Genomic DNA, 72,089 nt, shown 5'->3' with positions numbered 1-72,089 from the left:
GATTAGCGAACAAGATAGCTCAATAAACAGAAAATTTACTTAACTTATATTTTTCGAGGCATACGAAGACTCATTACAAATATTGTAGCAAGAAATAGACAGAAGCTATCAGAATGTCAACTAGGATGAGACTCTCTGAACTAAAGCACGAAGTGTATCGTCGTAGCGATGAGGTTCCAAGTGGAGGTAGGGTGAATGGCTGCCGCCTGCTGTCCTTTATTGTGGCGGCAGATGACGCTCCAGTACCGGGCTGCTGCAGGTGTGGCTCAGCAGACACACACCACTGAGTCCGCCAGATCCTATGGGTCAGACAGAAACTTGCTATTCCATTACCAAACTCTATACGCCATGAGGTGGAATCGATACGTGATACCTCAATACGGAAGTAACATAATACGTTTCAAAAAATGGAGCAGATTCTGTGCATAGGAACACTAGACACATTTTCTTCGGTACCGGAATCCAGTATCATTCAATGTCACACCCTTCTCTCCTTCACATCCCTGTGGTGTTTTAGAAATTCTGTGGCCCTCTGTATAGTCTCTAATGGTACTGAATGGCACCTGGATTCCCGTGCTGAAGGAGATTTGTACCAGCCTTCCACCATGGGGTGACAGCAACAACTGACGACTGCAATCGACCGTCCACCACTGCAGCGGGCCGCGCGCCATCTTGTATCGGTCGAGGGCAGAGCATTTTCGTATCACAGCGAGTACAGATTATTCCACCACAGACCACCCGAAGGCAAACGCCTACGCCAGTAGCAGCTAAAGTTCAGCCAAGCTGGTTCGCGCCCCATCTGCCCTGTTTCCGGCGGCTCCACGGCGGGGAGGGGACGGGGCAGGCTAAGATGCCACCCCCCTCCCTTCGCCTACACACCCCCTCCGATATCCTCCATAAGAGATCGCTGGCCCCGCTTTTAACACTCGTAATAAAAGCGCCGGGAGCAAAGTGGTAATTACGAGAGCAGAGAGAGCTTGCCGAGCCAACCCCCACCCCGGGCTCACCCTTTCACAGCGCGGCGGCGCACAGCCGCTACGGGCCTCCGCCCTTATTTTAACTGTGTTCGAAAACTGTTAAATTAAATGGAGCGAAAAGGTGCGATAGCGGCGCGGCTCGGCGCAGCACGGGTGCTGTTGTGTGCCGTGCCGCGCTCTCTATACTCCGATTGTCCCGTCCGCTGTGTATCGCGGCGGGCGCGGTATAATTTATAAGAGCCACTCCGCACTCGTTGCCTGATTAATGCGCGCTTCTCGCCTGTCCATCTGTGACGCTCGCATGTATCATCTGTCCAGTCTGTAGCCTAATTAATATCCTCCTCTCCGCCCGTCTCCTATCCTCTCTGCGACGCGAACGAAACACCATATGTTGCAGAGTAACACTAATGTACTGTTCACGACGTGAGCCACACTTTGCCCTGTTAGGTGCACCAGTCGAACTGCTGCAGTCTCAGTTTGTTTTATTGGCGTACGGATATGCACAAAGTTACGCTGATGTGTACATAGTGAGCGGTTTCACTCCGTTTCCGGTCCGACACATGTCGTTTTTATTCTGTACAATCCATTAATCGCAATTACAGTCATTATAAAATGTAAACTTTCATTGCCGGAAATGTTAAAAATAATAAAATGTTCCGGGCTGTCATGACGTGGTCGAACGGATTTCACAGCCGGCCGGGGTGGCCGAGCGGTTCTAGGCACTACAGTCTGGATCCGCGCGTCCGCTACGGTTGCAGGTTCGAATCTTGCATCGGTCATGGATGTGTGTGATGTCCTTAGGTTAGTTAGGTTTAAGTAGTTCTAAGTTCTAGGGGAATGATGACCTCAGATGTTAAGTCCCATAGTGCTCAGAGTCATTTGAACCATTTTCGTTTTCACATTTAAACCAAACGTTTCGTCCCCATCTGCGGAAGACATTTTCAGTTTTTTGAGTCTCCGGGTCACACACATTCGCTCGATACTGACTGTAGCAAAATTCCGTTTACGCGCGCTTCCACACATCGGCGTGATGTCAGAAGTTTTGAATCCCTGAGTGCAACTGGTCGTTGTCGATTGCCGTCGTCAGTTGTTGCTGTCATCCCACTGTGGAAGAGTGGTACACATTTCCTTCATCACTGGAATCCAGATGTCATTCAGCAGCATTAAAGACTATACAGAGGGCCACAGAATTTCTAAAACACCTCAGGAATGTGAAGAGGAAGGAGAGGAGGGTGTGACATTGAACGATATTGGAGTCCGGTGCTGAAGAAAATGTATCTAGTGTTCCACAATGGGATTGTAGCAACAGCGGATGACGGCAGTCGACAACGGGTATTCAAAACCTGTGACGTCACGCCACTGCGGGGAAGCATGCGTAAACGAAATTTTCTTTTTAATATTTCATTTACTGCTATCAGCTTCGTGCGATGGCTCTTTCTCAAACGATGTCTAGATGGTAAAGTACCAACGGCATATGCAAGTATCTGTCTAACTAACCAGAACAAAAGGCAAACTTAAATTTTATATGCGATATAAATCGATTTATTAATTTAGTAACAAACCATATTGCTGAAACATAAGTTGGTATTATAGTAGTCATCCATGAATATAAAAAAAACAAGAGTACATCGTAACTTAAAAATAATTTTGGATCTGGTAACGTTAGTAAAGATTATAGACGCAACCAAAAATTGTGTGTACATATATAAACAGGATGAACCAGAAATCCAAGGACAAACTTTCATTGGTGATAGTACGTACCAAATCAAGAAAAAAGTCTAGTAAATATGGGCTCTAAAATTCAGGCCTTAAGAGCTTTGAAAATATGTTCATCTTAAGTATTATGAAACAAATCTCTTCTGATGAAAGATCTTTGCTTTCCATATTTCTGGTGGCAGTTCAGACCAAAACAAGAACAAATGTCTGGCAAACATGGGCTTTAAAATGCATACCTTAAGAGATACTGTCACTGGCGTCTCATAGTAGCGAAGATGAACAACTGCTCGTAGCTTTTAAAGCATATATTTTAGGGCCCATGTTTACTAGACATTGTTTTCTTGGTTTCGTCTGTACTACCATTTGTGGAAGTATATTAGTATGTTCACACTGTATAAATAAATCTGAACAACTGTGTTATAAGTTAAAAATCCATTAATGACAGGATCATCTCTATCAAAGTGAATGGTTCTCCGTATAAACTCGACATTATTCAGATCTATTCTCATACTATTGTAGTGTCGGATGAGGAGACAGAGGATTTCTGTGAACACCTGGCACAGCTTCTTAGTAAGATCCATGACAAAGAGAAGAAGACTTAAATAGTAGAAATGGAGATACTACCTGGAACACAGACGTATAATCTGCAGTCTGACTTCATGGCCTAGGTGAGAAAATGAACGAGGCAGGTACTTACTGGCTTTTTGTGTGAGTAACGACACGAACGTCTGTGACACTATGTTCCAACATCACCCTAGATAACTATACTGTTGGTTATCACCTGGTGATAGATTTAAGAACCAGACTGACTTCATCCTAGTGCTAAGACGTTGACAGAATTCGGTCTTAGACTGTAATACCTTTCCCGGAGGTTCAAATGTGTGTGAAATCTTATGGGACTTAACTGCTAAGGTCATCAGTCCCTAAGCTTACACACTACTTAACCTAAATTATCCTGAGGACGAACACACACACCCATGCTCCAGGGAGGACTCGAACCTCTGTTGGGACTAGCCGCACAGTCCACGACTGCAGCGCCTGAGACCTCTCGGATAATCCCGCGCGCCTTCCCGGAGGTGATGGTGGAAGAGATCATAATGTGCTGTCCATGAAATTGCTGATTTGGGTCAAATGTACCAAAAAGAGCGAAAAAAGATAGCTAAGACTCACAAACAAGGAAGCTCTTCGGGAATTTGGTGACCTTGTAAGACCAAAACTCCACAACATCAGTCTTGATATGGAAGCATTAACATCACAAACATAGAATGAATGAAGAAAGTTGTCTCCTCGTCACTTCTGACATCAGAATGACCGCAAATTACAAAAAGTCCTTGGATATCCACACAACACACAACAATTATTCAAAGGGAGAAGCAGTCAGAAGAAAGCTGGTATCGGCACTACCTAGGATCGGGACAGGTAGGGGAAAGCTGGATAAAGTGGCCACCTAAAGTAAAAGGTTGTTTTTCTATGACCTCGTGTCACAGGTAAGCATATCAAATATGTCTGTATAAAATGAATACATTCTGTAACTATAAGGCTACTGTATTGTTCTTCAAATCCTTCTTCGTAGTGGAAAAGTGAGCTTAGATAAGTCTGCAAAATGGCCACCTAGCCAAGTAGGGCAAAGTGGCCAGAGACAGAGAAAAAGAAAAAATGAGCTCCTCGGGGAAACACAAAGATGAGCGCCATTGCCGTGTATTTTGAGTTACGGGACAAGTGGCGGTAACTATGAGCATCAGAAAAGGAAAAAAATAGCTAATTTCGCTCAACGGAAGTCAGGGCGGTGCTTCATGGTAAACACCTGCCTGCTGCGAGAACGTAATGGCAAGCTAGCGTTAAGAGGGACACGTGTACGTTTTCCAAGATTGTAGCCTAATTTGATGAGTTACAAGGAAAGGAAGAAGTTCTTAGTGATTCTGAAATGTCCGACCGGTGAGCTTATTATCAAATTTCTGCTGTTGAAGGCTTGATGGTGTGTATCTGCATATTTCTTCATTTAAATTGATACAAGAAATAAGCCGGCCGGTGTGGCCGAGCGGTTCTAGGCGCTTCAGTCTTGAGCCGCGCGACCACTACGGTCGCAGGTTTGAATCCTGCCTCGGGTATGGATGTGTGTGATGTCCTTAGGTTAGTTAGGTTTAAGTAGTTCTAAGTTCTAGGGGACTGATGACCTCAGATGTTAACTCCCATAGTGCTCAGAGCCATTTGAACCATTTTTTTGATACTAGAAATAATAATAATATCAACAATAGTGACATAAATAATAGTAATAATATTTTCCTGCTATTCAGGTAATCTGCAAAAGATTTCGAATTGGTCTTAATATCGAGCAGTCTGTTACTGTCATGGAGGGACAGAAGAACAGACAACCTGGCAGGATAGCAGAGCGCGCTAACGCGCTGCTTCCTGGACTCTGGTAGGCGCGCCGGCCTCGGATCGAATCCATCAGGCCGGTGTGCCGGCCAGCCTGGATGCTGTTTTTAGGCGGTTTTCCACATCCCGCTCGGTGAATGCCGGGCTGGTCCCCACGTTCCGCCTCAGTTACACGCGTCACAGACATTTGAAACACGTCCGCACTATTTCACGATTTACACTCGACGCAGACAGTTGCGGTACACTGATTCCATCCTGGGGGGACTGCCAAATCCGTTGTAATCACGCCGACCCTGCGATCGCTGCGGGACTGTGGCGTAAGCGAAAGAAAGAAAGAAAGGGGCAGAAGAACAGACGAACAGATCATCTTTGAAAAGGTTGAGATGCACCTCACAACAAAAGTTGAAGTACAAGAGGTGTACCATACACATATGTGAAGCAAACTCAGAACAGACACACCGCCAAGAACTGAATGCCGGTGCCTGTCGCAGGAAACAAAGGCTAACCTGGCGACGACAGTACATGACTGGGGCTAGCCAGTACTCTCACATTTCGAAATAAGTTACCAAACAATGCGATGGTGTAGAAAAATAATTCAAGAGCACTTCCCCTTCCAGGTGCATACAGAATAAGATCCAACATTGTCCCGATACCGTTCACACGACCGAATTCATAACGCGATCGCTGCAACGACAATAATTAAAATCGAATGCAGGATTTCAGTCGGATCGCGCAACTAAGATCTCGATGTAGCTGTGATAGTACAAAGCATCATGAATAAGCTTTCGAGGACCAAATCTCCAAACGTTTGGCACGAATGGCAAACGTAAATATCCCATTAGGAATGGCATGTCAAACTGGAAACCTCTCTAAACGATCAAAATGATTTTACAAGACGTGGTACCAAATTTGCTACCAACACGCACTGTCACTGGTGCTAGACATGAAACAGAAACGAAATTAAAAACTATTACTACATGCGACTCGCACACCGAGCAAACAACACGTATTCCTAATCACTAACAACGCGTCGTTTGCTAAACCTCTCCTAGCGGAGCTAACGCATTGCAGAACACGCGATTCATGATAGATTAGGAACATAAACACGCACTACACTCACCGCAAAACACGGAGACCTACAGTTGGCAGAAAGGATGCTTCAAACATTCGACGAATGAGAAACCGAACTCAAACGACAGGACAAAATACACTGATCGGCCAGAACATTATGACCATCGGCCTGCTATCTATGTAAACCCTCCAGGCGACCACAGCGTCACCTGCCGAGGAATGGCTGCTAGTAAGACACACGCACGGTGCCTGTAGTATCAGTGAGCATGCTGTCCGTGTGTAGAGTGGGGAAAGCACGCGATCTACACTCCTGGAAATTGAAATAAGAACACCGTGAATTCATTGTCCCAGGAAGGGGAAACTTTATTGACACATTCCTGGGGTCAGATACATCACATGATCACACTGACAGAACCACAGGCACATAGACACAGGCAACAGAGCATGCACAATGTCGGCACTAGTACAGTGTATATCCACCTTTCGCAGCAATGCAGGCTACTATTCTCCCATGGAGACGATCGTAGAGATGCTGGATGTAGTCCTGTGGAACGGCTTGCCATGCCATTTCCACCTGGTGCCTCAGTTGGACCAGCGTTCGTGCTGGACGTGCAGACCGCGTGAGACGACGCTTCATCCAGTCCCAAACATGCTCAATGGGGGACAGATCCGGAGATCTTGCTGGCCAGGGTAGTTGACTTACACCTTCTAGAGCACGTTGGGTGGCACGGGATACATGCGGACGTGCATTGTCCTGTTGGAATAGCAAGTTCCCTTGCCGGTCTAGGAATGGTAGAACGATGGGTTCGATGACGGTTTAGATGTACCGTGCACTATTCAGTGTCCCCTCGACGATCACCAGTGGTGTACGGCCAGTGTAGGAGATCGCTCCCCACACCATGATGCCGGGTGTTGGCCCTGTGTGCCTCGGTCGTATGCAGTCCTGATTGTGGCGCTCACCTGCACGGCGCCAAACACGCATACGACCATCATTGGCACCAAGGCAGAAGCGACTCTCATCGCTGAAGACGACACGTCTCCATTCGTCCCTCCATTCACGCCTGTCGCGACACCACTGGAGGCGGGCTGCACGATGTTGGGGCGTGAGCGGAAGACGGCCTAACGGTGTGCGGGACCGTAGCCCAGCTTCATGGAGACGGTTGCGAATGGTCCTCGCCGATACCCCAGGAGCAACAGTGTCCCTAATTTGCTGGGAAGTGGCGGTGCGGTCCCCTACGGCACTGCGTAGGATCCTACGGTCTTGGCGTGCATCCGTGCGTCGCTGCGGTCCGGTCCCAGGTCGACGGGCACGTGCACCTTCCGCCGACCACTGGCGACAACATCGATGTACTGTGGAGACCTCGCGCCCCACGTGTTGAGCAATTCGGCGGTACGTCCACCCGGCCTCCCGCATGCCCACTATACGCCCTCGCTCAAAGTCCATCAACTGCACATACGGTTCACGTCCACGCTGTCGCGGCATGCTACCAGTGTTAAAGACTGCGATGGAGCTCCGTATGCCACGGCAAACTGGCTGACACTGACGGCGGCGGTGCACAAATGCTGCGCAGCTAGCGCCATTCAACGGCCAACACCGCGGTTCCTGGTGTGTCCGCTGTGCCGTGCGTGTGATCATTGCTTGTACAGGCCTCTCGCAGTGTCCGGAGCAAGTATGGCGGGTCTGACACACCGGTGTCAATGTGTTCTTTTTTCCATTTCCAGGAGTGTATATGAGTTTGACCGAGGGCAGATTGTGATGGCGCGGAACCTCACCACGAAAGCAGGGGAGACGCCCTTGAGCATTAGGCGCCAAATATTATCGGACAAATTCTACATTCAAGGCATGTCCATTATGGACAGTTCCGTCTATCAAAGTTGACACTGCATTTATCGACCGTGGATTGCATCCCACAGAAGGAATAAAGTGCCAGCCGTTTGTGCCAGCTTTGACACTTGGTCACCTGTCATACATTCTACACGACGTTCAGCGCATCTACCTGCTTTTGAATATGATCTTCAAACGCTCTGCTCCCAGATCCCAGTCCATTATTTACGTACGACCTGGCTGGACAGTACTAATGTCAACGTTGGCTTCAATCGTCTCGTTCAAGCACAATGGCCGGGTTTTCTCTGTGTATATACCGATGGCTCCAAAATTCCGCAAGAAGAGTGTACAGGATGCGCTTTTTTCTGCCCTCAGATACAGATCGGCAAAACCTTCAAACTGCCTACGAGCACTTCTATTTTTACGGCGGAGACAGTGGCAGTTTTGGAAGAACTTAAGTTTGTCTCTAGCACTTACTTCGCCAGGACATTGATAGTATCTGACTCGCAAAGCGTTCTTAAAAACATTCAGTACAGTCGATGGAACAAAACAACCAACAGTTATATCTTGGATGTGATATCTGAATATATTCGCAGCACACGCACGGGCCGGACGATCCAACCTTCCCACTCTGGTATCCTCTATAAAGATGAAGTTGATGCATTAGCCAAACAAGCGGCAACCTTACGCACCTTTCTTATACAGACTACTTACGTGAAGTCAACGATCACGCAAGACAACAATGGCAGGAAATGTGGAACGTTTCTCAACAGACAAAAGGCGGTTATTACGCAGTGCTACAACCTCGGATTCCTTCACTGCCGTGGTTCATGAGGACACATCTGGACCGATCCACGATTTCTGCCATCATAAGATTCCGCTTCAATCATGCCTCCTTCTCACAACATCTACATCGGATCAACGTTTACAGTTCACCAGCATGTGAGTGTGATCCTGAGTCGGAAGCTGATGTCAACCACACCTTATTTATGTGCCCCAAATTTGACCATGAACGGTTGGTCTTTCTGAAGACATTGCTGCGTATGGGCTACCATCTTCCTCAATCAGCTTCTTCTCTTTTGTGTACTAAAGACGTTCGTCTACATAAAGTGATAGTTAACTTCATCAAGAGTACTGGTCACAATCTGTAGGTTTTAATGGTGTACATAAATTATAAATATGTCTTGCTGATGAAGATATTTCAGAATTGGTGTGAATTGTAAGCCAAGACACTTTTAATTATTTTCCAATTCAAATCAATTCAATTTTTACAACATTATGTACAAACCTGTAACAGTTAAGCCTTTTATTCTTGTAAATATGCATTTCTGTATTTGTTTATTCAATTATGTGTACATTGTCACTATGTGTTGCCGATGGCTAAATTGAGTACACACTCAAAGGCCAAATAAACAAAACAAAAAAAAAACCTCGCCACGAGCATTTCGAAAACTGCACGACTTGTGGGTGTTCGAGGAGTGCTGTTTTGAGTGTCTTCAACACATAGCGAATCCAAGGTGGGTCCAGTGTAGTTATACGTCTTTTGCCTTTATAGTGCCGGCTTTGGTGGCCGAGCGGTTCTAGGCACTACAGTCCGAAACTGCGCGACCGCTACGGTCGCAAGTTCGAATCCTGCCTCGGGCATGGATGTTTGTGATGTCCTTAGGTTAGTTAGGTTTAAGTAGTTCTAAGTTCTAGGGGACTGATGACCTCAGCAGTTAAGTCCCAAAGTGCTCAGAGCCATTTGAACCATTTGAACCTTTTATAGTACGGCAATTTCAGTGACTTATGGTTTTAATGCCATTAATAGTCCGAACTACTGTAATAAACTATTTTCCGTAATAATCTCAGTTAACATTTACTGGTTTTAAGTCAGTATTAATCCGCACGCGCGTGCGTGCGACCACCAGCTGAGCTCGCTGCGTCGCTGACCCCGGCGCCCAGTTACGGCTCAGCGCCCGCGGCGCACCTGTCTGGCCCGTTGGTGTGGCCTATCAGCAAAACACCAGTAGAAGTGACGCAGTCTTATGACTATGTACTGTAGCACCAACATTTTTAGTTTGACAAGGCCAATATCTGGCATGTTTTAATTTTAATTTTATATTGTGACATTTCTGAAGAAGGCTACAATATTACAGTCGAAATTTAGCTAAACTTTATTTACTTATGCAGCTGAAATTTAATGTAATTAAAATCTAATAATTTTTTAGAACATTTCTCGTCTAGGAAAACAGTGGATGATAAACAATTTTGACTGCAAGACATTATTTTTTTGCAGTGGTTAACGGTTCCGGTCAGAATATGACCATCTTCATACCAAAATGGTTCAAATGGCTCTGAGCACTATGGGACTTAACATCTGAGGTCATCAGTCCCCTAGAACTTAGAACTACTTAAACCTAACTAACCTAAGGGCATCACGCACATCCATGCCCGAAGCAGGATTCGAACCTGCGACCGTAGCGGTCGCGCGGTTCCAAACTGAAGCGCCTAGAACCGCTAGGCCGCAGCGGCCGGCTTTTCATACCATTTATACTATAACTGTAGGCGGTGGAGGTGAACGGAGCAGGTGTTGTGACTCCACGAATTCAACTGCTGACGTTCGTGGAGTGGCAGCACTTGCTCCGTTTACCTCCACCGCCTACAGACATGGTATAAACGGTCTCAAGATGGTCATATTCTGACTGAAACCGGAAACCACTACAAATAAATATTTTGCTGCTGTCAAGACTGTTTGCACGTACATCATACAAGTTCTAGCAAATGACCAAATAGCGTATGCACTTTATTCCATGCACTGCTTGCATCTGCTATCAGCGCTTGGATGAGTGACCGTTCGGGTCTGCTGAGTGCTGTTGGAAAGTTGGTTGAACTCAGCTCTTTTGAGGCCAATTGAGGAGCTACTTGATCGAGAAGTAGTGGCTCCGATTGAGAAAAATGACTGCGGCATGGAGAGGGGTGTGCTGACTACATGCCCCTCGATATTCACCTCGAGTGACGCCTGTCGGCTGAAGACGACAGGGCGGTCGGTCGGTACCGTTGCGTCTTCCGAATCCTGTTCGGGCGGAGCTACTAGTTTACCGCAAGTAGTTCTGTAATACTCGACGTTATGTACATATAAGACAGCTCTCTCAGGACTGAGCTTTTAATATCAATAATTTAGAAATTAAGTCTGAAACACAAATGCGAGTAAATACTCAAAACACTTTCGTCACCTGATAAAACAAAGTACCACTCAGAATAAAAAACATAGAAAAGACTGACACATTTACAAAAAACATTAAAAAGTGACATAGTCTCAGACATCTATAAAGTATAACAGAAATTATAAAAGCTATTTCTTTTAGCGCACTTCTTTACCAAACAATACTACGTACATCGTTTTCCTTATATTAAATTAAATTGTAGCAATGCTGACACGTTTTCGGAAGATCCTATCCTGTTCTTTTGAAACAGCATGTACTCAATAGGTGAACCAAATATAAATCGGATTTTATTTTTTAAGAAAAATGATCTACTTGAAATCAAAAGGTGGCTGCAATTCATATTTCCTGTTTTACAAATATATTTTTCCCTGCGAGGAGGAAGTTTTATTTTATTTTATTGTTTATTTTTATTATTATTTTTTATATTTTTTGGCGCAGCATCGTAGAGTGATGATGGTTGAGTCAGAGGCCAAATGCATAGGAAGTCCTCCACCCTCTCATTATCTTCAAATCGCTTCTTTAAGAGGTCCAAGCAAATGCAAATCGCAGAACGATAGTGCCGGCCTTTGAGGTGAATGGCCGAGTTAAGTGCAGTGCGTTTCCTGCCATACCGTTAGTTGCAGTATGGCGCCTGGCATTGTCGAGGAGGAGGCTGCCTTGTTTAATCGGTTGGTCTAGCATTTGGCGGCGATATGCATGCCTCACCCTCTTCAGCAGCTCACAGTAGTAAGCAGTATTGATTATGTGTTGGTCACGCAAAAAATGAATGAGCAAAGTCCCTCGCCGGTCGAGAAAAGCTGTTGACAGAACTTCGCCAGCTGACAATCGATTGTTGGGCTTTCACTGGGGCTCACGCCTATTTCCTCCGCTGCTCCTTACTGGCTTGTTTGGATTCGGGAGTGAAGTCGTGAACCCACGTCTCGTTGCAAGTGACAATCCGTCTTAAAAATGCATCGCCTTGTTTAGGAAACCTCGCCGCAAGCCGCTGACAGACCTCAGCTTCTTACTTTGTGTAAAAAGACGAGGGAGCCATCTGCAACACACTTTGCGGAACTGCAGGTAATTTGCGGTGATAGCTTGACAACTCCCATTACTTATTCCAACCTGCTTCGCAATTTATAATACTCTCGCCCGTCGATCGCCTTCAAGGATGTCTCGAACCGCACGTTTTCGTTTGTAACGCTGCTCTGAGGACCACGATCGTGTTGCTGATTTTCCACGCGTTGTCGTCCTTCCTCGAACTCCTTATGCCCGGCAAACACACGCATCCTTGACACTGTACGATCACCGAAGTGTGCAATCAGTCTCTGGAAAATTACCGTCGTTTGAACTCCTACACGAGCAAGAAATTTTATAATTATGCATTGCGCAATGGAGGCACGCACCCGCTGCTCCGACATCGTGAGCATTGCTGTCGAAACTGGCCGAGCAGTTCCAGGCGCTACAGTCTGGAACCGCGCGACCGCTACGGTCGCAGGTTCGAATCCTGCCTCAGGGATGGCTGTGTGTGATGTCCTTAGGTTAGTTATGTTTAAGTAGTTCTAAGTTCTAGGGGACTGATGACCTCAGCAGTTAAGTCCCATAGTGCTCAGAGCCATTTTTTGCTGTCGAAGCGGTTGGAAGTATGTAACGGCAGGCTCTCCCTACTCCTAACGTCCCCACCCACCAAAACTAGAAGCACGGATCCGGTCCATCCAACGATGTTCAAGAACAAAAATCCCGTTTATATTTTATGTAAAAAGCACTCCATCTTCAGGCCACAAGTGGTCCATCCGGACCATCTGACCGCCGTGTCATCCTCAGCTGAAGATGCGGATAGGAGGGGCGTGTGGTCAGCATACCACTCCCCCAGTCGTTATGATGGTTTTCTTTGACTGAAGCCGCTACTGTTCGGTCGAATAGCTTCTCAATTGGCAACACGAGACGGAGTGCACCCCGAAAAATGGCAACAGTGCGTGGTGGCCAGGAAGATCTGACGGGAACCGGTGTATCCTTTGCGGCAAGGCCGTTGCCACATTTGGTGTACCCTCTAAGTTAAATAAGCTGACGCTTCAATTCGTCTGCTAGAGTGGTTATCCACCCTAATTACAGACCAATTCCTGAACATAGTTTTCAGAGTTTCTAAAAACAATCTTACGTTGTTGAGACACCTTAACGAACAACGTGGAAAAGTGCGTTAAATGGATTCAACGTCGGACTGGCTTAAGCTTGTTTGTTTACTTGTAAATCAACATGTCATTCCACACTGGGGGTTGGTGAAGACGCAACAGGAAAAACCGTTATTACAATTACATGAATACGTGACGTCTGTTATTTCTGACATGTCCGAAAGGACAGACACCAGGCGAAATCGGCAGCTGTGGTGTGTATTATGTAATTAAACGAGGAGGAGGGAGAAAAAAAAGGAAAGGGGAGGATTTAATGATATCAGCTGCTTTGGAACTTTACGCTGTCAGCGGCGACGAGTGAAAATGAATGCCGGACCGGGACTCCAACCTGGGATGTCCTGTTTACGAGGCAATCGTACCACTGCGCCACCCGGACAAAGTGTTTATCGATCTATCTCGGCAAGCCCGACTCACCCTTCCACCTAGCGCCACCTATTCGCAGTCTTCGGGCATATCCGAAATAATAGACACTACACATTCATATAACTGATTTGCCTAGATGGGCAATTAATCCCAAAGTTTCATTGTGGATGGAAATTTACGTTCGACCTCCTGCAGGAATCAAAAATTATCAAATGGCTCTAAGCATTATGGGACTTAACATCTGAGGTCATCAGTTCCTTAGACTTAGAACTACTTAAACCTAACTAACCTAAGGACTTCGCACACATCCATGCCCGAGGCAGGATTCGAACCTGCGACCGTAGCAGCAGCGCAGTTCCGGAAAAAATTGTCAGGCGTGGAGGACATGGACTGGGAGTGCGGGTAGGTGGCGCTGCGTGGCTGGGCAGTGTACCAAGATAGTCGGTGCATTTGAGATGAGTACTGTGTCCGAGCGGCACAGGGGTTAACACAGCTGCCTACTAAGCAGGCAGGCCGGCCGCGGTGGTCTAGCGGTTCTGGCGCTGCAGTCCGGAACCGCGGGACTGCTACGGTCGCAGTTTCGAATCCTGCCTCGGGCATGGGTGTGTGTGATGTCCTTAGGTTAGTTAGGTTTAAGTAGTTCTAAGTTCTAGGGGACTTATGACTTAAGATGTTGAGTCCCATAGTGCTCAGAGCCATTTGATTAAGCAGGCAGTCAAGTGTTCGAGTCCCATTTTGGAGGACCGAGCAAGTCGTGTTAATGGGCACTGTGATCGACAAAGTAGCTACAATCAATGGTGGCCATATTACGGCACCACTAGCACACCTTCGGCATTTCCTCGATTAATCTTACACGGTGTCCCACTCATACTTCCTGATTTAAGACACACGAAAAAAACACGCTGTAGATACGACGATGAAAAATGCACCACACTGTAGAGCATCTAGAAAGAATTTATTTATTTATCATCAATACACCTTTCTACATGTGAACCATTTGTAGCACGACGAATGTCGAGTCTGTATGCAATTTCTTACCAAGTTCTTTGTAAAATTACCTCTTTTATTGTTGCAATCGCATTCGTGATACGATTTTGCAAAGTCGAAATATCGTCCACTTTGGTCGCATACAAGCGGTCCTTCACGAATCCCCGCATGAAGAAATCAAGAGGCGTAATGTCAGATGAACGTGGTGACCAGGCAATGGGTCCTCCGCGTCCGATCCAACGGTTGGGAAATTTCCTATCCGAGAACTTGCGAACAGCCGTTGACCAAAGCGCCGGAGCTCCATCTTGTTGAAAAATGAAGGTACACAAACTGCTGCAACATGTCCAGATGCACTGACCCATTCACTGTTTGTTCCGCAAAGAAGAACGGTCCAACAATCCTGTCGTGCATTAGCCCGCATCAGCCATTTAGTTTAGGGCTGTCACGAACATGTTTAGTAACAATGTGCGGATTTTGAGAACCCCAAATCCGAACATTATGCCTATTAACCCTTCCTGAGTTTGCCTCTTCTGACAATAAACATCTTTCCAGGAAGCTGGCATTCATATCAGTACGCTGCAGCATATCCGCAGCAAATTGTTGTCGGCCTAGTTTGTCGTTCGGCGTCAGATGGTGCAGAATTTGCACATTGTAAGCACATATACGACGGCGCTGGTGAACTGCATGTTGCAATGTTGATCGAGGTACATCAAGTTGCCTAGATGCTTGACGAATTGACTTACGTGGGCTTCTGAGAAACGTTTGTCTGATGTCCTCCACTGTCTTTTCTGAAACTCCGTAACGTGTACCGCCAGAATGGTTCAGAACACTTCCCGTTGCCAGAAACTTCCTATGCCATTCCTTATTCGTTTTCACATCAGATGGATCACATTCGTACACACGAAGATAATTTCTTTGCACCGTAATCGGCGATTTTCCTTCTGGAAACCACACTACTGCTTGTGCGCGCTGCTGTGGAGTCGCCATTTTCACTTCATGCGACCATTCTAAACATTCTGCGTGGTGTCTGTCTGTTCTATATCGTGTCTCCCTACCACTTTCGCGCAACGACGCTCTGAGCGTGTTTTTTAGGGAATTGACTAGTTTGAACCTGGGACCTGTTGCTGGTAAGGAGACGCCAGACCACACATAACATGTAGAATTCAGAAGAGTTCAGTGAGACTAGCGATGATATAATCAAATACTTAATGATTTCAGCGTCAGCTCCACTGCACTCCCTGTAAAAGAATCTTAATACTAACTAAATTTGGTGGAAGGGGTTCAAGGCTTTCCTATTTTTAGTTAGCTGGTAAAATAACGTCGAAAAAGCAGTTAAGTTTACCATTGGAAATTTTATTCTACTCACAAAACATTGTTTATAAATTGCACTATTGATAAAAGGAAATGTTTTAATACAGGATGGTAAAAACCAACTGCGTTCAACAAAAATGTGAACGAATATTCCCTGAATGGGTTTCCAAGTTCTACAATGGATCGAAGGATGACCTAAGCCATATCACATCTATAATCTAGGTTTAAATTAAGTTTCACAAGAGAGAAAACTATCAAAATGGTCTACAGTGACCCTCAATTATCTTTAATTACTTATCTAACTTGTCGTAAATTACAGTGGCTGATGTGGCTTCTCAATAACTATATAACAGAAAAACCATCGAGTTTCAGATTGTTACTTCAAGTGGCAAATGTGAACACCATGAGCTTTAATTGACGATCGACACTAGTATTACGTAAAGGGGATGTAACAGATGAGACTTCTGCAGTTCTGAGTGAAGCCTTATGCACTTAAAAACGCGGCATCGCGTGTGTTCATTACCTTGTCGGTGTTCGTCAGGGGGCGGCGGCCGGCGCAGCTCCGCTCACCTCGCCGTCTCTGAAGCAACTCTCTCCTCACTTCTCCTTACTACAATTTACCGAAGTTGGTTTAAAAAAAACTATCTGGCTGTGATTTCATGTGACCAATCAGGGTCTCAATGTTAACCTTAAGCTCCGCCTACAAAAATTCTGTCTATCCAATGAGGAACGTTATACTCTTCATGGTGGGGCAATGTTTTTAAAGTTTGCAACGTAACAGAGAAGCTAAAAAGTCTCACGCTAAAACTTGCAGCTGGTCTGGTCCGTTTAGCGTTATCGTAAGATCTGTACTGTTCTTCTGGAGGGCTCTATCTTTTAACATGGGCTGGGGGGGTGGTCCTAACGTAGCAGAGACGCGAAAAAGTCTCACGCTAAAACTTGCGGGTGATGTAGCCCTTTTTGTGTTATCGTAAGATCTCTACTGTTCTTCTGGAGGGCTCTAGCTTTTAACATTGGCTGGGGGGTGGTCTTGACGTAACAGAGATGCGAAAAAGTCTCACGCTAAAACTTGTGGGTGGTGTGGTCCTAGCAGTTAGCTGGCGACGTGGGTGTCCGTCCGTCCCTTCTCGTAGGCCCTTCCAGCTTAACACGGTTCTGCTCTCGGCTTCTGTTCTCGTTTCTCCCCTCGGAACTGCGTCTGTCTCACGGTGGGAAGGTATGATATGCATTTAGGCATTTTTGTGTTAGTCTGTGGTATTCCATTTGTTCACTCGTTACTCTTATTACTTTGGTTAATTTAATGTCACGATTTATTCGGAGCTGTGTGACGTACTACTGGATTTGCTTATCATGTCAGGGTTTTCATGGAAGGTGTTGGATTTGCCTGACACCTTACACCATGCTGGACTCTGGCGAGGATACTTGGCACTTCTGATGCGGGAATATAAATTCTTTAAGATGCTCTACAATGTGGTGCATTTTTCGTAGTCAAATCTACTTAGGTTTTTCTCTCCTGAGTCCTCGAAATCAGGGAGGTTTGAGTGGTAGACCCTGTACATTCAGGACGGTTTGGCGGAGACCAGGTTGCCCGCAACGAACGACATTCGTCGATGCTTCCTCTAACAACACCCTCGCAATGTGGTAGAACAAAAGTACCCAGCGATACAGTGGCAGGCCATATGAAAGGCGGTTCATCTCAGACCCCACATCCCCACACCAACGGAGGTACGTGTGTTGTGATAAGTTGGGTTTGAACGGCCATCTTCCGAAACCTGAATGACTGCACTCTATTCACCAGATCGACACTCCGATATGTCCCCACCTTGCGGTCGTCGACTCCAACGACCATCGTTTGGTTTGAGCCACGGCGAGTTTTGGCTGCTCACGAAGAAAATTTTGGCCCTTTTATTGCGTAAAGCGCACACAACAATCAAATCTGACGACTTAGTCTTCCTCGGCCAGACATACTTTCCCTCCAACGCGACAAACACTGTGAACTGGATAAAGGGGCGCATTATCTGCATCGTGCCGATGACAATGATTTCTTGGACTTCCGGTGCATAATGCAAAAGCAACATATGACCTTTCGGCGACATGTAAAATGTGGAACATGTTTTGGCAGTTACTCGGGTTCATTATCCACAGACTCTCCGGCTATAAGGGGTGTTGCCGGTGGGAGAAGTGAAATCAGGAGATAGAACATGGGTCAAGACCTTACAGTCATGCCCGATGTACTCAGAAGACTATATATCACTTTTCAGCTTGCGAGAAACCAACCTGGACAGACGTAAAATTTACCGTTGCAGGGTTCTCTTTGGTTTGGTGAATTCGTTAAATCTAGGCGCCACTGGCAGCCGTTTTTAGTTTAGATGTGTTGAATGACACCTTTTGTTTCTTTACCTTACGTTTTTCACCTGTAAGTCGCTAAAACATAAATAAATAAGAAAATAAGATACAGATAAATAAGTAAATAAAGCTAAGTGCAAACAAAAAAGGCATTTCATCCCTTGGATCACATCGCCAGGGTTGGGAGGAAGGAGACGTAGTGACCAGCTCTCGGGTTGCGACCACCCAGCCTCCGTCATCCCACGGTCTGATCGCTTGAGGTCCTAGTTAAAAAGGGGACTGACGTAAAAAAAGGGAAACGTCGGTACACATTTCTGCATAAAGTCCCGATGCAACTGATATCATCAATTCCTTCTCTTTCCGATCCTTTCTCGCACCTCCACCTTCAACTACAGAAGAATAGTACAACTTTTTGAGTAAGTTTCAATACTAATTCTTGCGAATACCTTAATCTCTCCCTTATCCATAGTCGAGTCCACATGAGTGAAGATCATCACACACATAAAACCAACGCAACTTCGAAGTTAACGTATCCTCCAGTAAAGAAAAAGGGGCCAATTTTAGTGTCCGATACCACCCGCCGGCTTTGACCAATGACGTAATATGTGATGTTATTTTGTTTGTGCCGCATCTACATCTACATCTATACTCCGCGAGCCACCTTACGGTGTGTGGCGGAGGGTACTTATTGTACCACTATCTGATACCCCTTCCCTGTTCCATTCACGAATTGTGCGTGGGAAGAACGACTGCTTGTAAGTCTCCGTATTTGCTCTAATTTCTCGGATCTTTTCGTTGTGATCATTACGCGAGATATATGTGGGCGGTAGTAATATGTTGCCCATCTCTTCCCGGAATGTGCTCTCTCGTAATTTCGATAATAGACCTCTCCGTATTGCGTAACGCCTTTCTTGAAGTGTCCGCCACTGGAGCTTGTTCAGCATCTCCGTAACGCTCTCGCGCTGACTAAATGTCCCCATGACGAATCGCGCTGCTTTTCGCTGGATCATGTCTATCTCTTCTATTAATCCAACCTGGTAAGGGTCCCATACTGATGAGCAATACTCAAGAATCGGACGAACAAGCGTTTTGTAAGCTACTTCTTTCGTCGATGAGTCACATTTTCTTAGAATTCTTCCTATGAATCTCAACCTGGCGCCTGCTTTTCCCACTATTTGTTTTATGTGATCATTCCACTTCAGATCGCTCCGGATAGTAACTCCTAAGTATTTTACGGTCGTTACCGCTTCCAATGATTTACCACCTATGGTATAATCGTACTGGAATGGATTTCTGCCCCTATGTATGCGCATTATATTACATTTATCTACGTTTAGGGAAAGCTGCCAGCTGTCGCACCATGCATTAATCCTCTGTAGGTCCTCCTGGAGTACGTACGAGTCTTCTGATGTTGCTACTTTCTTGTAGACAACCGTGTCATCTGCAAATAGCCTCACGGAGCTACCGATGTTGTCAACTAAGTCATTTATGTATATTGTAAACAATAAAGGTCCTATCACGCTTCCCTGCGGTACTCCCGAAATTACCTCTACATCTGCAGATTTTGAACCGTTAAGAATGACATGTTGTGTTCTTTCTTCTAGGAAATCCTGAATCCAATCACAAACCTGGTCCGATATTCCGTAAGCTCGTATTTTTTTCACTAAACGTAAGTGCGGAACCGTATCAAATGCCTTCCTGAAGTCCAGGAATACGGCATCAATCTGCTCGCCAGTGTCTACGGCACTGTGAATTTCTTGGCAAATAGGGCGAGCCGAGTTTCACATGATCTCTGTTTGCGGAATCCATGTTGGTTATGATGAAGGAGATTTGTATTATCTAAGAACGTCATAATACGAGAACACAAAACATGTTCCATTATTCTACAACAGATTGACGTAAGCGAAATAGGCCTATAATTATTCGCATCTGATTTATGACCCTTCTTGAAAATGGGAACGACCTGCGCTTTCTTCCAGTCGCTAGGTACTTTACGTTCTTCCAGCGATCTACGATAAATTGCTGATAGAAAGGGGGCAAGTTCTTTAGCATAATCACTGTAGAATCTTAAGGGTATCTCGTCTGGTCCGGATGCTTTTCCGCTACTAAGTGATAGCAGTTGTTTTTCAATTCCGATATCGTTTATTTCAATATTTTCCATTTTGGCGTCCGTGCGACGGCTGAAGTCAGGGACCGTGTTACGATTTTCCGCAGTGAAACAGTTTCGGAACACTGAATTCAGTATTTCTGCCTTTCTTCGGTCGTCCTCTGTTTCGGTGCCATCGTGGTCAACGAGTGACTGAATAGGGGATTTAGATCCGCTTACCGATTTTACATATGACCAAAACTTTTTAGGGTTCTTGTTTAGATTGTTTGCCAATGTTTTATGTTCGAATTCGTTGAATGCTTCTCTCATTGCTCTCTTTACACTCTTTTTCGCTTCGTTCAGCTTTTCCTTATCAGCTATGATTCGACTACTCTTAAACCTATGATGAAGCTTTCTTTGTTTCCGTAGTACCTTTCGTACATGATTGTTATACCACGGTGGATCTTTCCCCTCGCTTTGGACCTTAGTCGGTACGAACTTATCTAAGGCGTACTGGACGATGTTTCTGAATTTTTTCCATTTTTGTTCCACATCCTCTTCCTCAGAAATGAACGTTTGATGGTGGTCACTCAGATATTCTGCGATTTGTGCCCTATCACTCTTGTTAAGCAAATATATTTTCCTTCCTTTCTTGGCATTTCTTATTACACTTGTAGTCATTGATGCAACCACTGACTTATGATCACTGATACCCTCTTCTACATTCACGGAGTCGAAAAGTTCCGGTCTATTTGTTGCTATGAGGTCTAAAACGTTAGCTTCACGAGTTGGTTCTCTAACTATCTGCTCGAAGTAATTCTCGGACAAGGCAGTCAGGATAATGTCACAAGAGTCTCTGTCCCTGGCTCCAGTTCTGATTGTGTGACTATCCCATTCTATACCTGGTAGATTGAAGTCTCCCCCTATTACAATAGTATGATCACGAAACTTCTTCACGACGTTCTGCAGGTTCTCTCTGAGGCGCTCAACTACTACGGTTGCTGATGCTGGTGGTCTATAGAAGCATCCGACTATCATATCTGACCCACCTTTGATACTTAACCCAGATTATTTCACATTCGCATTCGCTAATAACTTCACTGGATATTATTGAATTCTTTACTGCTATAAATACTCCTCCACCATTGGCGTTTATCCTATCCTTGCGGTATATATTCCATTCTGTGTCTAGGATTTCGTTACTGTTCACTTCTGGTTTTAACCAACTTTCCGTTCCTAATTCTATATGCGCACTATTTCCTTCAATAAGAGATACTAATTCAGGAACCTTGCCCTGGATACTCCTGCAGTTTACCAATATTACGTTAACTTTTCCTGTTTTTGGTCTCTGAGGACGGACGTTCTTTATCAACGATGATAATGTCCTCTCTGGTAAGCCGTCAGGTATTTTATCGTTTCGCCCAAGGGGGGTCCCTCTAACCTAAAAAACCCCCGTGTGCACGCCACACGTACTCTGCTACCCTAGTAGCTGCTTCCGGTGTGTAGTGCACGCCTGACCTGTCTAGGGGGGCCCTACAGTTCTCCACCCAATAACGGAGGTCGATGAATTTGCAACCATTATAGTCGCAGAGTCGTCTGAGCCTCTGGTTTAGACCCTCCACACGGCTCCAAACCAGAGGACCGCGATCGACTCTGGGCACTATGCTGCAGATATTAAGCTCAGCTTGCACTCCACGTGCGATGCTGGTTGTCTTCACCAAATCAGCCAGCCGCCGGAAGGAACCAAGGATGGCCTCAGAACCCAAGCGGCAGGCGTCATTCGTTCCGACATGTGCTACTATCTGCAGCCGGTCACACCCAGTGCGTTCAATAGCTGCCGGAAGGGCCTCCTCCACATTACGGACGAGACCCCCCCGGCAAGCACACCGAGTGCACACTGGCATTCTTCCCCGACCTACTCGCTATTTTCCTGAGGGGCTCCATAACCCGCCTAACGTTGGAGCTCCCTATAACTAATAGGCCCGCCCTCTGTGACTGTCGGGACCTTGCCGGAGAATCGGCCACTGGCCCAACAGGCGAGGCATCCTGTGGTGGCTCGGAAACGATGTCATCACCACTAGGAAGCACCCCGTACCTGTTGGAAAGGGGTAAGGCAGCTGCCACGCGGTCAGATCCCACCTTCGCCTTTCGGCCAGGCATGCGCGAGCCCACCACTGTCCGCCATTCACCCTGGAGTGATGGCTGACCGGTAAGATGCTCACTGCCGGAAGACGCAGCGACATCAGGGGTTCCATGTGATTCCAAGGCCACCGAAGTAGGCATAGGTCTCACCACAGTTGCCCCAATGCCACTACGAGCCGACGCCTGCGCCTCGAGCTCGATGAGCCTAACAGACAAAGCCTCCACCTGCCCCCGAAGAGTGGCCAATTCTCCTTGCGTCCGCTCACAACAACCACAGTCCCTACACATGACTATGTTTACCCTACTCTATACGGTGACAAATTCCCAAGATAATCTTCTGATGAGCTACTCTGATAATCAAGAAAAACTCACTGAAATACGAGACGCGAAAACTACGCTAGGTTTTCCTAGAAAAACTATTTAAAAGCTAAGCGCAGCAAATAAGTACAAAAACGCTTTATACAAACAGTACTCGCTGCTGCTGGTGCTCTCGCTCTGGCTGTCACAAGACAACTGCTGATTCAAGTGACTAGTGGCTAACGGCCGCGAAACAAACAAAAGACGGTTTTAGGGCGCTTTCTGTTCTAAACGATCAAGAAAACACTAAGAAATCTAACACGAAAACTACGTAAAGTTTTATCAAGAACTGTTAGTTACTATGCAGAGCAGATAAACACAAATAGAATCCCTTCCTTAGTGGATGGTCGTAAACAAAATGCAAAATAAACGCTTTATACAAACAGTACTCGCTGCTGCTGGTGCTCTCGCTCTGGCTGTCACAAGACAACTGCTGATTCAAGTGACTAGTGGCTAACGGCCGCGAAACAAACAAAAGACGGTTTTAGGGCGCTTTCTGTTCTAAACGATCAAGAAAACACTAAGAAATCTAACACGAAAACTACGTAAAGTTTTATCAAGAACTGTTAGTTACTATGCAGAGCAGATAAACACAAATAGAATCCCTTCCTTAGTGGAAGGTCGTAAACAAAATGCAAAATAAACGCTTTATACAAACAGTACTCGCTGCTGCTGGTGCTCTCGCTCTGGCTGTCACAAGACAACTACTGATTCAAGTGACTAGTGGCTAACGGCCGCGAAACAAACAAAAGACGGTTTTAGGGCGCTTTCTGTTCTAAACGATCAAGAAAACACTAAGAAATCTAACACGAAAACTACGTAAAGTTTTATCAAGAACTGTTAGTTACTATGCAGAGCAGATAAACACAAATAGAATCCCTTCCTTAGTGGAAGGTCGTAAACAAAATGCAAAATAAACGCTTTATACAAACAGTACTCGCTGCTGCTGGTGCTCTCGCTCTGGCTGTCACAAGACAACTGCTGATTCAAGTGACTAGTGGCTAACGGCCGCGAAACAAACAAAAGACGGTTTTAGGGCGCTTTCTGTTCTAAACGATCAAGAAAACACTAAGAAATCTAACACGAAAACTACGTAAAGTTTTATCAAGAACTGTTAGTTACTATGCAGAGCAGATGAACACAAATAGAATCCCTTGCTTAGTGGAAGGTCGTAAACAAAATGCAAAATAAACGCTTTATACAAACAGTACTCGCTGCTGCTGGTGCTCTCGCTCTAGCTGTCACAAGACAACTGTCGATGAACGTTAAATGATTTCTCTGGATTTCCTAGTTACGCACGTACATTACAAATTCGATGTTGGTTGTTTTGTTTTCATCTCGCAATTTATTTTAGGCATCTTTTGCTAATGAAAGTAGTCGTGATTTATAAGGTATTGACTTCTCGCGCGGTTCGATATGGATGAGTCAGTTGTTTTTACTGCGAAAATTCTGCTTTAGAATATCAGTGAGCGTAAATCAACTATAAAATTTTTGCTATCATTGGGCGTCAATGATGAATTTTGCAAGTGCAGTGTCCGTGGAAATTATATGGTTTTGATGAAGGTTGCGTTATCACGAACTTCCGGCGAATACATGTGGAGGTGCAGAAAAAATAACATATGGAGATCCATGCGTAGGGGGAAGTGGTTCGAAAGATCGAGGCTGAATTTAGAAGTAATTGTCATGCTAACCTACTGTTTTTGCTATGAATAATCTTGCAAATCTGTCGTGCACGAAGCAAGGGTTTCGTGTGGCACTGTAGTCGGCTGGTTCTCGTTTTGTAGAGAAGTCTGTGGGGAATTTATGAAGTGTAGGGGGTGATTGGGGGAGCCAGGGGTTATGGTTGAAGTAGATGAGTCACATTTTGGAAAGAGAAAGGGGGCACGAGGTTGTTGGTCTTTGGGTTTTTGGAATAGTAGTTTCTGGAGTAGATTGTGCTGATGTTGTATTTAGGGTTGTACCAAATCGGACGAAGAAAGTATTGACATCTTTAATAGAATAATATATGGGAGAAGGTTATGTAATCATGACGGATGGGTTTGCTTCGTAAAAGAGGTTATCATCATTTGGTCGTGAATCACAATATCCAGTTTAAAGATTTTAAGATGGTAACACGTACTAATACTATCGGGGGGCTGTAAAATCTGTTGTCGCGCGGGGAAAGAGAAGGATTTCAGTGTTGCAAGGCCATTTAGATTATGAAAGTTGTCATCAAAATGTACAAGCTTCGTTTTGTTAGGTATTGGTGGGTCTGATATTTTTTTCTTGTTTCGTTGCGTTTTCCTGTGTTACTGTATGGTGCGAGTGCTACTTTTTTGGTTTCACTGGAGGGAGGTTTTTCTGTCGTTTTAACATTTTCTGGTTCAATTGTGGGTCGAGGGGTATTGCTGTGCCTTTGCCGGAGGGTTTATGTGATTGACTCGTGGTTTCATTTTTTTTATTATTTTAAAATTTTGCGTTTGATTGAGGGCGGGTGGTAGGGAAGAACTGATTTGGGTGGTACCTCTTTCGTGCCTGACATTTTGTGTTTCTTATTATTTTTTTCATTAGTTATTCTGGAATTTGCTTCTTCCCTTAAAGTTTGACCTTCTAACATTATTATTTCTTGTTATGTTCTTATTTCGTTCTTGTCAGCCTCGATCTTTGACGCATTTGGAAGTTCATATGCGGTAAGTTTCTTTTTATGTAGCCATTTTTATGTTTTTCTTTTCGATGTTCCTGCTACAGCTCTCATATTTAGGCTATCACTCCTGATGTATCGATTTTACTGAGTGTTACTTGGAGCTACTGTAGCTGGTGTCACTTTCGTGTAGTATAGTTATCCGTACAAGGTTTGATCATTTTTGCGTTTTATTTCTTTACGTGTGCTGTAATGTGTGTAAAGATTTTCGTTTTTTGAAACTCTAGTCCTATTCTGTAGTTCTCTAACAAGATCATTTTTAAGCACGTTTCTGATATGTTATAAGATTTTTGCGCAACAAACAGTAATATTGGAATCTGTAACTAGAAATGGCCTCCTACATAGGTTGCTTCTAATTACCAATTCCAGCTATTCGGCGGTTCATTATTTATATCGTTTTTGCAGTGTTGTTGTTGTAGTCTTCAGTCCTGACACTGGTTTGATGCAGCTCTCCATGCTACTCTATCCTGGGCAAGCTCCTTCATCTCCCAGTACCTACTGCAACCTACATCCTTCTGAATCTGCTTACTGTTTTCATCTCTTGGTCTTCCTCTACGATTTTTACCCTCCACACTGCCCTCCAATGCTAAATTTGTTATCTCTTGTTGCCTCAGAACATGTCCTACCAACCGATCCCTTCTTCTTGTCAAGTTGTGGCACAAACTTCTCTTCTCCCCAATCCTATTCAGTACCTCCCCATTAGTTATGTGATCTACCCATCTAATCTTCAGCATTCCTCTGTAGCACCACATTTCGAAAGCTTCAACTCTCTTCTCGTCTAAACTATTTATCGTCCATGTTTCACTTCCGTACATGGCCACACTCCATAGAAATACTTTCAGAAACGACTTCCTGACGCTTAAATCTATACTCGATGTGAACAAATTTCTCTTCTTCAGAAATGCTTTCCTTGCCATTGCCAGTCTACATTTTATATCCTCTCTACTTCGACCATCATCAGTTATTTTGCTCCCCAAATAGCAAAACTCCTTTACTGCTTTAAGTGTCTCATTTCCTAATCTAATTCCCTCAGCATCACTCGACTTAATTCGACTACATTCCATTATCCTTGTTTTGCTTTTGTTGATGTTCATCTTATATCCTGCATTCAAGACACTATCCATTCCGTTCAACTGCCCTTCCAAGTCCTTTACCGTCTCTGACAGAATTACAATGTCATCGGCGAACCTCAAAGTTTTTATTTCTTCTCCATGGATTTTAATACCTACTCCGAATTTTTCTTTTGTTTCCTTCACTGCTTGCTCAATATAGGGATTTAATAACGTCGGGGAGAGGCTACAACCCTGTATCTCTCCCTTCCCAACCGCTGCTTCCCTTTGATGTCCCTCGACTCTTATAACTGCCATCTGGTTTCTGTACAAATTGTAAATATCTTTTCGCTCCCTGTATTTTACCCCTGCCACCTTCAGAATTTGAAAAAGAGGATTCCAGTCAACATTGTCAAAAGCTTTCTCTAAGTCTACGAATGCTAGGAGCGTAGGTTTGCCTTTCTTTAATCTAGCTTCTAAGATAAGTCGTAGGGTCAGTATTGCCTCACGTGTTCCGATATTTCTACGGAATCCAAACTGATCTTCCCCAAGGTCGGCTCCTACTAGTTTTTCCATTCGTCTGTAAAGAATTCGCGTTAGTATTTTGCAGCCGTGACTTATTAAACTGATAGTTCGGTAATTTTCACATCTGTCAACACCTACTTTCTTTGGGATTGGAATTATTATATTCTTCTTGAAGTCTGAGGGTATTTCGCCTGTCTCACATATCTTGCTCACCAGATGGTAGAGTTTTGTCAGGACTGGCTCTCCAAAGGCTGTCAGTAGTTCTAATGGAATGTTGTCTACTCCCGGGGCCTTGTTTCGACTCAGGTACATGTGGAAAATATAATATAATATATGCACTGGTAATTGCTCTCGTGTTCTTATTTATTTCAGTCATCTTCAACTCATTTAAATGAAATTCGCACCTAAATAATAGTCGCGTTAAATGTAATATTTTATGGTATGCTACATTCGTTTGTTTACGAGTACGACCCGTTCCATTCATAGATCGTCCGTTGCAGCATCTTTGCCTCACGTATGACGTCATTGGTCAAAGCTGACGGGTAGTATCGGATCGGACACTAGAATTTATCCAGAAAAATGTTATTGTGTTTTCGACGTCATGTTCACCTCGCTTGTTGTGATGACCACGAAAGTCAGTAGACGGCTCATTCAGTCTTCGGTGTTGCGTGTGGCGTTAAAACGACGTCATTTTTGCAGGGAGTCTTGTGAGAGGAGCGTTACTCCTGGACTAGGCGCAGCGGTTACTGCATTATTATTGGAGAAGAGGTGTTACCGGGGTAACAGCGCCACGCCCAGGCATTGGTCGGACGGAGGATGGGTGCGCGAGTGGTGGTGGTGGTGGTTTTAGTGTGGGTGGCCGCGCGGACGCAGGGCAGCCGCATCGTGGGCGGCGAGGTGGCTGACATCAGGGACTTCCCTTTCCTCGCGTCGCTGCAGAGGCGCCAGACGGGGCACAGCTGCGTGGCCAACATCGTCACGTACAGCTGGCTGGTCACCGCGGCGCACTGCGTCTTCTCGGCAGTTCCCAGCTACCCGAGCGAATACACCGTCCTCGCCGGCGTCACCAACCTCACTTACGATGACAACATGAAGGTGTGTACCCCTACTCCACATCCTTGTACGAGGGACGTGTAATGAAACATGTTTTTTTTCTGAAAGCAAGTTGCTTCCATTCTGGTAATATCCAAGAATGATTGCCTATTGAAGTCGCGGGGTCCAAACGATGCATATCGAACGTGCGATCGTAAATCCATCATGCGACTCTGGTGGCGGGCATTGTGATCAGTTATTTGTGATGGTCATTTTTATCTGTTTCCCGTCTTTCCCTTAGTTGCTCTAAATTACATACCTCCGCGAATTATTTGTGAATTGCTACGGAATCCCAGACGATTTATGTGGTTAGTGAGTGGGATGTCTGGTGTTCTTGACGTTTCTTCGATGGATTCTCTCACATGGAAACATGTAATTCCATGTTTATCCAGCGTAGAAAATTGTTCGACTTTTTGTCGCAAATATGGAGTTCTACTGGACGAGGAAAGAAGGGACTGTGTAGACTGTGGCGGTGCGAAGTGTGTAAAACTTCGTAAGAACAGTTTCGATGCTGAAATACCGTTTACAATTTCATTGTGGACAGTGCGGGAAACTAACGAGTATCAGGAAGAATAAAGCTTTCGACTCTTCCAAATCATCCATCCATACCACGTAATGGACTTCCACAAGTTTCCAACACCGACGGCGAGTAAGGTAAGTCGTCACCTTTGTTGAAAGTATTTTTGTAACGCTGTTCTTTCGTCGTTGCTGTAGCGACCACCGTAAACATACTCATAACGCCCGCCACCAGAGTCGCATGATCGATTTACGACGACACGTTCGATATGTGTCGTTTGGACACCGCAACTTCGATAGGCAGTCATGCTTGGTAATTACCGCCTATCGAAGTCGTTGGGTCCAAATGATGCATATTGAACGTGCGATTGTAAATCGATCATGCAACTCTGGTGGCGGGCGTGGTGCGTATGTTTACATTGGTCACTACAGCTACGACGGGTCTAGTGAAGCAGGGGATACAAACCGTCGGCTTTGACCGATGACGTCAGAATTGGCCAGGGAGCATTTGTTACAAAGATGAAAGAGCTGAGAAGAATGTTCAGAAGCAAAGAAACGCAAGAGACAAAAACTATAGTTCACATATATAAGGGCCAGTAGTATTTTCACCTTCATGATATCGCATGTTTGTATCTTATTATTTCTCCGCAAAATACAATGGAAAAAATGAATGAAACATATTAGTAGCAAAGAATACATCACGTCACATGTATATCAGTTGTATCTCGAAACTCATTCGTACTGTATTGCTTGACTGCAGTACGGGATACAAGTTTAGCGTACGTCGATTTCTTCGTTTGCACTAGCTTTACTGTCTTGCTGTTCACTTGAACGATGTATCCTCTGCTTCAGTAAACGCTAAATGAAACACGGGATACAGGTTGTAGATGTGTTGTTTATTTCGTCTCCGCTATTACTGGCAGTCTATTATTACGTGCATATAAGTACTACTGATGACAGAAGGAGCTACGTACGTAATATTTGTATACCATACTTCTGTTGACCTCTACATATGTACACTGCTAACGAAAAGGTGGGAATAGACGTACGCTACATTTGCAACCTGTACCTCAGTTGAACTACACGAAGAGGCAATAAGACGACACATGTACTATTTGTATCCCGTACTTCACTATGGGGTAAATTTTTTTTGTCGCCTTGGACGCTAATATCCCATTCTTTACTTGAGATGTATAGCTATACGCGACATTTGTATCTTGCTCAATAATATTTTAACCAATACGGAGCTATCGCTTTTCGAACCACATTCGGTTATTTTAATGTACAATAATAGCGCTTATCTTTTATTATCTACGCCTCGAAGTGAAGACATTACTATCTATGACTAATGTATGACGTCATTGGTCAAAGCCAACGGGTTGTATCCCCTGCTTCACTAGACCCTTTCGAAAGAAGAGCGCTACAAAAATACTTGTAATTACAAAGGAGACGACTTACCTTACTGCCGGCAGCGGTGGTCTAGCGGTTCTAGGCGCTCAGTCCGGAACCGCGCAACTGCTACGGTCGCAGGTTCGAATCCTGCTTCGGGCATGGATGTGTGTGATGTCCTTAGGTTAGTTAGGTTTAAGTAGTTCTAAGTCCTAGGGGACTGATGACCACAGATGTTAAATCCCATAGTGCTCAGAGCCATTTGAACTTACCTTACTCGTCGTCGGTGTCGTCGTCATGTGAAAGTCCATGTGATCTGCACGCTACGGGAACAATTCCCTTTTTGCGGTAGCCTGGGTAAACTCTGCCAGTATCACGCAAGAATATGGGTAGCGTGTCACTTGGATTAACTTTTCCCTGCAAACGCAACTTGTGGAAATAGAGGTACTGAAACAAGTACAGTTCGTCTCCTTGTCCTGGTCGCCCTTCTCTTTTAATGGAAGACTTCACAGATTTCCATAGCAGCTCAATATTCTGAGTGTCTACACTGGGGTCATCGGAAGACATGAACTATACAGAGTGGTTGACGAACGTCACAGGATCCTTTAGTAATCGCGAAAGTGTTACGGAGATGATAGATAAACTCCAGTGGAACACTCAGCAAGAGAGACTCTCAGTAGCTCGACACGGGCTTTTGTTGAAGTTTCGAGAACATACCTTCACCCAGGAGTCAAGCAATATATTGCTCCCTCCTACGTATATCTCGCGAAGAGACCATGAGGATAAAATCAGAGAGATTAGAGCCCACACAGAGGCATACCGACAATCTTTCTTTCCACGAACAATACGAGACTGGAATAGAAGGAAGAACCGATAGAGGTACTCAAAGTACCCTCCACCACACACCGTCAGGTGTCTTGCGGAGTATGACTGTATATGTAGATGTAGAACTCGTGGTCGAATCCTTCTGCTTTGAGTGTCTTGTAGGACTGAAACTCGTAGTGACTTTACTACCAGGCAGTATGAAGTGCTTTATCAGAGCCGGCCGGAGTGGCCTTGCGGTTCTAGGCGCTACAGTCTGGAGCCGACCGACCGCTACGGTCGCAGGTTCGAATCCTGCCTCAGGCATGGATGTGTGTGATGTCCTTATGTTAGTTAGGTTTAATTAGTTCTAAGTTCTAGGCGACTGATAACCTCAGAAGTGAAGTCGCATAGTGCTCAGAGCCATTTGAACCAGTTTTTTGCTTTATCAGATCCACTAAAGTGACCTTATCTCTGGACAATACTGCGACAACGAAACACTTCCGGGACTCTGGTTCTATTCCACCGACTTCCCAAATATGATCGATTTCACTCTTTTAAGGTCGTCCTCTCTGCTTCTTCCTGCTTTCTGTGTGAGACTTGTCCACTTCAACAACTTTACTCGATCCACCAATAGGTACACTGTCGTTCGTCACTACCACACAACACATTTCTCTGCAAAACCTGAAATAGTCGCACACAGTAGTAGCAAAGAAGTTAGTTTCCGATGCTGTTACTTGCAATGTGCAGTCTCTAATCCAGCAGGATAGAAGAATTACGCTGGTCTGCATGGATAATTTGGAAGAGTCGAAATATGTATTCTTCCTGATACTCGCTCATTTTTCGCACTGTCCGCAATGAAATTGTAACTGCATTTCAGCATCGAAACTCTTCTTACAAAGCTTTACACACTTCCCACCACCACAGTCTATGCGGTTCCTTCTTTCCTCGTCCGGTGGTATTCCATATTTACAATAAAAAGTGAAACAATTTTCTACCTTGGGTAAGCGTGGAATTAGATTTTTCCATGTGAGAGAATCCGGCGAAGATACGTCAAGAACACCAGACATCTCACTCACTACCGACATACATCGTCTGGGTTTCCCTAGCGACTCACAAATAATTCGTGGAGGTATGTAACTTAGAGCAACTAAGGGAACGACGAAAAACAGCTAAAAATGACGATCACAAATAATTGATCATAACGTCCGCCACCAGTCGCATGATCGATTTACAATCGCACGTTCGATATGCATCGTTTGGATGGTTCAAATGGCTCTGAGCACTACGTGACTTAACATCTGGGGTCATCAGTCCCCTAGAACGTACAACTACTTAAACCTAACTAACCTAAGGACATCACACACATCCATGCCCGAGGCACGATTCGAACCTAAGGCCGTAGCAGTCTCGCGGTTCCGGACTGAGGCACCTAGAACCGCCCTGCCAACGCGGCCGGCCATCGTTTGGACCCCGCGACTTCGATAGGAAATCATTCTTGGAAATTACCTCCATTCTGGATTCCAATACACCATATTATTCCCCACTCGTTTGGCTGCAAAATCCTATTTTTCAACATAATCTCCGGTCAAAGCGACTGCTTCACGCCATCTACTTGGGAGAGCCTGTATGCCCCCATCGATGTCGGAGCCAACGCCTTATTGCATTAATAACTTCCCCACTGTCAACATACTGCTTCCCTCAGAACGTATCCTTTATTGACCCAAACAGATGGAAGGTGCGAGATCTGGGCTGAAGGATTGTCCAGGAAGAACAGTCCAGCGAACTTTTGTGAACTCCTCTCGGGAGTTGAGGGCTTGCACTGTTATGGAGAAGGAGAAGTTCGTCCCATTTTTGAGGAGACGAACACATTGAAGTCGCTTCTTCAGTGTCCTGAGGGTAGCACGATTCACTTCAGAATTGATCGTTGTATGATGAGGAAAGACACAAATAGAGTAACGGATGTGCTAGAAGACCGTCGCCTTGACTTTACCGGCTCAGGGGAGAGGAGAGGTAGAGTGGCGCAACTCAGTGGACTGCTGTTTTCTTTCCAGTTCGAAGTGATGAACCCATATTTCATCACCTCTGACGAGTTCCGACAATAAATTGTCATGATCAGTCTCGTAATGTGCAAGGAAATCCTCACAAACGGTCCTTTGTTGCACTTTATGGTCTTCTATTAGACGGCGAGGAACCTAGCGTGCGAAAAACTTTGAGTACCCCGACTGGAGGACGAGTGTGTCAGCACCACTTACAGAGACGTCCTGATGTACAGCGACGTGTTTGATTCTGATCCGTCGATCACCTCAAATGAAAGCGTCCGCACGTTCCAACATCAGGAGTCACATCTGTGTACGGAAGGCACACAGACACGTTTGCACGACCTTGTTACGATGTTTTCAGACGCCTCGCCCAACGACTCACCGCGCTTTTGTTCACTGCCAGGACTCCGTAGACAGACTTCAACATCTACGATACTCTTCTTTTCCGCCATAAGAAACGCAATGACAGGTCTCTGCTTGGAACGCACCTCCGCTACAGACGCCATTTTGAAGGCTACGTATTGCACAACCATCTCTCGGACCTTCATGAAACTATAGCGGCTGAAGCAATACATTGCCTTTCTTATTTAACACCAGTCGTACGTGCTCTGCAGCCAACTTGTAGATTACACCCATCTGCCGTGACGTCGTGAATTTACAATGTGAAGGATCTAAGCAGCCTGCTATTAAATGTAATCCGTGGTTGTCTTGATAACTGATGTAAATTATGGTGTCTGTAAACTATGCTCTTTATTCCAAATACGATATTGTCGTTAACGAGAGTGTGGTTAGGATTGAATCAAAAGCGCAGCTTAAGTTATTGTTAGAGAAACTAGTAGAGATTATATTGATATTCTAAGGTGAATGAAAATTATGCACCACGAAGGAATTATCCGGATGTGACAGAAATCGAAAGATCTGATGTGTATGTACTGGCAGACAAGTTATTATGAGCCTGGGCGTGGCTCTGTTGCCGTGGTAACACCTCTACTCCAACAATAATGCAGTAACCGCTGCGCCTAGTCCAGGATTAACGCTCCTCTCACAAGACTCCCTGCAAACGTGACGTCGTTTTAACGCCACACGCAACATAGAAGACTTGAATGAGCCGTCTACTGACTTAATCAAGAGAAAAAGTTTCACAAACTGCACAAGTCAATAACGCTTCGGTTCTCATCTGGCCCTTATGCAAGCAATTATTCGGCTTGCCGTTGATGACAGAGCTGTTAGATGTCCCCTTGATGGATATCGTGCCAAATTCTGTCCAATTGGAGCTTCAGATCGTCAAAATACCGAGCAGCCTGTAGGGCCCTGCCCGTAGTGCTTAAAACCCACTCAGTTGGAGAGAGATCCGGCGACCTTACTGACCAACACAGGGTTTGACAAGAGCGAAGACAAGCAGAACAAACTCTCGCTGTGCGCGGGCCGCCGTTATCTTGCTGAAATGTAAGTCGTGCAAGGGCTGCTACGTAGGACAACCGTACGGGGCAGAGAATATCGTCGATGTTCCCCTGTACTGTAAGGGAGCAACGGATGACAACCAGAGTGGTCCTCATATGAAAAGAAATGGCACCCCAGAGTATCAATTCTGGTTGACGGACCTTATGGCGGCCGACTGTCAGTTTCGTAACCCATCGCTGCCTGGAGCGTCTCCAGACACGTCTTTGCTAGTCATCGGGGCTCACTTCAAAGCGGGACCCATCACTCCAGTCAATGAGATTCCAGGCCGAAGGTGCCCTGCAAACGGGGTTGTCGGTGTACAGAGGTCGCATCAAAAAGGACCACAATCGGAGCATCAGGCATCACAAAAGACAGGAAAAATATGACAACAAATAGGACATGTGTGTACCACGTCTAACTGTGGTTCAGCGGTATCGAGGGATAAATTGTGTTCTGGGAATGTAACATGGTGCAGAGGGCGGGAGTAGAGGATTAAAGCGCGATGTAAGGTAGAACGCTGGACTGTGGTCCTGCAGTCCCCTCTTTGATAATTCTGGAAAGTGAAGAGCGATTATGTGATTCTCCACTCTATCTACCCCACTGCGTCACAGGAAGGGACTGCAGACTGTTTCACAACGTTACACGATCCCTTCGCACCGCCCCTTACGAATCACGAAGGGGTGGGGGCGAGGGTGGGGGCTGGGGGTTTGGAGAGCTCATCGACGAGGTTATAAGAGATTCCCACTGTCACGCAGCTTTCCATCGTCGCGCTGTGCAGTGGTCTGTGATTATTAAGTGGTTCTCAGAAAATGGACTCTCCCTTAATTTTGAAAAAACTCACTATATCCAGTTCTGTACACCGAATAGAGTCATACCGATAATTGATGTAGCATATGAACAGGGCCTACAGGAAAATTAAAGAGACCTTTGGGGAAAAGAGAGCCACTTGTATGAATATCAGGAGCTCAGGTGGAAACCCAGTTCTAAGCAAAGAAGGGAAAGCAGAAAGGTGGAAGGAGTACATAGAGGGTCTATACAAGGGAGATGTACTTGAGGACAATATTATGGAAATGGAAGAGGAGGTAGACGAAGATCAAATGGGAGATATGATACCGCGTGAAGAGTTTGACAGAGCACTGAAAGACCTGAGTCGAAACAAGGCCCCGGGAGTAGACAACATTCCATTGGAACTACTGACGGCCTTGGGAGAGCCAGTCCTGACAAAAATCTACCATCTGGTGAGCAAGATGTATCAGACAGGCGAAATTCCCTCAGACTTCAAGAAGAATATAACAATTCCAATTCCAAAGAAAGCAGGTGTTGACAGATGTGAAAATTACCGAACTATCAGTTTAATAAGTCACAGCTGCAAAATACTAACGCGAATTCTTTACAGACGAATGGAAAAACTGGTAGAAGCCGACCTCGGCGAAGATCAGTTTGGATTCCGTAGAAATGTTGGAACACGTGAGGCAAAACTGACCCAACGACTTATCTTAGAAGCTAGATTAAAGAAAGGCAAACCTACGTTTCTAGCATTTGTAGACTTAGAGAAAGCTATTGACAATGTTGACTGGAATACTCTCTTTCAAATTCTAAAGGTGGCAGGGGTAAAATACAGGGAGCGAAAGCCTATTTACAATTTGTACAGAAACCAGATGGCAGTTATAAGAGTCGAGGGGCATGAAAGGGAAGCAGCGGTTGGGAAGGGAGAGAGACAGGATTGTAGCCTGTCCCCGATGTTATTCAATCCCTATATTGAGCAAGCAGTAAAGGAAACAAAAGAAAAATTCGGAGTAGGCATTAAAGTCCATGGAGAAGAAATAAAAACGTTGAGGTTCACCGATGACATTGTAATTCTGTCAGAGACAGCAAAGGACTTGGAAGAGCAGTTGAACGGAATGGACAGTGTCTTGAAAGGAGGATATAAGATGAACATCAACAAAAGCAAAACAAGGATAATGGAATGTAGTCGAATTAAGTCGGGTGATGCTGAGGGAATTAGATTAGGAAATGAGACTCTTAAAGTAGTAAAGGAGTTTTGCTATTTGGGGAGCAAAATAACTGATGATGGTCGAAGTAGAGAGGATATAAAATGTAGACTGGCAATGGCAAGGAAAGCGTTCCTGATGAAGAGAAATTTGTTAACATCGAGTATAGATTTAAGTGTCAGGAAGTCGTTTCCGAAAGTATTTGTATGGAGTGTAGCCATGTATGTAAGTGAAACATGGTCGATAAATGGTTTAGACAAGATGAGAATAGAAGGTTTCGAAATGTGGTGCTACAGAAGAATGCTGAAGATTAGATGGGTAGATCACATAACTAATGAGGAGGTATTGAATAGAATTGGGGAGAAGAGAAGTTCGTGGCACAACTTGACAAGAAGAAGGAACCGGTTGGTAGGATACGTTCTGAGGCATCAGGGGATCACAAATTTAGCATTGGTGGGCAACGTGGAGGGTAAAAATCGTAGAGGGAGACCAAGATATGAATACACTAAGCAGATTCAGAAGGATGTAGGTTGCAGTAAGTACTGGGAGATGAAGAAGCTTGCACAGGATAGAGTAGCATGGAGAGCTGCATCAAACCAGTCGCAGGATTGAAAACAACAACAACAGCAACATGAACAGGGCTCAGTTAACAGGGGAGATTTCTCCAAATTTTTGGGTGTTCACATTGATCACAACTTGAACTGGAAGAAGCATGTTACTGAGCTTCTCAAACAACTAAGTTCAGCTTCTTTCGCTCTTCGTATAATCGCTAGTCTTGGTAACAAACAGATCAGCCTTCTAACGTACTTTGCATATTTCCACTCAATAATGTCTTATGGAATAGTTTTCTGGGGTAACTCACCACTTACACATAAAATATTGATTGCACAAAAGAGAGCAGTGAGAATAATTGGTGTTCACCCAAGGACGTCATGTAGGCACATTTTCAAGGAGTTAGGTATTTTAACTTCACCATCAGAGCACATATATTCACTAATGGAATTCGTTACAAATAATCCATCTCATTTCGCGAAGAACAGTGATGTTCATACGCACAACACTAGAGGGAAAAATGACCTTTCCTACCCGTTATTGAAGCTGTCAGTTACTCAAAAAGGAGTACATTGTTCAGCAACAAAAATCTTTGATCATTTGCCCAACAACATAAAGTGTCTGGCAGATAGTAGATCAAGTTTTAAATCTAGCTTAAAATTATTTCTTTTGAACAACTCCTTCTACTCAATGGAAGAGCTTTTGTTTCAGGAATGGTAAAAAAAATGTACCTCTTTATGTAGTTGCATGTGTAGAACTAAAAATTTCAGTAATATTAATATTAGCACTATTCATGTGTGTATATATATCCTGTAATCTGACTTGTTCCACATCATATCGATAAAATAATCGGGAAAATGATCTACGGAACATGACATAACTAAAACTGAAACTAAAACTAAAAAAAACTTGTACACAGAGCTTACCATAATAGATGACTGACGGATGCATGAGGGTAAGCCAACGGCCCCGTTTTCTATAACATATACCGTAGCTCTGTCGCGGCTTGCAGTGGTCCCAAAAGAATAACCAGAGCTTAATGTGACAATGAAATAACGGACGAAGGAAATTACTCCAAGAAGTCCATTTCCATTGACGTGCAACGTTCCAGCTTGTTTGTTTTGTTTTTGCTTTAGGGCGTATAATACAACTAGGGTCATACACGCCCAAGTCAAAACTATAGAACACGAAGACAGCAAGGAGTTAAAAAACGACTATACGTCAGTCTCAGTGAACATAATAGAAGACAGCTAAAAACAGGTACTTGGAAAAAGGGCTAAAGAAAGACACCACACAGAAACGGAGGTACAAAACTAAAAATTAAATGGCTTTCGCCATATTGCTTTGCGGGTAAAAAGAAGAACGCGGTCGACAGGCCGCGCGTCATTTGCTAAAACGTCCGATAACTCAGACGGTAAACCCAAGCGAAAACGTAAATGGTTAAAAATGGACAGTCCGTCAGGAAGTGACGGACAGTTAAGACTTGGGCGCAATGTGTACAAAGTGTAGGGGTAGCGCCACTTATCAAATGACGATGGCTAAAAAGGCAGTGACCAATACGCTGCCACACTTAAAATGACCTCCTCCCGGCGGGAGGGCCGAGAGGAGATAACCAAGCCACTGGCAGAGGCTTAATAAGCCGGAGCTTATTTCCATGAAGCGATGACCACTGGCGATGCCAAAGGGACACCACATCCTGACAGACGGCAACGCAGAGATCATAGGGGGGAATGTAGGAACTCGCGGGCTGAGGTACGAGGACTGCAGCCTTGGCAGCAGCGTCAGCAGCCTCGTTTCCTGGCAGACCGACATAACCAGGAACCCACAGAAACTTCACACTGGCTCCACCAAGAGAGAGCAAGTGACCGTTTTCCTGGACCCGCTGCACTAAGGGATGGGCGGTGTACAGCGCACATAGACTTTGAAGGGCGCTGAGAGAGTCGGAGCAGAGGACACAATCGAAAAGGCTGTGTCGCCGGATGTACTCCGTGGTCTGATACAGGACGAAGAGCTCGGCTGTAAATACCGAGTGTGCCGGAAGCCGATATCGAAAGAGACGGGTGGCAATTAAGAAGGCAAACCCGACCCCACGGTCTTTCCGAGAGCCAACACTGTATACGGAGGTACTACCACGAAGTTCCATGTGAAGTTCGTGAAACTGAAGGCGATAGACCGAGGCTGGAGTAGTGTCCGTAGGAAACGAATGAAGGCCAAGGTTAACATGGGCCGCTTCACGAAGCCAAGTTGGTGAAGAATTCGCACCCACCGTGAAAGATGCATATAGTGTGAAGTTAAGCCGCTGTAACAAGTGCCGAAAGCGGACTTCAGGAGGTAACAGAGAAGAGGGACGCGCCCCATACTGACGATCAAAGGAATCATCTAAGAAGGAGGCATAGGATGGGTGGCCACGCATGACGGACAAACAGAATGTATACCTGCTGAGTCGCGGCAGTGGGGCAATGGTGGTTCAGCAGCTTCAGCATACAGAGTCTCAACTAGGCTCGTGTAAAAGGCGCCTGTGGCCAGACGGATGCCATGATGGTGGATAGTGTTGAGACACTTAAGATGGATGGACGTGTAGACGCATAAACAAAGCACCCATAGTCGAGTTTCGAACGGAGTAGGGACCGGTACAAACGGAGGAATGTGGTTCGATCGGCACTCCAGGAAGTACCATTGAGGACACGTAGGACATTGAGGGACCGCGTACTGCGGGCTGCCAGGTAAGACACATGGGAGGACCAATATAGTTTCCTATCGAGCATGAGCTCCAGGAATTTTGTGGTTTCAACAAACGGAAGGGCAACAGGCCCAAGATGTAAAGATGGTGGGAGGAATCAATTGCGCAGCCAGAAATTCATGCAGGGGGTTTTGTCCGTGGAAAAGTGAAAGCCATTGTCGGTGCTCCAGGAGTAAAGACGATCAAGACATCGCTGAAGACGCCGCTCAGTGAGTCACGCCTGTGGAGAACTGCAATAAATGGCAAAATCGTCAACAAAAAGGGAGCTGGAGATGCCGGCGGGAGACAGGGCATTACAGGGTTAATGGCGATAGCAAGGAGGACAACGCTCAGGCAGAACCCTGAGGCACACCGTTTTCCTGAACAAACGTGTCCGACAAGGCAGAATCAACACGCACCTTGAAAACTCGGTCTTTGAAAAATACCCGAAGGGAGTGGCGCAGGCGGCCACGGAAGCACACCACGTGTAAAGAGTGCGAAGGATACCAGTCCTCCAGCAGGTATCGTAAGCCTTCTCCAAATCGAAAAACACGGCCACATTTTGCATTCGGCAGTAAATTACGAGACTCGAGCCGTCATACCAGCCGGGCATGAATCATACGTTTCATCGCCTAGCGTTCCAGTGTCGCGCTGTTTAGTGGTTGTTGAAGAATACGTTGAGATTATAGTGAGACAGAACTGACGGTAATGACATGTCTCCAGCTGGGACGTCTCAAATCCGACAAACTTGTACCTAGTGAAGAGCTACCTTGTCACCGGAGGTGCTCATAGTTGGGCACGATCCCTGGAACACTTGCAGCTTAGCGAGTGCTTCGGACATAACAAGCATTACCTTCTCTCTTTCGTGCTGATGCACCATTATTATTATATCTATAGTCATCACCCGTCTGTTTCAGGCTACACACTGACCACTGTTGACTGGGTTGTAATATACATGTCACTTGTATCTTTTGATTTATTTGTATAACAATAATCTGTTTGACTGAAGCAAGTTCATTAGTCTTTTGACAAAGGATGTTCGACGTTCACATTAATTTTTCTACATGAAGTTGCATAATGCCTACAACAGTTATATAAAATGCCGCCATTTATCCACATAAGACAACTTCTTTTCCAAGTAGGCAGACAAAGCACGAATTTCATCGTTCTTTTTTCCTACGATAACAAGCAGCGAAAGACTTCCCATCGGTTCTTTATAGCCAGGTATGGTACCGAATGTAATAACGTCTGTCAAAAATGTAATAACGTCTGTTAAAAATTGCACGTACATTGAGGCGACAAACGTCATGGATGATCCCTTAATACGATATGATTCAACAGGCTGAAGTATAAGGCGCAATTATGCATTACTTTATGTTCAGCAAGCGCAACGCGGTTGGCCGAACCTGTTCGTGGTGCACCCCCTGGTCCGCGTCGGCGGCACGTATGACTACGACCTGGCGATGATCCGGCTGCAGTCTCCACTGAGGGAGGGCCCCCGCGTCCACACCGTGCCGCTGCCGCACGACGTCATGTCCTTGAAGATCCTGCACGCTGAAAACTGCACCGTGGCTGGCTGGGGCAACACCGAGAAGGTTGAGGCGCGCCGGTCAGTCCACACTCCTGCGTTAAATCGCATCCGATACCTATTTTGTTGCTTGATGTAAATGTATTGGTTATTTGAAATGCATTACTGTCTTGTTTCATGTGGTACCAGTTGTCACCAATATCATAAACGGGCGGGATATGGAACTCCAAAAGCAACAGAAATGATTGCAAAAGACAGTCAATACCTCCTGCATACAGTTCCTTGACTGTAATTTATATACACTTCCTGGCAGACATAATGCATGACTAATTTTTAACCGCTAGTAAAGTGAGATTTTGCTTGTACACTGTGGTGAAAAAAGTCATGTAAAGCACTCCGTCTTCAGGAAACAAGTGGCCCATCGGGACCATCCGACCGTCGTGTCATCCTCAGTTGAGGATGCGTCTAGGAGGGGCGCGTGGTCAGCATACCGCTCTCCCGGTCGTTATGATGGTTTTCTTTGATCGGAGCCGCTACGATTCGGTCGAGTAGCTCCTCAATTGGCATCACGAAGCTGAGTGCAACCCGAAAAATAGCAACAGCGCATGGCCGCCCAGATGGTCACCCTTCCAAGTGCCAGCCACGGCCGACAGCGCTTAACTTCGGTAATCTGGCGGGAACCGGTGTATCCACAGCGGCAAGGCCGTTGCCGAGAAAGTCATGTGATCCTCTTAATATCGTGATGGACCTGCTTTTTCCCGGCGTAAATCAGCAACTCCACATGGCATGGGCTGAACATATCGTTGGAAGTCTCCTGTAGAAATAACGAGCCATATTACCTCTATAGCCGTCCATAACTGCGAAAGTGTTGCCGGTGCAGGAGTTTGTCCGCGAACTGCCGGCCGAAGTGGCCGTGCGGTTAAAGGCGCTGCAGTATGGAACCGCAAGACCGCTACGGTCGCAGGTTCGAATCCTGCCTCGGTCATGGATGTTTGTGATGTCCTTAGGTTTAACTAGTTCTAAGTTACCGATTGATAAAATATTTTAATATTTTCTTAATGGTTGGAAAATGGTAGGTGCTCACATTTTCTTCTGAAAAACGGTTTTTACGCATTAATTTATCTAAATCTACCAGTAAAACAGATTTCAGACGGTTTGTTTGATTTTGTTTAATTTTTTTATTTTTTATATGGTTTCCCAAGTATGCGCTACGCTACAGGCGTCTAGAAAATGTGTTTTTGGTACCTTAAATCTAACATTCAGCTAGATTCCAAAAATCACACGTATTGCTATGATAAAGTTCGGTAAAATTTGTTGACTTTTTGAAAATGGGGTCAGATCACCAGAGATGCGAAAAAAATTCTGAAACGTTTATCTTCTGGTTTAAGATAACTGAATCTGACGCTCTTATACTGTTTTGACGTATATATGTAAGCCAGAATTTTTGGTCGTGGGCTGTCGTAATACAACTGTTGAATAGTGGTGCATCCTGTACGCGCATCTCCTTGAAGCATAAAATGCGTAAAGATGGAAAAAACAGGTAGCGCTGGGCGCTGTTAATCGCTGATTTCAGTTTCGTGTTGGACACTTTATTTGCTACTAATTTTCGTTCGAAGACCTACATCATTTCAGTTAAAGGTTCATCAAGTATACGTTAATTAACACACACATAATTGTCATTTTTATGAAAAACGCACGTGTTCTTATTTCTAATTAGATATCACCATCAATAATCCAGCCATTGCTGCAAACATAAATTCATCATTACTGATCTTTTATAAAAGGTAGCGAACTCGGCAATGTTTCGCAGGTGTGAAATATACACTATGTGATCAAAAGAATCTGGACACCCCAAAAAGCATACGTTTTTCATATTAGGTGCATTGTGCTGCCACCTGCTGCCAGGTACTCCATATCAGCGACCACAGTAGTCATTAGACTTCGAAAAAGAGCAGAATGGGGCGCTCCGCGGAACTCATGGACTTCGAACGAGGTCAGGTAATTGCGTGTAACTTGCGTCGTACGTCTTCAAACGAGATTTCCACACTCCTAAACGTCCGTAGGTCCACTGTTTCGGATGCGATAGTGAACTGGAAACATGAAGGGACACCTACAGCACAAAAGCTCATAAGCCGGCCTTGTCTGTTGACTGACGGAGACCGCCGACAGTTGAAGAGGGTCATAATGTGTGATAGGCAGACATCTATCCAGACCATCACAGAGGATTTCCAAATTGCATCAGGATGCACTGCAAGTACTATGACAGTTCGGCGGATTTCATGGTCGAGCGACTGCTCATAAGCCACATATCACGCCGGTAACTGCCAAACGATGCCTCGCTCGGTGTAAGGAGCATAAACATTGTACGATTGAAAGAGGAAAAACGTTGTGTGGAGAGACGAATCACGGTACACAATGTGGCGATCCGAAGGCGGGGTGTGGGTATGGCGAATGCCTGGTGAACGTCATCTGCCAGCGCGTGTAGTCCCAACAGTAAAATTCGGAGGCGGTGGTGTTATGGTGTGGTCGTGCTTTTCGTGGAGGGAGCTTGTACCCCTTGTTGTTTTGCGCGGCACTATCACCTCACAGGCCCAGATTGATGTTTTAAGCACCTTCTTGCTTCCCACCGTTGAAGAGCAATTCGGGCGAGTGCATCTTTCAACACGACCGAGCACCTGTTCATAATGCACGACCTGTGGCGGAGTGGTTACACGACAATATCATCACTGTAATGGAGTGACCTGAACAGAGTCCTGACCTGAATCCTAAAGATCACCTTTGGGATGTTTTGGAACTCCGACTTCGTGCCAGGACTCGATGCCTCTCCTCGGCACAGTACTCCATGAAGAATGTGCTCCCATTGCCCCAGACACCTCCCAGCACCTGATTCAACGTATGCCTGCGAGAGTAGAAGTTGTTATTAAGGCTAAGGGTGGGGCAACACAATATAGAATTCCAGCATTACCGATGGAGGGTGCCACGAACTTGTAAGTCATTTTCAACAAGGTGTCCGGATACCCCCCCGCTGTGCCCATCTTCTCATCCTCTCTCTCTTTCCATACATTTATTCTCCCCCCCCCCCCCCCGCCATATCTCTGTGCATAACTTTTCCCCCCTCTTTTGTCCATCTCCTCCTCCTCCCACTCTATGTCTAAATGTTCAGTAGCTCCGTTTATCTCCTCCTCCTCCCATGTCTTTGTGCATAACTTTCTCCGTCTTTCTCTCTGTCAATGTCTTCCTTCCCCCTTCTTTATGCTCGTTTCCGTTTAAATGTTTAGAAGAGTAGCGCGTATTTAAGTAAATCGGTCAATAACTTTTCGAAATTTGTGATAAGTACGCATCCACTTCATATATTACATATATATGTATATATTATAAGCAACGTTCTCCTTTATATATTACATATGTATTTATGTATTATAGATATAAATGTCAAACTGGTTTCTTTGCTATGCTCTGAAAACATTTGACAGCAGAACTGTGAAACTTAAAGCAAATTATTTTATTTCCGTTTTCCTACCAAAAATGCCATTACCATCCACAAAAATTAAAGTTCGGTCTAGCCGTTCTCGAGTGATGGTCTTTAACAATTGTTTTTAATTTCACATTTTCACACTTTTCCGATGAATTTTGCAAAAATTTTCTTTCGTACAAATCTTGTCCTGACAACAACTAACACAGGAAAAGTCAACCAAATCGGTCTAGCCATTCTCACGTGATTATCTTTCACATATGCTGCAACTGATTTTTATTTATATAGCTTGTTAATAAATATTGCTTGGATAAAAAAAATTACAGGCTTAATTTTTTCATCTTCACGGACATGCAGGTACAAAATGCTTCTTTGTTCAGAAGTTCACAATGGCAGGGAATCGAATTCACGATATACACATGGCAGGCAACTACTCTCCCACAGTGACCCATTGCCTGTCGAAGATGGCAGCCTTATTAAGGGCGCTTGGAAAATTTCGAAGTCGATTTCCTCGAGAATTTTTCAAAATTGAATCACCCTGCTTTGTGTTATCGATATTTGAGGTGTAAACATACGTGCCATAGCTGTGAAAAGATACAAAAATTCGATTGAAGTTTGGTCTCCGTGTTAGACGAGAAGGTGCCTTGAGAAGAAGTACGAGAAAATCGAGGTGACCCTTAACGCTTCAGACTGGAATGTAAGTAGCCCACAGACGCGAACTCCTTACAAACTAGCGGCCGTGTACCGACTGATATGTTCAGGTGCCCTCGAAAGGCGTCAGCAGTATAACTAACTGTTGCGTAATGGTGACGTTCAGCCTAATATTATATTTTATCTGACGAAACATGGCTCATTGATCGACTTTGGTCGATTCGCAGAGCAGTTGTCGTTGGAGTTCTGAATATTTCTCATCAATTACAGCGAGATCCACTGAATGATGTCAAAACAGAAATATTAATGCAGTTACGGCAACGATATTTACTGAATAGATCATTCTTCACCAAACCGTAACTTGCGACAGGTATGTGAGAAACATACCACAATGTTTTTCATTTTCAGCGAACGAGAACCCCTACTTGCCGTTTGCTTTTCCTCGGCTTGATGACATCTACCAGCAGATCAAAGCACCGTGACGCAGCTCTCAGTGTATGTGCGTGGTTTGAAGAGCACCAGAATGATTTTACCATATGCTCTGGCCACCAAACTCCCCGGATTTAAACCTAATAGAGAATCGGTGGGACTAATTCGATCAGGCTGTTGTCGACTGAGAAACCTACCACACAGCCCCACATTCCTGTCAATACCTTTCAGATTCTCACTGACTTCGTTCCTGCACAGCCTGCCGCAATTCGCACTTTCAAGGATGGTTGTATTGTATTGTATGTTAACCGGGGACCTAGAAACGACGGAGATGATCCGCCCCGCCGCAGCCACAGTGGCCCACAACCCCACGACGACTACCGCAGTCTACTTCACCCCTCCGCCGCCCCTCACCGAACCCAGTGTTATTGTGTGGTTCGGCCCCCGGTGGACCCCCCAGGGAACGTCTCACACCAGACGAGTGTAACCCCTATGTTTGCGTGGTAGAGCAATGGTGGTGTACGCGTACGTAGAGAACTTGTTTGCGCAGCAATCGCCGACATAGTGTAACTGAGGCGGAATAAGGGGAACCAGCCCGCATTCGCCGAGGCAGATAGAAAACCGCCTAAAAAACATCCACAGACTGGCGGGTTCATCGGACCTCGACATAAATCCGCCGGACGGATTCGTGCCGGGGACCAGGCGCTCCTTCCCGCCCGGAAAGCCGTGCGATAGACCGCACGGCCAACCGGGCGGGCCTTCAAAGATGGTTACTCAGGCTTTTGACAGGTGATCACATAAAAGTGACTGGACAGTGTAATATTGAATAAAATTATGGATTTCATTGTAGATAAATTCATTGTTCAGCTCGCTATTTTCAGGCAAAAGTATGAGACAGTCACCCACTCGTCTTACAAGTTATCCATCCTTAATATCGACAGAGGACAAATAAATTGGAATATTGATGGCCACGCGCCATTCTGCATACATGTGCGTACTGAGATCCAACAGACAGTGCAATCCAATAGTGCAATCCAACAGCTGCCAGAACGGTTGCCGCGAACGTTGGTATAATTTACAATTCCATTATTTTCCTTCAGTTATCTCTTATATTCACTTTTATAGAAAGTGTACTTTCTCGCCAACTGCGGTAGTTGGAACTCTTTCCCGAGGGTCTGCCCCGGGCAAGACCGGCATGCTAAACCCCTACTGTGACCACTACCACACACTTTTTACTTTTTCCTCCGTGATTTCAGTAAGTGAGCAACATCACTGACACAACGGTCTCAGCACTTCAGCCTTGGTATTCGATACTTATATACACTCATAATGTGCGCGAGTACACAACTAATACCGCTGAATGAAGCATCATACATCCCTTATAAATGCAAGGGCACACACCATCAGTATGTCTGCGACTGTATTACTAGCAGAGGTCAGAAAGGCAACGAGTAGGAGACGAGTGTTCGGGGTTGCATACATCAAAGATCAAGGCGACGCTTGTACATGAGTGCTATATTGGCATCTTTCCTTCCTGATACTGTCTCACAAATATGACGAGCGTGAGAACGGTGGCGCTACGTGAATACAACCATATAAAAATACGCATACACATATATATATATACATGTATGTACATACACATTCATACTCACACACATACATTCCAATACATACAGACATACATACATATGCAGGGTGTTTCCGAAGTGGTCGTCAATAATTCACTCATGGAATGTACAGGTCAAAAGTAGCCAGAGAGATCCAATAAACATTGCGTTGTCGAGATACAACACATTTTCTGTTGCGATCCATCAGCGTCTGGTAACACATGGCATCTCAAATCATTAAAACAGGTGTTCGAAATATTATCCGTGCGTCTGAATGCAACACTGAACTCATTTCTGATATGAGTTGCGAATCCTCTCAGGCAGTCCTGGAGAATTCTGTAAATGCTGGAAGCCTGTTTCAATCCGCAAGCGTAATTCCTCAAGAGAGTTGACCTCGGTACCGTAGACCAGGCGTTTGACATAACACCACACACAGAAATCCATGGAATTTAAATCCGGAGCCCTTGGAGGTATCGCACACGCCCCCCTCTAACTATCCAGTATTGGCCATACGCCCGAGTTAGAAGCTGGCGTATTCGTTAATGAAAATGTGCTGGAGCACCGTCATGCATGAACCACACGTTCAGGCGTTGGTTCAGCGGGACATCATCATGTACATCTGGAAGTACAGTCTACAGAAACAGCATGTCTGCTGTCCAGTTAGTCTCTGTGGTAGGAAATGTCGTCCAATTATGTGGTCTCCGAGCAGTCCACCCCAGACGTTCAACGAATAACGCTGCTGATATCATGGAACATGTGTTGCATTAGGACTGACATCGTCCCAAATGTTACACTCGTGGTAGTTAAAATGGTTCAAATGGCTCTGAGCACTATGGGACTCAACTGCTGAGGTCATTAGTCCCCTAGAACTTAGAACTAGTTAAACCGAACTAACCTAAGGACATCACAAACATCCATGCAAGAGGCAGGATTCGAACCTGCGACCGTAGCGGTCTTGCGATTCCAGACTGCAGCGCCTTTAACCGCACGGCCACTTCGGCCGGCGGTAGTTAAAAATACCGTCACCAGAAATTCTCTCTAGGAGGGAAGTCTGCATTGTTGAGGGCTTGCCCTCACTGAAGATGATATGAATAGAGTATTTGCCGATGTAAAATCCACCACACACTGCTATGACTCAGGACACGCTATTGGGCAGCAATCCCCCTTGTTGAAGTACTCGGACGTTCGTGTACAACACATAACACTGTTTCCTCAACATTGGGTGGATGGTCGACCTTCTCGTACATGGTGTGTGAAACTCCCGGTTTCTCTAAGGCGCTGATGTAACCAGTTAAATTTACGCGTGTCGGGCTGCCTGCGGAGAGGAAAAGCTTTTTCACACAATCCTGTAGCTTTAAGGTCACTGCCATTCGCTTTGCCACGCATGAAGTGCATGTCAGCGCACTCTTCATTGGTGTAACCTCTGTCCATGGTACCTTCACTTTCGCAACTGATTGGAAGGCCCATATGGCATAGTGCGCGGAGGGGGAAAGGAAAGTAGTTGCTCATGCGTAAACAAACCTTGAGATTAGAACGGAAACACAGCGGTATCCAGAGGCGTTTGAAGTTAGTTTTCAACTCAAATTAATGCGATACCTCGGCAACGGTTGATTTTCGGACCCATGTTTATTGGAGCTTTTTGTCTACTTTTGACCTGTGCTTTCCTTCTGTGAATTACTGAGTGCCACTTCTGAAACACCCTGTATATACACATACACTGCGCTACACAATTAAAGGATCACTTCTCTGAAACCCCCGTAATTTTCTCCCATTGCGACCTGAAAGTTTGACATTTGGCTCAAAAATCACAACTACTCTCCTCTCTAATGGTGAAAAAGCGTGGCGCCCTGTGGCGCTATTGCTAGCATCTGAAAAAAGTACGAGAGGCGTTGAGAAAGTAATGCAACACATTTTTTTCTCGTCCACTTTTGGTTTTAAAAAAAATGTAATTTTGTTTGTGACATCCTTAACCAGTCCTGAATCATGTCATACATTTCCAGTAAATTCTAGTAAATAGCAGCGTTATAACTAGTCTGCAAAGTGGTGTCTGTACGGAGATGTGTTCCTAGCAAGCACCAGTTACAGAATTTCTTTTGACGGAAAACCAGAACACCACAGCTGTTCACGGGCATCTACAGAATCTCCACGGATACCGTCTGTCGTCAACAGGACAGGGAGAAAGAAATTTGTTCTTCCAACAGCAGGTCGACCGCACACGGTTGTGACACGTGAATGCTGTGACGTGCGGATACTCTAATTTTGGGTGTCGACGAATGACAATTAAGGAGCTCAGTACTCAAATTGGCATGTCTGTTGGCAGTGCTGACATGTTTGCCAACCAAAACTTGGCTGAGATGCACCAGTATAGTGGAACCAATACGGTATAAGGGTCTCGCTTTAAGACGGCTTCAGACTTAAAACTGAACGGAGACTAGGGATACATTTAAAAATAGGAGCGCCGGCCGATGTGGACGAGCGGTTCTAGGCGCTTCAATCCGGAACCGCGCTGCTACTACGGTCCCACATTCGATTCCTGCCTCCGGCATGGATGTGTGTGCTGTCCTTAGGTTAGTTAGGTTTAAGTAGTTCTAAGTTCTAGGGGACTGATAACCTTAGATGTTGAGTCCCATAGTGCTCAGAGCCATTTGAACCATATAAAAAAAAAAAATGTTCGAATGTGTGTGAAATCTTATGAGACTTAACTGCTAAGGTCATCAGTCTCTAAGCTTACACACTACTTAACCTAAATTATCCTAAGGACAAACACACACACCCACGCCCGAGGGAGGACTCGAACCTCCGCCGGGACCAGCCGCACTGTCCACGACTGCAGCGCCTTAGATATGATCAAGTTTTCCTTGAGACGAATGAGTCCCAATATTATTTACGACAATGACGGAAACTGAAGAAATGAATTAAAATTTGTGCCCCAGCCTGGACTTGAACCCAGGTTTCTTTTCTTACTAGGCAGGTGTGTTAGCCATTACATCACCATAGCAGTATAAGTAACACATCTGCATTTACTTTTTTTTTTTTTTTTATTTTTTTGCGGGAATGACAGGCATAGCTTCAGGCCAGGTGCAGACAATGCGGGCAGGGTTCAGAATCCGAGACCTGGCCGCAATGCTTCCCCCCCCGCCTGTCACTATGCTGGTCGCTCACATGGACTTGGAACTAGGGTGGCTTTCTTATTTCAAGTATTTTTATTTTTTCACGTTTATTTTTATTTTTTTATTTTCTTAAATTTTTCCTTCAGTTTTGTTATTTGCGTTACGAAAAGAAAAGCTTATAGAAAAAACTCCACAATTTTGGGACACAAAGGGAAACAAATTTTTTCCCTAGGAAGAACACAATGAGAGAAGGCTCCACCGAAAAAAAAGGCTAGATAGTTCCTTGGCGATTAAGGGCAAGGTGCAACGCATTTACATATAAAGCACGATAACATGGAAGCCTCTGCCACTTCCAATGAGCATTCACCATGTATTGGCGAAAAATAAGGGGGTCACACGCAGATACATAGTGGGTGTAGTTTCCGAGCAAGCATGCCTTCGAATTAGTCTTGTGCTGAAGAAAAAAAGTCTGGACACAGAAGAAATCCAACCGGAAAAGCAGCTTCAGCTGATCGGGTAAGGAAAGCCAGTTGTCAGCGAGACAATTGAGGCTACTTCCATCAGGAGAATACAAAGGCTAAACACTGTTTCCCACGATATCAATGGCGCGGCCATTTCAACTGGGGAGAGGGATAATGGTGCTCCCCAACGAGAAAGCAATGATCTAGTGATAAGACGTGTCACTGATAAAATGTCAGCTCCCAGAAAACTCATTATAATATAAAAAAAATGGTTCAAATGGCTCTGAGCACTATGGGACTTAACATCTGTGGTCATCAGTCCCCTAGAACTTAGAACTACCTAAACCTAACTAACCTAAGGACATCACACACATCCATGCCCGAGGCAGGATTCGAACCTGCGACCGTAGCGGTCAGGCGGTTCCAGACTGAAGCGCCTAGAACCGCACGGCCACATCGGCCGGCTATAATATAAAATTCACGTGCCGTAATGTAGAGTTGATCCGGCCAACAAAGGCAAGAGGAATCAGATTGGTTGCTCTAAGACACGTAAATAAGCGATATGTAATAAAACGAGTTGCTCGACTACTTGTTAAAACGGTACGCCATTGATATTAGGAAGTCCCAACCCTGCAAGGGGACGGGGACTTGCAACAACTTCATGCCGAAGTGAAAAATATGACTTTTCCAAAGGAAAGGACCGAACATTTGCGTCAATTTGAGCGCCATCGTCGAGGGTAGCGGGAATATTTGTGCAACATAATGCACTTTGCTGTAAATGTAAGAGTCTTAGATCCGCACTTCGTAAAGACGACGTCCATGTTCACAATGGCACCTAAAATTCGATTCGTCACCTCCCGCCAATTGAGTGGAGCCATTTTCATCGTACACAGATCCACGGTAATTCCCAAGGATTTGTCGCGAGCAACAACGGCCGCTCATGGAATGACAATGTGTTGAAAACCCAGCAATGGTAATAGGGTCCATTCCTGCTCATTAAGAGAGAAAACAAAAGGATTACAACAAGTCTTTGAGCAAGGATATGTTATCGACGTGGCGTAGCAATATCATAACATCATCCGCGTACCCTCGTACCGAGAAGGTTTCTCCTAAAATCTTCCAGCCATTTAAATGAGCAGCAATACGGCGAAACAGAAGTTCTAAGAACAAGACAAAAAGTGACACGGAGATGGGGCTCCCCTGCGGTGAGCACCGTCGGATGGTGATCTGGGGAGTAAGTTGTCCATTCACTACGACAGATGTGTATACAAGTAAAAAGATTGGAAAATGTCTGACACGCAGTATGATTGAGACCGATCGCCTTGAGCACATGCATCAAGAAACCGTGACCGGCTAAGTCAAATGCCTTATTAAAATACACTCCTGGAAATGGAAAAAAGAACACATTGACACCGGTGTGTCAGACCCACCATACTTGCTCTGGACACTGCGAGAGGGCTGTACAAGCAATGATCACACGCACGGCACAGCGGACACACCAGGAACCGCGGTGTTGGCCGTCGAATGGCGCTAGCTGCGCAGCATTTGTGCACCGCCGCCGACAGTGTCAGCCAGTTTGCCGCGGCATACGGAGCTCCATCTCAGTCTTTAACACTGGTAGCATGCCGCGACAGCGTGGACGTGAGCCGTATGTGCAGTTGACGGACTTTGAGCGAGGGCGTATAGTGGGCATGCGGGAGGCCGGGTGGACGTACCGCCGAATTGCTCAACACGTGGGGCGTAAGGTCTCCACAGTACATCGATGTTGTCGCCAGTGGTCGGCGGAAGGTGCACGTGCCCGTCGACCTGGGACCGGACCGCAGCGACGCACGGATGCACGCCAAGACCGTAGGATCCTACGCAGTGCCGTAGGGGACCGCACCGCCACTTCCCAGCAAATTAGGGACACCGTTGGTCCTGGGGTATCGGCGAGGACCATTCGCAACCGTCTCCATGAAGCTGGGCTACGGTCCCGCACACCGTTAGGCCGTCTTCCGCTCACGCCCCAACATCGTGCAGCCCGCCTCCAGTGGCGTCGCGACAGGCGTGAATGGAGGGACGAATGGAGACGTGTCGTCTTCAGCGATGAGAGTCGCTTCTGCCTTGGTGCCAATGATGGTCGTATGCGTGTTTGGCGCCGTGCAGGTGAGCGCCACAATCAGGACTGCGTACGACCGAGGCACACAGGGCCAACACCCGGCATCATGGTGTGGGGAGCGATCTCCTACACTGGCCGTACACCACTGGTGATCGTCGAGGGGACACTGAATAGTGCACGGTACATCCAAACCGTCATCGAACCCATCGTTCTACTATTCATAGACCGGCAATGGAACGTGCTGTTCCAACAGGACAATGCACGTCCGCATGTATCCCGTGCCACCCAACGTGCTCTAGAAGGTGTAAGTCAACTACCCTGGCCAGCAAGATCTCCGGATCTGTCCCCCATTGAGCATGTTTGGGACTGGATGAAGCGTCGCCTCACGCGGTCTGCACGTCCAGCACGAACGCTGGTCCAACTGAGGCGCCAGGTGGAAATGGCACGGCAAGCCGTTCCACAGGACTACATCCAGCATCTCTACGATCGTCTCCATGGGAGAATAGCAGCCTGCATTGCTGCGAAAGGTGGATATACACTGTACTAGTGCCGACATTGTGCATGCTCTGTTGCCTCTGTCTATGTGTCTGTGGTTCTGTCAGTGTGATCATGTGATGTATCTGACCCCAGGAATGTGTCAATAAAGTTTCCCCTTCCTGGGACAATGAATTCACGGTGTTCTTATTTCAATTTCCAGGAGTGTAACTAAAAAGCAAGACTCTAGAGACAGAAGTCGCTGCAGCCACCGAGACACCGTCGCGACATTGGACTGCTGTAGTCAGAATCGCGCGCCCAGGCACACAGCTTTTGTGGACAGTAAGAATCTCCTCTAGCAGTATCGACAAACGGCTAGTAACTGCCCGGGTGACAGTTTTGCAATCGAAATTAAGTAGTGTGATAGGGGGGAATTTATCAGTGTCTTGACGTCCGGTTGTCTTCAGAATTAAATTGATTTTACCGATCTTGAAGGCGTCAGGAATCAAATCCCTCCCTCCCCTCCCGTATCACCTGATTTACCAGCGACATATAAGAGGCCAAAAATGTACTTAAAATTCCGTAGGAATAACATCGAGTCCCGGAGATTTTTGCAATGGTGAATGAACAATAAAGCGATACATATCATTGCAAGTAAAGCCACTTAGAAAGTCATCGTTTAATGCGGGAGTAACCACGCAATCGAGGAGAGGAGTATACCCATCAGGGGCGACCGTATCAGTAGCAGAGTCATCATAAAGGTCGGTAAAGTAACTTAGATCGCTGTGGAAATGTCACGTTGGGATGTATGTGAGCATCGGTGTAAGGGACATGATTCATGCTCGTTTACGACGCGTCCACAACCGGATAAGGTGATGTAAAGAGATCGGTTCACCCTGTGGGAAGAAGCGGGATTTCGATCGCACCCTGAGTCATTTTAATTGTTCATGGCGGACATCCCTTATCCGTAAACGAGCTTGTCTGGCACCGCCATAAAGTTGGTGCAAGACGGAGTAATGAAATTCCTGAGTCCGACGGAGATCTCTTGCAGTCTCAGCGCAGTGGCGTATTAACGCTTTCCGGAGCAGAGGTTTGGCATGCCCTGACCACGATTTCATAAGGGAAGGAGAACGGTCCTGCGAACGCAAGATACGGGCCGAAACCATCCTAACGATAATCTCGAGGGAAGGATCCTTTAAGAGGGATGTGTTCAGCATTCAGGGGAGGCGATACAGTTTTACTGGTTGCGGTTCGTGGTTTTAAAGTTACAGCTAAGGCACAATGATCAGTGAAACAAGCGGGTATCACGTCTATCGGTAACAGCTGTCCACATGGAGTGTCGTGAAGACGAAAGTGATCGAGTCGGCTCCTGGGAGTAGTTGCAAAATGCGTATACCTGACGAGAGTAGGATTTTGACAGATCCACGCATCTCTAATTTTTGAAGAACGCAGCAAGTCGTCTAGTTCCTTGTGATTTAAAATTAGGGTTGTGATCCACAGGTCGCAAGGCACAATTAAAATCTCCGTCTAACAGAAGTTTCTGCGGAGTTTGGCGAAATAAATAAACTATATTCTGTTTATAAAGAAGCACGCCATCCGTGGATCGACCAGATCCTGAAGGGTTATAAACAATAATTAAAGTAAGGTCACAAAAAGTGCAGTCTATTCTTCGGCCGTTATCAAGAACTTCGAAACAAATCAGGAGTATTATCTCTCTGTAAAATAACGCAGGAACCACATTAAAGAAGGTAGAAAAACCAGGAACAGAAAAATTTTCAAATAACACTTCTTAAAAAATATCACGTCAGCACCTGAATCGTAAATAAATTGTTGCAGCGCCGCAAGTCTAAGCTCGGAACTTCCGTTCACATTCGAGGTACGAAAGGTACAGGCCTGCATGCACTGATCATCAAAACTATGGTGTTGATTACTTGCAAATGACGGCTAACAGTTCATGTCAACGGATGAATTTGAAAGTAAAGAGGTGTTCCCTCTCTTCCCCCATCTTTCTGTTTTTTATGCCGCGCGCTCGAGTTGAAAATGTTGTTTGTTGTGACTGTGCAGGAAGGCGATGGTAATGTTCGGTGTGTGGGGCGCTCAACTGCGCGGTCATCAGCGCCCGTATAAAGTCCCCTGACACAGTCAAATCTAGCCACTGTCACGATTGATAATGATGGAATGATGAGGAGAACACAAACAGCCAGTCCGCGGGCGGAGAAAATCCCCAATCTGGCTGGGAATCGAACCCGGGACCCCGGGCATCGTAAGGGGGGGGGGGGGGGTGGAGGGCTCTGCTGAAATGCAGTATCAGGTACAGAGGATACATCCCACTGTTCCACTGGTGGGCAGTGCGGCTATTTGGAATCAGCGGAAAAGGAAACTGACGGTAAGTCTTTTACCGTCCACAAATGTGCTGCTGGCGCACTTGGGCCGATCTAGTTCTGATCAGCAGCGGCTTGTAGCATGCTTTGTCCATCCGCGGGCGAAGAAAGGGTGGTAACGCCTTACATACTCAGGGATGTCTGCCAAGTCCGTATATACAGTACGGAGTGATACATGCTCGTTTGCGACGCGTCCGCAACCGGATGTGATATCCCACGCGAGCCTAAGAGCGGAAATGCGCGAGGACCATCACGGAACGGGAAGCCTTGCCACTCAGAAAAGTGGTTAGGCACAATTGGCTGTCATTTGGGGAACCAGATCCGCTAAAGCTAGCTTTTAACGTCGTTCATAAGTGGATTTTAAGACCGTGACAAGACGCGAACCATTTGTACCGAAGTATCCACTCTCATTACATATAAAATAGGTCCCTTCTTGTTCTGTGTATATTATATGTATCCAGTAACCACCCACCTGAAAATAAGAGGGAATATTCCGTTTGATCACCATGTCCACAGATCGAACTCCGCTATCAACTTGTACAAGATGTTGAGCGGATCAGCATTCCCGCCGTATACTCCGTCAAACGGAAGAAGGACGGTCTTGAGGAGACTGTCATCAACTTAGAAGGTTAAACACCGTAACATTCGTATATTCTACCTCCTCGTTCGCCAGAACAGCTATGCTATTAGTGCATCGCGGTGAGTGACAAGGACTTATTGTCCGTGCCACAAAAGGAATCTGTCAACCTGAACTTAACATAAAACACATACGATTCGGAACCGAAGTAAGCCGAGTGAAACAGTTCAGAAATGACCTTGATCGTGTCTACAAGCCAATAGAGAATTTCTAACGAGCTCGGCTGCGCCTGAGGCGTGGACATGTCAAAACTAAAACGGACAGTACCTATGCATGGAATGTTCCTGGGAGCCATGGAGGGCATGACGGCGCAAGACAATGCCACGTCAGAATGGAATGACAAACTCTAGACGCCGAGAGACAAACAACGATGTGACACTCACGACTCACGCGACACTGAGGATAAACAAAGATGCTCTCGCAATGCGACAATAGAGGCGGGGACGGGGGGAACCTTCCCGCCCGGCGTGAGAAGTGGTAATGATTAGTCTGTGTGGATCACGCTAGTCCATTGCTCTCCCTAACACAAACATCAGTTCACTCCTTCAGCTTATTTTCCCCTTTCTTAAATCGTCACAGTTGCCGAGGATCTCCGGTACTGGAATAGAGTCTACTGTATCCTACACGACTGCTGTCGTTCTGAATGGAAATTTGCAATACTGTTGCCAATCTTGGTACGTCGTGGGGTGGTTCGATACATGACACCACAGGGTCAATAGACGAACTACTGGGAAACAAAACTGTGTATCTCAATCGTAAATAAAACCATCCATGGACTCGCATTCGGGAGGTCGACGGTTCAACCCCGCGTCCGGCCATTCTGATTTAGGTTTTCCGTGATTTCCCTAAATCGCTCCAGGCAAATGCCGGGGTGGTTCCTTTGAAAGGGCACAGCTGACGTCCTTCCCCATCCATACCTAATCCGATGAGACCGATGACCTCTCTGTCTGGTCTCTTCCCACAAACAACCCAACCCAAAACCCTCCAGCATTAAGAAATACGTGTTGCATTTTTTAATGGGTAGTTTTCATAGTAATTAGTAACTAATGTAATCAGAGTTACAGTGTTATGAAATAGTGATAACAGTAATGGTCATTTAAAAATAATTTAGTTTCGTGATCGAAACACAATCAGAAACTATTATTTTTACCCCTCAGAAAATGTAAATTTACTGTTCAGAGCGTAATTGCCCCAAAAAAGTGGGAACTACTTCCCTACTGATCCCTGTGGCGCAACCCAGCTTATCTGTTGGGCTCTAAAGGCTAGAGCTGGATCGGCGTGTGGGCTGGTGACAGGAAAGACCGGACGCTGATGAAGGTGGACCTGCAGCTGGTGGACACGGAAGAGTGTTCGGAGACGCTGCATCGCCACCTGCGCGAGAACACCCACATCTGCACGTACACCATCGACAAGGACGCCTGCCAGGGGGACTCGGGCGCCGCGCTCCTGTGCCACGGGGTCCAGGTGAGTCAGCGTCGCGGGCAAAGCCGCCGTGCGAGGCCCACGAGGAAGAAAGGCCGCGCCGCGTACGTCACGAAGGTAGTCCTAAACTATCTCGTTCACTAAGCTCAGCACACAAAATGCGTTTCTAAACCTACACTACTGGTCATTAAAATTGCTACAACAAGAAGAAATGCGTTGGAGAATATATTATAAGCAAATTTGGGTGCATAGATCCTGACAAATCAGTACCCCATAACAACCACCTCTGGCCGGAATAACGGCCTTGATACGCCGGGGCACTGAGTGAAACAGAGCTTGGATGGCGTGTACAGGTACAGCTACCCATGCAGCTTCAACACGATACCACAGTTCATCAAGAGTAGTGACTGACGTATTGTGACGAGCCAGTTGCTCGGCCACCATTAACCAGACGTTTTCAATTGGTGAGAGATCTGGAGAATGTGCTGGCCAGGTTAGCAGTCGAACATTTTCTGTGTCCAGAAAGGCCCGTACAGGACCTCCACCATGCGGTCGTGCATTATCCTGCTGAAATGTAGGGCTTCGCAGGGATCGATTGAAGGGTAGAGCCACGGGTCGTAACACATCTGAAATGTTCAAAGTGCCGTCATTGCGAACAAGAGGTGAGCAAGACGTGTAACCAATGGCACCCCATACCATCACGCCGGGTAATGCGCCAGTATGTCGATTACGAATACACACTTCCAACGTGCGTTCACCGCGATGTCGCCAAACACGGATGCGATCATCATGATGCTGTAAACAGAACCTGGATTCGTCCAAAAAAATGACGTTTTGCCAATCGTGCACCCAGGTTCGTCGTTGAGTACACCATGGGAGGCGCTCCGGTCTGTGATGCAGCGTCAAGGGTAAACGCAGCAACGGTCTCCGAGCTGATAGTCCATGCTGCTGCCAACGTCGTCGAACTGTTCGTGCAGATGGTTGTTGTCTTGCAAACGTCCCCATCTGTTGACTCAGGGATAGAGACGTGGCTGCACGATCCGTTACAGCCATGCGGATAAGATGCCTGTCATCTCGACTGCTAGTGATACGAGGCCGCTGGGATCCAGCACGGCGTTCCGTATTACACTCCTGAACCCACCGATTCCATATTCTGCTAAAAGTCATTGGATCACGACTAACGCGAGCAGCAATGCCACGATACTATAAACCGGAATCGCGATAGACTAGAATCCGACCTTTATCAAAGTCGGAAACGTGAAAGTACGCGTTTCTCTTCCTTACACGAGGCATCACAACAACGTTTTACCAGGCAAATCCGGTCAACTGCTGTTTGTGCATGAGAAATCGGTTGGAAACTTTCCTCATGTCAACACGTTGTAGGTGTCGCCACCGGCGCCAACCTCGTGGGAATACTCTGAAAAGCTAACCATTTTCATATCACAGCATTTTCTTCCTGTCGGTTAAATTTCGCGTCTGTAGCACATCTTCGTGGTGTAGCAATTTTAATGGCCAGTAGTGTATTAAATCGCAGCTGGGCATGTAAGTACTTACGAGAATTACATCTTCCACAGGAATTTGCTATTATGAAATCTTACTGATTAACAGTACCACAGAAAAATTTAATTTAAGATCAATACTCGATATAAATGGTATAACGGCTTGTTTACGGCATTTAGTCTTTTCTGGTTAAAAGTACTCATTACATGCTGGAAGTGGTGCCTTATGCAACTGATAATCATTTTAGCATGATTTTATTTTATTGTACGCCAGTACAGCCGTAACAAATCATAAGTAGACCCACGGACTTCTCATCATTGTAGGACTAATAACAGTAAGATTCCATAATAGCAGATTCCTGTAGAAGATTCAGTTTTGGTTTGTACGGGCACGCCTAGTTACGAGTTAACAGGTGTAGAAACGTAGTTTGTCTGCTGCATTGAGCGAGCGAACGAGCGCAAGGCTACCTTCGTGACGTACGCGCCGCGGCCTGTCTTTCTCGTAGGCCCTCGCCGTGTTGGCCAGTGTCCCGTGACGTGCACAGCTCCACATCACGCGGTACCCCCTCCCACCTTCACACATACAACACAGTACATACAAAGCACTGCCGTCCCTATAACGCATTATCTTCTTCAACTCTGAAAATGCCTATGCCGGATTGAATGTTGAGTAGAATATCAATAATTCATAAGACCTTCTAGCAAATTCAACGCTTGTCTTACACTAACGGGCGAGGCTAATGTGCAAATTTAATCCTGAATGTGTTACATACTTACCTTCTGCCGATGATCTCTAAAGAAAAAGTCCTCATTGAGCAGGGGAAGAGCTAGAAAACGACACACCACGAAGGAATTATCCGAATGGGGCGGAAATCGGTAGATGTGATGTACATGTTCAGACAAACAAGTGATTAAAATTTCAGAAAAAAGGATGGTTTATTTTAGAGAAACAACTTCACAAATTGAGAAAGTCAATAACACATTGGCTCATGTCTGGTTCTAATACACACATCAAAAAGTTTTGCATCACGCCAGTTCCCAGAACTCCTGAAGATATACGTTGACTATCGATATTGCATCACAGACATAGTCCCTTTGACTGTTCAGAGGTGTCACTAAACCCGTCCAAAGATGTAAACAACCACGCATGAGCAGCGCCTATTAGACGGATGGGGTCCGACAGCCGATCAGTTCCAGTCATTCCACCAGGAAGGAGGTACACGGCTCATGTTGTCTGTAGTTCAACCATGCCAAGACGGTGAATACCGCAGTTCGATCGCGTCCGCATTGCTACTTTGTGCCAGGAAGGACTCTCAACAACGGAATTATTCAGGCGTCTCAGAGTGAACCAAAGCAATGTTGTTCGGACATGGTGGAGATGCAGAGAGACAGGAACTGTCGATGGCACGCCTCGATGAGGCCGCCCAAGGGCTACTACTGTAGTGGATGACCGCTACCTACGGATTATGTGCGGAGGAACCCTGACAGCGACACCACCATGTTGAATAATGATTTTCGTGCAGTCACAGGACGTCGTGTTACGATTCAAACTGTGCGTAATATGCTGCATGATGCGCAACTTCAGTCCCGACGTCCATGACGAGGTCCATCTTTACAACCACGACACCATGCAGCGCGGTACAGGTTTGCCCAACAACGTGTCGAATGGACCACTCAGGACTGGCATCACGATTTCTTCGCCGAAGAGTGTAGAAAATACCTTCAACCAGACAATCGTCGGAGACGTATTTGGAGGCAACCCAGTCAGGCTGAATGCCTTAGACACACTGCCCAGCGAGTGCAGCAAGGTGAAGGTTCCCTGATGTTTTGGGGTGGCATTGTGTGGGGCCGACGTACGCCGCTGGTGATCATGGAAGGCGCCGTAACAGCTGTACGATACGTGACTGCCATCCTCCTACTCATAGTGCAACCATATCGACAGCATACTGGCGAGGCATTCGTCTTCATGGACGACAATTCGCGCCCCCATCATGCACATCTTGTGAATGACTTCCTTCAGGATAACGACATCCCTCAGATGGAGTGGCAGCCTGTTCTCCAGACATGAATCCTATCGAACAAGCCTGGTATAGATTGAAAAAGGGCTGTTTATGGACGACGTGACCCACCAACCACTCTGAGGGATCTACGCCGAATCGCCGTTGAGGAGTGGAACAATCTGGACCAACAGTTCCTTGATGAACTTGTGGATAGCATGCCACGACGAATACAGCCAAGCGTCAATGCAAGAGGACGTGCTACTGGGTATTAGAGGTACCGGTGTGTACAGGAATGTGGACCGCGACGTCTGAAGGTCTCGCTGTATTGTGGTACAACATGCAATGTGTGGTTTTCATGAGCAATAAAAAGGGCGGAAATGATGTTTATGTTGCTCTCTATTACAGTTTTCTGTACAGGTTCGAAAACTCTCGGAAACGACGTATGCAAAACATTTTTTGATGTGTGTACACAGAATTATTCGGCTTGGCATTGACTGATAGAGATATATAGCCAAATTGTGTCCTATTGGCGTGTTGAAGTGTTCTTGCCCATATACTCCAAATGTTCTCAACTGCAGAACGATCAGCCATCTTCACTGGCAAGGGTAGTGTTTAACAAACACGACGAAATGTAATAGAAACCCTTCCCCCATGCGGGTGGGAATTATCTTGCTGAAATGTAAGTGCAGGATGCCTTAAAGGCCAACAGAACGGGGCGTAGAAAATCGTCGACGTACCTCTCGCTGTAAGGGTGCGCAGATGACGACAAAAAGGGTATTGCTATGAAATAAAATGGCACACCAGACCATCACTCCTTTTTGTCGGGCCATAAACCAGCGACAGACTGGTTGATATCCGACTTCTGTCTGGGGCATCTCCAGGAGCGCCTTCGCTCAGTTATAAGCGGGACTTATCACTCAATCCATTTCTACTCCATTTAAAGAGATTCCAGACCGAATGTTTGTGTCCAGAGGTCAACCCCTTTCCTGTGAGCTGGCTATTAATGAATGGTCCTTGTGGACACTGAAAGTCCAGTTGCAAGTTGGATCGATGATGATGATGATAAATCCATGGTTTTGAGTGCCTTTCTGACGACTGCCCGGTCATCTCGTTCTGTGATCTCTCTAGGTCGACTGCTTCCTTCTTGACACTGTGTCGGACTGTGGTTCACCCACCCCTGGTTACATCGTCAGCAGTAACGTTCCTCCTACGAGTATGCAAATGTCGAGCGATTGGCTGATAGTCCAACCGACGTCTTTGAGCTCAACTATACATCGTGTACAAATGTCAGTTTGTGATCAATTTGCATAATTCCTTCGTGGTGTGTGATTTTTTGTCCTAGAGTGTATACACGAATGAAGGCATGTTGTTCAGTCTTAATTGAGATTTATTTTCCTTCAGGTACTGCTCGATTTTCAGTTGCGTATTTGCCCAAAATAATCCTCAAATGAAACAAAGTCACATTTTTCAACCCAACGGGACATTATATAAGATTTTACAATCGTACACGCAACAACACTGAATAGTCACTACGTGGCACAACCCTAGCAATACAGACTGAAGAGACCAGCAACTGAGCACTGATGAGCATTTAAAAGACAAATGACATACATCATCCGCACTGAACATCTAAGAAATATAAGAACAAACTGAAATAACTGTCTTGATTTTGAAGTGTTCAGTCAATATTTATAGCTTTTGGATGCCCGCCAGAATATTCTGGGTACCTCTGGTTTTCAAATAAGTATAAACTTTGACAAAATTATAGTTTTTTTGTGTGGAAAATCAAAGAAGTATAACAATAGATGTTTTAAATAAGATGTAGTGTCCCAGAATGCGGTCGCAGGTTCGAATCCTGCCTCGGGCATGGATGTGTGTGACGTCCTTAGGTTAGTTACGTTTAAGTAGTTCTAAGTTCTAGGGGACTGATGACCTCAGCAGTTAAGTCCCATAGTGCTCAGAGCCATTTGAACAATTTGACTTCACCTATTGTGGTCGTGGAAATACCGGAAGGCTCTCTCCGCATATGTGATGGTGTTAAGACCGTTAACGTCCAGGTCATTGTCGATCGTTTCCTGCATGGAGGACCTGTTTTCCAAGTTACAAAGTGGCGTCTGTTATAATAATGTCGATTTGTTGGTGGCATACTTACAGTTATCAATTATTCAAAATAACAGTCACAATCGCATTATTTATTTTGCCGCCAACCGGTTTCTACCCGCGATGGGGTCATCTTCAGGGCAACTTACACCATTTGGTCGCTCGCTGGAGTCGTCACCCTGCCTGTGCATGGTTGATTATAAGTAAATTAATCGCTGTTTATCCCCATACAACTATGATGTCTAGAAAATTAATACTTACAGTTGCTGCTGCACCCTCAATCTCGGGATCTACTGGTGTTCAACTCACCCGTTGGCCTCTGCATGTATAACAGACCGGCCTTTAGTATTTCTAACGTGTTAGCGATCTTCCAGATTTGCTTGGTGCAGCCAATGCAGCACATTCCTCCATGTTGCAGTTATTTAGTGACATCAGAGTGGCAAGGGCCTCAACCGGTGAAAACCTTCAGAACCTGCAGTCTTTATTTTCTCGGTTAAAAGAAGATGGGATCTAGAGAAACTTCTATAAACGTAAATTTTTCCGAAAGTCTGTTGAGTAACTCGGGTTTATCATTAGCAAACGGGGCATGAGCCCTACCAAGCACGTCCGTGCCATATAAAGCTATTGCGGCCGTTCATTCTCCATGTGAAAAAATTGGACGTTGCGAAAATTGGGAATTTGCGACGGTACACGCTTCCCAACCGTTCAACGCACTGTGAAAAACAGGAGCTCTATTGTGAACACCGCGACGCTGCTTCTTCCGCACTTAAACGAGTCTTCCAGTCGGGATCGTGCCTCATAGTGTTTTCACTAGGGAAGCCTCTTGTTCTAGGCACAGATGCGACGCGGCGGTCCTGACCCACAAGGAGGAGGAACATCCTATTGCTCTTGCTGTCAGGACGCTCAGTGCTGACCAACACAACTACCCCAGGCTGAAAACGAGGCTTTTCAAACCTCTCTACATGGCGTCAAATTCCTGCTGCTGACCAACCACAAGCCATTACTCTCATTGTTTGGGCCACGTTATAGCCTCTTGCACAAGACAGTGCAAAAGCTGCAACGTAGGGCTTTACCAATGAAATCCTCTATAAGCGAACAGCCGCCATGCCAACGCCCATACTTTGTCCCAGCCTCCAGTGCACACGGATGCAGAATTTGACACCCAGGAACTAGTTATCTTTCAAGTAGATTCGGATTCTGTGTCGACCTTGCACGACATTCCCCTCTTTGCTACACTGATTGCGGCCCAGACGAGAGCAGACCCTGGTCTCGGCACCATGACCATGTGCGTTAAGCATAGGCGGCCGCCACGATTCATGTGTGTGTGTGTGTGTGTGTGTGTGTGTGTGTGTGTGTGTCCAACATCTCTTCCTAAAGTACTAGATTGCTTCCAATCAAATTTGGTGGCACACTTCTTGCCTGCTGTATGAAAATCAGCACTTTGGTGGCTAGAACGTCAGCTCCCATATAAGCGGAGACAGTGCAAAAACACTTTTCAACCCCTGTCATGCAGGCTGCCTTGTATACCAGGCTTGTTGTGTGCCCTGCAAGAGGTACATTGTGGATGGATACACTTGAGCAGAGATAGGGGAAGGGGATGGGTAGTGAAGATAGCTAGTGAGAAAGGGAAAGATGAGGTGTTCAAAGAAAGGAGAGAGCAAGAGATGGGTAGCCTGAGAGGAGAAGGAGGTAATGAACAGAGAGAGTGGTAAGATGAGATGTTGAGAGGGAGGGGGAGAAGCAGATCGGCAGAGAGAAGGAACAGAGGGGGGATTGGGTAGGCAGGTGGAAGGTGTAGATGGGTGGAGAATAGGTGGAAAAAGAAGAGGGGGTAAGAAGGAGACAGACATAAAGAGGGGAGAAGGATATGGAGAGAGGGCGGGGGAAGAGGATATGTTTGGAAAGAGGAGACTGACAAAGAGACAGGGGAGGAGGAGGGAGGAGATGGAGAGACACAGAGAGTGGGAAGGTGAAAATAATAGATGGAGGTTGGAAGTTAGTAGGGTCGCATTCATTCAACCTGACTACCATTATAACTAAACCGAATGCTGGAATGTGATATAACATGAGTTATATACTATAATTAATGTATTGATGTCAGTGGTTAGTCACTTGAGAGCCGTGGTGCCACATAGAGTGTATTAAATGGGGAGAGCAATGGGCCAACGTGCAGCTAAAGTCATTAGCACCACAGACCACGACCTTTATATTTCTAAAAAGATGTTTGACTCTCAAAGATAGTCTTGCTCTCCCACTCTCTATGCTACTCACTGAAAGCAATATTGGGAAGCAACAAATCAATCAAGTAATATTGTAATGAGAAAGGGTATTGCAGCAAATACGAACATGGGCCTACCACGATAAATGAAATATAATTCAGAGGCGCAGTGTCCTCCAATAGAGCACATGTTACATCTGCAAGGGATTTCTATTACAGTAAAGTGTGGCACCTGTAGTTAATCCAAGAATACACAAACGACAGTGTATCAGGCTAACGTCTTCCCTTATGTGCCTTATGATGACGCATGTCTCATTTATGTTCATAAATTATCTTCACAATGAATCAGGTTCTATGCTTCAGAAGAATGCAACATACGTTACCCCTTCTAGAACAATCAGTCTTCTCTTTACATACATAGAACTTAGGTACCGGTTTCACTCAGAGTTAACACTTAATTCTGCACTGCCACGAAGGGCTTCTAATGATGCAACTACAACAAACGCTCATTCGCCTAAACATTACCACATTACACAATGAATTTAGATTCGTTGAACTGCACTCGACCCTATAACCGACTTACGTACAGTAAAACCTTGAAGACTTATCAGAAATTCACGCCAGTACTGAGCCATGCAAGAAATCACTTACCCATGACGATGACACAGCATGTTGACTGTGATACGTGGTTGTACCGTTGTTCTAAAGTTCATCACAGTTCCAATGAGACTTCGTACCACACAATCAAAATCACTGCCCCGCGTATGCGTATTAAATTTCAGAATAACCTGTCGCTACTCAGCTTCTGTTCCAGACATTGAGAGTAGTGCCTGGAAAGCCATTTGTACTGTAAAAGTACTTACTGACTGAATAAAGTTAGCATTTCATCGGAGTGGTCAGATACGAGTCAGTCCATCGTGAAGGACCCAGAGCGACCCCCCAGAGCAAAAGAGCCAACGCCAAATCTAGCGCTCCCCTCCACTTTATTCGTACCTCCAGGCCAATGAGTGATCACGTCGTTACTCGCTTTATAAACTAATGAAAGAAAATAGCATGTAAGAGAAGAGATCGTTTTCTTAAGCCCTGTCCTCAATTACGAGCTTTAGATTGCATTTAAAATACGTGGGTTGGGGCTTAAATAGTGGAAACTACTTATTCACAACTGATACAAAAGAGTTACATCTTTGTACCTGTTACTGTCCTTCAAAGTAGTCACCAGCGTTGAGTAGAACCCGTTGCCAGCAATGTGGAAGGCGTAGTATACCGTCAGCAGAGCCTGTTCTGTTTATGGTGCGAATGGAATCTCTGGAACAGTTCTGAAGCGAATGCCACGAAGTGGTTCATTCATCTTCGGGATCAAATCAGAGTCACAAGGACTTCAGCCGGCCGCTGTGCCTAAGTCTGGAACCGCGCTGCTGCTATGGTCTCAGGTTCGAATCCTGCCTCGGGCATGGATGTGTGTGATGTCCTTAGGTTAGGTAGGTTTAAGTAGTTCTAAGTCTAGGGGACTGATGACCTCAGATGTTAAGTCCCATAGTGCTTGGAGCCATTTTCACAAGGACCTACGTCCAGGGAGTATGGTGGATGGCACAGTACTTTCTAGTCCCATCGACTGAACAGAGCGCCCGCGCGTTGTCATACAAAATGATGGGTGGGTTGCGCAGAAAGTGTCGCTTCTTCTATCGCAAAGCTGATCGCAGGTGATGCTCCAAAAACGAACAGTAATACTGTGCATTGACGGTCTGCCGTGGACGAGCGTAATGCGTTAGAATACCACCGTCACAGTCGTACACGATAATCACCATAAATTTTACCATACTGGCGCCGATTCCCCGCAGGCCTCTGGAAGGCGTTGATGACACTGTCGTGCTGTACGACCTCTGGCACATTCACTCTTGATCCAACTCCGTTGATCCTGTTTCGAAAACATAGTGACACCGTTACGTTAGGCCGCTCGCTCACAAGTGACGGTGTTTCCATCGACTGTGCGCACGCCGGTGACGTGGGACTGGCGAGTCCATTTGCTTGGAGGTAACGTAGCTATCTCAACAACGTGTGCTATCAGCGACAATAATAGATTCCATTTCATAGTGTTTCCACATCAGTGTTGCAACTATTTCTGTTCCAGCCTACGTATATTTTTCTTAGCCTGAAGTATTAAGAAGAAAGTGGACTATTTTCTCTCGACGCAGATATCTTGCAATATCGCCATCGAAGTTCTGCAGGAGAGGTTCCCCTCAGCATTCACAATTCTTATTACGGAACGGTATTACTATGCTGAAATTGCTCTAGACGGTACTAGAAACCTATCATTTTCCCGCGCAACTAGCACTCCTATCTACATTCTGCCAAGTCAACCAGTGCGCCTTCCTGCCCGAGACGAAATGGTTCAAATGGCTCTGAGCACTATTGGACTTAACATCTGAGGTCATCAGTCCCCTAGACTTACAACTACTTAAACATAACTAACCTAAGGACATCACACACATACATGCCCGAGGCGGGATTCGAACCTGAGACCGTAGCAGCAGCTCAGCTCCTGACTGAAGCGCCTATAACCTCTCGGTCACAGCGGCCGGCTGCCCGAAATGACTCAAGCCTTCTATACCGATTGTTCGAACCATGCCTGGCCATTGCCTTCTGCATACTCTCATTTACATTTACTCTGATTAATAACGAACATATATTTATTCATGTCACCTTATGGGTGGCGAGAATTACTTTGCTTTAAATTTGGGTGAAACCCTTAATTTATTATTATTAAAATTACTATTGCAGCCTTTATATAAAATTGTAAAATAGAGTGGGTGTATTTATACACGACTACGTAAAGTAGTTGCTACTTTAAAAGGTGGGGCCACGAGGTGGACGTAAGGACACGGGAGGAAGAGATGTACCCAAGGAGGGTGGAGGAGGAACTGTGTGCGGCTAGTTGTATACATTTAAAACTCTTCTGACACGAGTAAAATAAAGAAATAACATTTTAGAATACTGTTCGAATTTCGGGAACGTGCGTTGTTAATCGCGTGAAACGTGAACATTGGATGGTGGGCAGCCTACCGATTGACGTGAAAAGTGCGCGGCATGAGCTGTAGTGAGCACAAGACAGTCTGTCTGTGCCCTTCTACATCTGCCTCAACATCCATACTCCGCAAGCCACCTGACGGTGTGTGGCGGAGGGTACCTTGAGTACCTTTATCGGTTCTCCCTTCTATTCCAGTCTCGTATTGTTCGTGGAAAGAAGGATTGTCGGTATGCCTCTGTGTGGGCTCTAATCTCTCTGATTTTATCCTCATGGTCTCTTCGCGAGATATACGTAGGAGGAAGCAATATACTGCTTGACTCCTCTGTGAAGGTATGTTCTCGAAACTTAAACAAAAGCCCGTACCGAGCTACTGGGCGTCTCTCTTGCAGAGTCTTCCACTGGAGTTTATCTATCATCTCCGTAACGCTTTCGCAATTACTAAATGATCCTGTAACGAAGCGCGCTGCTCTCCGTTGGATCTTCTCTATCTCTTCTATCAATCCTATTTGTTACGGATCCCACACCGGTGAGCAGTATTCAAGCAGTTGGCGAACAAGTGTACTGTAACCTACTTCGTTTGTTTCCGGACTGCATTTCCTTAGGATTCCTCCAATGAATCTCAGTCTGGCATCTGCTTTACCGACGAGTAATTTTATATGGTCATTCCACTTTTAATCACTCCTAATGCCTACTCCCAGATAATTTTGGAATTAACTGCTTCTAGTTGCTGACCTGCTATGTTGTAGCTAAATGATAAGGGATCTTTCTTTCTCTGTATTCGCAGCACGTTGCACTTGTCTACATTGAGATTCAATTGCCATTCCCTGCACCATGCGTCAATTCGTTGCAGATCCTCCTGCATTTCAGTACAATTTTCCATTGTTAGAACCTCACGATATACTACAGCATCATTCGCAAAAAGCCTCAGTGAACTTCCGATGTCATCCACAAGGTCATTTATATACATTGTGAATAGCAACAGTCCTACGAGGCTCCCCTGCGGCACACCTGAAATCACTCTTACTTCGGAAGACTTCTCTCCATTGAGAATGACATGCTGCGTTCTGTTATCTAAGAACTCTTCAATCCAATCACACAATTGGTCTGATAGTCCACATGCTCTTACTTTGTTCATTAAACGACTGTGGGGAACTGTATCGAACGCCTTGCGGAAGTCAAGAAACACGGCATCTACCTGGGAACCCGTGTCTATGCCCCCTCTGAGTCTCGTGGACGAATAGCTCGAGCTGGGTTTCACACGACCGTCTTTTTCGAAACCCATGCTGATTCCTACAGAGTAGATTTCTAGTCTCCAGAAAAGTCATTATACTCGAACACAATACATGTTCCAAAATTCTACAACTGAACGACGTTAGAGGTATAGGTCTATAGTTCTGCACATCTGTTCGACGTCCCTTCAAGAAAACGGGGATGACCTGTGCCCTTTTCCAATCCTTTGGAACGCTACGCTCTTCTAGAGACCTACGGTACACCGCTGCAAGAGGGGGGCCAAGTTCCTTCGCGTACTCTGGTATCCCATCAGGACCAGCGGCCTTTCCTCTTTTGAGCGATTTTAATTGTTTTTCTATCCCTCTCTTTTCTATTTCGATATCTACCATTTTGTCGTCTGTGCGACAATCTAGAGAAGGAACTACAGTGCAGTCTTCCTCTGTGAAACAGCTTTGGAAAAAGGCATTTAGTATTTCGGCCTTTAGTTTGTCATCCTCTGTTTCAGTACCATTTTGGTCACAGAGTGTCTGGACGTATTGTTTTGGTCCACCTGTGACAGGTGGGCGTGGTGTCGTGGGGCATGGGCTGCGCCAGCAGGTTCCCGGGCGTGTACGCGCGCCTCGACACGCAGCTGCCGTGGATGCTGCAGGTGATCGCCGGCGCGCCGCCGCAGCTGCCCAGCGTCGCACTGTGGGCCGCCTGCTCGCTGGCTGCGGTTCGCCTCTACCTGCCGTGACGGCGCTGCGTCCCACTCGCTCCAAATTAACGGGCGCCTTCACGGTGAAACAGCGCGCATCGTCCTTCTGGGTCACGACGGAACCTCAATCGTCTTCATGTTGACAATATGTACTGTTTCCACCTTTACATATATTAAACTCAGTCTGCGCTGCGCGTTTCTCACCGAAACTCTTTATCTGATGCCTTTTTACACTACTGGCCATTAAAATTGCTACACCAAGAAGAAATACAGATGATAAACGGGTATTCATTGGACAAATATATTATACTGGAACTGACATGTGATTACATTTTCGCATGCCGGAGTGGCCGTGCGGTTCTAGGCGCTACAGTCTCGAACCGAGCGACCGCTACGGTCGCAGGTTCGAATCCTGCCTCGGGCATGGATGTGTGTGATGTCCTTAGGTTAGTTAGGTTTAATTAGTTCTAAGTTCTAGGCGACTGATGATCTCAGAAGTTAAGTCGCATAGTGCTCAGAGCCATTTGAACCATATGATTACATTTCCACGCAACTTGGGTGCATAGATCCTGAGAAATCAGTACCCAGAACAACCACCTCTGGCCGTAATAAGGGCCTTGATACGCCTACGCATTGAGTCAGGGCTTGGATGGGGTGTACAGCTACAGCTGCCCATGCAGCTTCAACACGATACCACAGTTCATCAAGAGTAGTAACTGGCGTATTGTGACGACCCAGTTGCTCGGCCACCATAGACCATACGTTTTCAATTGGTGAGAGATCTGGTGAATGTGCTGGCCAGGGCAGCAGTCGAACATTTCCTGTATCCATAAAGGACAGTAAAGGACCTGCAGGGAACGAATGAAGGGTAGAGCCACGGGTCGTAACACATCTGAAATGTAACGTCCACTGTTCAAAGTGCCGTCAATGCGAACGAGAGGTGACCGAGACGTGTAACCAATGCCACCCCATGTCATCAAACCGGGTGATACGCCAGTATGGCGATGACGAATGCACGCTTCCAATGTGCGTTCACCGCGATGTCGCCAAACACAGATGCACCCAGGTTCGTCGTTCAGTACACCACCGCAGGTGCTCCTATCTGTGATGCAATGTCAAGGGTAACCGCAGCCATGGTCTCCGAGTTGATAGTCCATGCTGCTGCAAACGTCGTCGCACTGTTCGTGCAGATGGTTGTTGTCTTACAAACGTCCCCATCTGTTGACTCAGGGATCGAGACGTGGCTCCATGATCCGTTACAGCCATGCGGATAAGATGCCTGTCATCTCGACTGCAAGTGATACGAGACCGTTGGGATCC

At 45.8% G+C, this 72,089-nt stretch overlaps 1 protein-coding gene and 1 pseudogene across 1 annotated transcript; one reads left to right on the top strand and one right to left on the bottom strand.

The window, feature by feature from the left end:
- The first annotated feature begins 28,001 nt into the window (after window positions 1-28,001).
- LOC124545601 (transmembrane protease serine 9-like) lies at window positions 28,002-70,808 on the top strand. The gene is made up of 4 exons (XM_047124549.1): window positions 28,002-28,280; window positions 41,110-41,336; window positions 57,874-58,042; window positions 70,632-70,808. Exons 1-4 carry the CDS (start codon window positions 28,002-28,004, stop codon window positions 70,806-70,808), a joined length of 852 nt encoding a protein of 283 aa, XP_046980505.1.
- Window positions 41,849-41,966, bottom strand: LOC124546130 (annotated as a pseudogene).
- Window positions 70,809-72,089: the final 1,281 nt, after the last annotated feature.

The sequence above is a fragment of the Schistocerca americana genome, chromosome 8, assembly GCF_021461395.2.
Source record: "Schistocerca americana isolate TAMUIC-IGC-003095 chromosome 8, iqSchAmer2.1, whole genome shotgun sequence".
Taxonomy (NCBI): domain Eukaryota; kingdom Metazoa; phylum Arthropoda; class Insecta; order Orthoptera; family Acrididae; genus Schistocerca; species Schistocerca americana.
Note: the sequence above shows the minus strand (reverse complement) of the source record. Positions and strands in the feature narration are given on the sequence as shown.

Excerpts from the sequence above, each read along its gene's own strand:
- LOC124545601 (XM_047124549.1), top strand. The coding sequence starts at position 28,002 with ATGGGTGCGCGAGTGGTGGTGGTGGTGGTTTTAGTGTGGGTGGCCGCG. Across the intron at positions 28,281-41,109 it reads CTTACGATGACAACATGAAG|CAAGCGCAACGCGGTTGGCC; the intron begins GTGTGTACCCCT and ends CTTTATGTTCAG. Across the intron at positions 41,337-57,873 it reads GAGAAGGTTGAGGCGCGCCG|GAAAGACCGGACGCTGATGA; the intron begins GTCAGTCCACAC and ends GGCTGGTGACAG.